General features: G+C 34.4%; 1 pseudogene; it reads left to right on the top strand.

Annotated features, from left to right (window-relative positions):
- The first annotated feature begins 33,658 nt into the window (after nt 1-33,658).
- Nucleotides 33,659-36,729, top strand: LOC123835801 (ectonucleoside triphosphate diphosphohydrolase 6-like; annotated as a pseudogene).
- Nucleotides 36,730-72,089: the final 35,360 nt, after the last annotated feature.

Below are 72,089 nucleotides of genomic sequence, written 5' to 3'. Positions count from 1 at the left end.
CAAAACGGTCTCAGAAGGAATTCAATGCAATCACATCACAAGTCATAATTTATGAGTGAAAATTAGATATACACTCACTCTCACCCATATTTATCTTGGAGGTGAGACTCTGAGATGAGGAGAATATTTTGCCCTTTTAATACAATAAAAGAATAGGGAGAAAGGGAAATGAACATCATTATTTGCATCATTATTTTTAATTGCATATAGTAAATTAGACTTTTAAAATTTTCCTACTCTCATTCAATTTAAATGGATGGTATGGCTGAGGAAGAAGATAATAAAATAATGTATTTTTTTCATACCTCTTGCTAACTTTGAGGTTATCTGCACAAGATGGCTCTCCATAGTTTTCTCATGTGGTAGGCTGGGTACTTTCTGATTTGAGGAAAGAGTTATGGAAACAGAGACATGACAGCTGTCAAGTTCTTTGTTCAAATTTAATCAGGAATCAGCCAGAAAGAAATGTCCTAATCCATCAACACCTGCTTGGGATAAGCAGTAAACCCACCAGAGACAGAGACAAATATAGTGACTTAATTAATTGAAAGGCTTTGGCAACACATCAGCACGTGGTGCTTCAGCTCAAGCTCTGGTACTCAGCTAATGTAGAGCAGAATCTATGTGTTAAGTTATTTCTAAATTTGATATTTAATATATTAGAAGTTTTTTTTTTTTTTTAATACCAGTTAATTTGGGAAGATTTCAAAGTGCCATGAGAAGATAGAAAAAAAAAGCCTTCTTGATTTTTTGTTTAAATTGGTCTTAATGTTTCTTACAACTTTTAGATGGCAAGATATTAAAAATATTTGGAGTTTGGTACAGAGCTATGCTTCAGTATGAGGGACATTTTTATATAGCTAATAGGGTGATGATTCAATTGATGAGTGGGTGACCTATGACAAAGCTATGTTAGTAGCTCTTGTTCTGAAATGCATATGCAATAGCATAAAGAAAATCATTTCACCATTAGTTAAGTCACATAAATGGAAATGTACTAATTGTACTAACATGCTGTTTTCAAGGTTCATCCATGTTGTACCATATATCATACTCCCTTTTTATTGCTTATAATATATTATGCCTATAACTTTTTTTTTTAATTTTAAAGTGTATTTTGTCAGGTATTGTAATCATTCCAGTTTCCTTATTTTTGCTATTTGCATGATGAAGATTTTTCTGTCCTTTTACTTTTAACTTACGTGTATCATTGATTTGTGTCTCCAGGAGAAAGCATACAGTTCAATCCTGTTTTTATTATCCAAGGTGTCTTTTGATTGGGTTGTTTAATCCAGTCATATGTAATGTTATTATTGATTTTTTTTTTTTAAATAGGCCCTACATGGGGCGCCTGGGTGGCTCAGTCGTTAAGCGTCTGCCTTTGGCTTGGGTCATGATCCCAGGATCCTGGGATCGAGCCCCACATCGGGCTCCTTGCTCAGTGGGGAGTCTGCTTCTCACTCTCCCTCTGCCTGCTGCTCTGCCTACCTGTGCTGTCTCTCTCTCTCTGTCAAATAAATAAATAAAATCTTTAAAAAAATAAAATAAAATAAAATAAAATAGGCCCTACAACCACAATCTAGATGACTAGAAAAAAAAAGTTAGTTCAGGAGGGGACATGGATTTAAACATTAATATGAGAGTTATCCAATATAGAAGCCCTTTTTAAAATCAGCAGCCTCTGGAAATTAGTCAAAATAACACATAAGCAAACATCTCTGAAACTTACTGATTTACGTGATACAAGCTTTTATTCTCATAATTTTGGATGGAAGATTTTCTGAACTAAATTATACTTCCATGTCTCATAAAATAAATCATATTGAACAAAATTGCATCAGTAACTTGGTGCTTTAATATGAACTGTTACATAGAATGATACTAAGAATTGGTAGATTCTTTTAGGGACCCTCCAAGAGCTAGCACCCTTCCTCCTTGACAAGGTCCTAAAAAATTCAGAGACATAAAAGAAAGGCTAAAATATCAATGTTATGTGTGAGAGCCAGTTGGACCTGCTTTCAGAGCCCCAGAATCAGGCATACTTATTAACTCTCTCAACTAGCATTTTCTGTAGAGTTTCAATGCTCCCAGTGGAAAAGACACTGGAGAAAAGGACGAAGCTGAATCCAACATGGTAAGATATTCTTCCCCAATTTACCAATAGGTAACTGCTGGGAAATAATCCTCCACTGATTTTTCATGTACTTGCATGGTTAGGGACTCCTCGGCAAAGACGCATTTGAGTAACAAACAGCTTTGGAAGCCAGAGGTTCATCCAGAGGAATTTGAAGACATACCTCCCCAGAAACATCCAAGATACTAATTATAATGCCCCTTCTTTACCCTTCCCAGAGACATTTGTTTTCATTCAAGGGTGATGAATATTCTCTCTCAAGAGCTGAGAAGGGTAGATGTGCTGGCAGCCCCATGAAAGCTCAGCCTCCTAATGTTGGGGATCCTCTCCTGGGTTGCAGACACTGCTTGCACAGGTAAGACTTGACCTTCATCACATAGCCCTTTGGGTGTGGGAAACACATGCAAGATACTGCTCTGGATGTTCTCTCTGTAATGGTCTGTCTCTCTTATCCAGAGATTTTGCATCCTTTGTCATAGTTTCTTTTTCTTTCTTTCTTTGTTTTATGTTTGAAATTTAAATAATTTAAGTGTACTCTTCAATCCCCATCTCCTATTTCCCCAATCACCCCACCCATCCCCCTCTGGTAACCATCAGTTTGTTCTCTATAGTTAAGAGTCTGTTTCTTGGGACACCTGGTTGGCTCAGTTGGTTAAGCTTCCAACCCTTGATTTCAGTTCAGGTCATGGGTCCTGAGATGGAGCCCTGAGTCAAGCCCCACATGAGGTTCCATGCCCAGCACAGAGCCAGCTTGTCTCTTTCCCTCTGTTCCCCCGCCTCTTCCTCTGCTCCTCTCTCTGCTCTCTCTCGCTCTGAAATAAATAAATAAATAAATAAAATAAATAAATAAATAAATAAATATTAAATCTTTAAAGAAAGTTTTTCTTGGTTTCTCTCTCTCTCCCCCTCTCTCTCTTTATACCTTTGTTTGTTTGTTTCTTAAATTAGATCATATGGCATTTTTCTCTCTCTGATGGACTTATTTTGCTTAGGACTATACTCTCTGGTTCTATCATGTTGTTGGAAATGGCAAGATTTCATTCTTTTTTTTATAACTGAATAATATATATATATACATATATATACATTATATATATGTGTATATATATATATAATGTCTTCTTTACCTATTTATCTATTGATGAACACTTGGGCTGCTTTCATAGTTTGATTATTGTAAATAATGCTGCAACAGACAAGGGTGCATGTATCCTTTTGTGTTAGTGTTTTTGTATTTTTTGGACAGATACCCGGTAGTATGATTACTGGATTGTAGGGTAGTTCTATTTTTAATTTTCTATCCTAAAACAGTAGAATACACATTCTTTTCAAGTGGAGAATATGGAGAGTTCTCCACATATATGTGGAGAAAATGGAGAATTCATACGGAGAATAGATCACAAATTAGGCCACACAAAAAAAAAAACTCATCAAATTCAAAATTATTGAAGTCATACCATGCATCTTTTCTGACCACAATATTATGAAACTAGAAATCAACCACAAGAAAAAATCTGGAAAGAGCACAAATACATGGAGGATAAATAACATGCTACTAAACAATGAATTAGTCAACCAAGAAATCAAAAAGAGAAGAAATTCAAAATTACATGGTAGCAAATGACACATAGACACATAGATCAATGGAGTAGAACAGAAAACCCAGAAATAAACCCACAGTTATATGGTCAATTAATCTTCAACAAAGGAGAAAGACTATCCAATGGGAAAAAGACAATTTCTTCAGCAAATATTGTTGGAAAAGCTGGACAGTTACATGCAAAAGAATAAAACTGGGCTACATTTTTTCACCATACACAAAAATAAACTCAAAATGAATTAAAGTCCTAAATGTGAGACCTGAACCATAAAGATCCTTGAAGCAAGCATAGGCAGTAATCTCTTTGACATCAGCCATAGCAACGTTTTTCTAGATATTTCTCTCCTGAGGCAAGAAAAATAAAAGCAAAAATAAATTACTGGGACTTCATCAAAATAAAAAGCTTCCCCATAGTAAAGGAAACAATCAACAAAACTGAAAGGTAACCTATAGAATGGGAGAAGATATTTGCAAATGATATGTTCTATAAAGAGTTAGTGTCTAAAATATATAAAGGACTGATACAACTCAATACCCAAAAAACAAATAATCCAATTAAAAAATGTACAGAAATATGAACAGACTTTTTTTTCAAAGAGGATATACAGATGGCCAACAGACACATGAAAAGATGCTCAACATTGTTCATCATCAGGGAAATACAGATTAAAACTACAATGAGATATCACCTCACACCTGTCAGAATGGCTAAAATTAACAACACAGGAAACACCAGGTGCTGGTGAGGATGTGGAGAAAGGGGAACCCTCTACCACTGATGGCGAGAATGCAAACTGGTGCAGCCACTCTGGAAAACAGTATTGAGGTTCCTCAAAAAATATTCTTGACATATTTTAATTTATGAATGACATTTTATTTTCATTTTGAAAATGTTCATGTCTGATTTGCTCCTTTGTTCCTCCATTACTGTTTTCTTTTTCATTAAGTGAATATTTTATGATGAAATATTTTAACTCCTTTAATAACTATTTTTACTCTATTTTTGAGTTATTTTCTTAGTATTTTATCTAGAGCTTAACATAAACATCTTAACTGACCATGATCATCTTCAAATTTATACTAATTTAATTCCTGTAAGATACAGAAATCTTCCTCCAATATAGTTCAATTCCACCTTCCCCTTTCATGCTATTATTGGTATAAATGTTACAGCTATGTATGTTAGAAACCCCAAATACACTGTTTTAAGTATTACTTTATACATTCTTATGTCTTTTAAGGAAGTGAAAGGAAAAGAGAGCAAGTACATAACTACAGAGTTTGTTATATTAATTTATTAACCATTTCTGGTTCTCTTCATTTCTTCCTATGGATTTCATTGAGCAGTTATGTCATTTCCTTTCTCCAATCGTTAATACATTATCCTGTTATGTCAAATATATTAATATTTCTATATGTGACAGGGCAAACAACGCAATGATTATATATTGTTTTATGGGATTAATTTTTGTATCTGTTAAAACAAGGAAGGAGAATGCATATATATTTATATTATCTTTCAAGATGATGTAATTACCTTTAAGATGTTCTGTGATTTGTGTGTGTTTAAATTACTTTCTTGAGTCACTTGATTTCAGCTTGAAGAATTTTTTTTACTATTTCTTAGAAGGCCAGTTTGATGGCAATGGATCTCTTTTGTTTACTGGAGCAGTATTTTTTTAACCTTTATTTTTGAAAGAGAATTTTACTGGAGATAACATTCTTGATTGGAGATTGATTGATCGATCGATCGATCATCTATCTATCTACCTATCTGTATATTATTTTTTTCCTTCATTAAGCACTATGTATATATAATCCCACTGATTTCTGGACCTCATTTTTTTTTTTTTCTGATGAGGAGTTAGCTGTTAGTATTTTTGGAGTTTCCAAATATATGAACAGTATATTTTCTCTTGCTGCTTTCATGATGTTCTCTCTATCTTTAGCTTTCAGTATATTTACTATGATGTGACTGAGTAAGAATATCCTTAAATTAATCCTAATTATCATTTATTGAGTTTCTTGAGTGTAAAAATTAAAGTTTTTATCATTATTTGGAAAAATTTTACCTACCATTTTTTCAAATGCTTCCTCCTCCCTCTTATCTTTCTCTTCTTATTTTGTGCTTCCATTATTAGTACGTTGGTGTAAATAAGTGTCCCAAATTTTTCTGGGGATGTTTATTTATCTTCATTCTTTTTAATCTCTCTTCTTCAGATTGCATAATCTCTATGGATCTATCTACAGGTTTTCTTGTTCTTTTGCTTATTATGTCTATGCCAGTTCACATCTGTCAGTTGAACCCCTCTAGTTAATTTTTCTTGTTAATTATTATGCCTTCCAACAGCAAAATTTCCATTTAATCCATTTTATTATTCTATATATTTTATTGATATACTCTATTTGATGAGACACTGTGATTAAACCTTCCTTAACTTTTTTAAGCATTTTTTTTTCTTTGAAATTTTACAATAGCTACTTTGAAGTCTTTGCTAAGTCCAAACTATTTTGAAGTCTTTACTGGGTCCCTTCATGGGCAGTTTCTGCTTTATTTTCTGTATATGCAGTGCTTTTTTTGTTGTTAATTTGCTTATTTATTCTCTCATAACTTTTTATTAGAGATTGAATATTTTAGATCACATATTGTAATAATTCTGGTCTGATACCACCATTACCACTAGCCCCCATGCTCCCCCCAACCCCTGCCCCACAAGAGCTTGTTGATGCCTGTTTATTTGTTTAGGACATGGGTGTACTATTTTATGTCCTTTTATTTTCCTAGCAGGACGCAAACTCTAATTTCAGTCTTTAGAGGTCACAATCCTGGGCTTGCACGTAGTCAACCTGGGATGGGACTGATTTTCCCAATGTTGCCTTTGAATGTATTTATCTCTGATATATCTGTTAATAGACCTACTCCTGTTGATATCACATCCAGCTATTAGCCTCCACTAATTGCCAGCTGATTTCTGTATTGTTTTTGACAATGCCCTCAGGTATAAATTGTTGCACAGTCTGATGAAATTAAGTTAGGCTCCCTTTTCAAGGGTATTCTCAAGAAAGGCTGTCATTAGCAATCTCTTTCCCTAGTTCTCGCTGGTAAATTTATATAGTTTATGTAGAGTTTAGCTTGTTGCCTCGTGGAGTTACCAGCCTTCTCATAATTTCTTACCACAAAAGTCTCCACTGTGTTGTAAGGTATTCTTGAGCTTGATCTTTCCCGTTTAAACTCTGTTCCAAATAAAGTCAGTTCTTTTGAGATTGCTTCAGAGGATCCCCCTGGGCAAAAATCCAGTACCAGTGCCTCAGACCTGAACACAGATACAGTGGCCTACTTTTCTTGAAATGACACCCCTTCTATAAAAATGGGACTACTCAGGGAGGGCAGTAGCCTGTGGTTTTTTGGGCTTGCCTCTCCACCCATGCTATCTTAAACCCTACTATTGTGCTGCAGTGAATTGGGGCCCCCATACTCTCAGCCTGACATAGGTGAGATGGAGCTTCAACTTTACAACTGGGGCTGGATAGAAGAAAACTCCAGCTTTCTCAAGTGTTCTTGCCTGGCACAGAGCTTCTGCAATGTGAAGTGGGAATGAATGAAAAATGTTGGTGGTACATTCCTCTGGAAAGTTACTGTAGTCCTTGACCAGTTCCTTGAGGAACAGGAAGCCCTGTGATCTTGGCTGTACATGCAAGAATAGAAATTTCTGTCATTCTGAGTTTGTGGGTAGAGAGTGAGACTCATGGCTCAAATGCTATAGATTTTCAGTGTTCTTACCAAAATTTGGTAGATTTACTTGATAAATGCTTTTTAATTTACTGTATGCCCTTAGGATAATTTCCAGAGACTTAAAAATTGTGGTAATTTATGATTCTCACCAATTATAGTTTAACTAGGAAGTGCATCTACATAAATTTTTATGCCATTATTCCAAAAATACTTGTGAAGCTTTCATAAGATTTAAAAATGTGTTAAAGCAGTTTACTTGAGTGAGGGTATTTACTGATTTTCAAACATCATATAAAACCAGATTTTCATTTAAAAATAAAAAATTGATTGATTTGAGAGAGAGAGTGGGGGGAGGGGAAGAGGGGGAGCAAGAATCCCAAGTAGACTTTCTGCTGAGCGGCAGAGCCTGATGTGGGGCTAGGTCTCACAATCCATGAGATCATGACCTGAGTCAAAACCAAAAGTTGGATAATTAACCAACTGAGCCACTCAGGTGCCCCAAGATTTTCACTTTTTTTTTCCTTAATTGTTGCATCCAAGTTGTTGGTAATCTGCCAATTCTGTACTACATGGAGTGAGGGTCAGAAAATGACTCACCTAGGGGCGCCTGGGTGGCTCAGTCAGTTAAACGGCTGCCTTCGGCTCAGGTCATGATCCCAGGGCCACATCAGGTTCCCTGCTCAGCGGGAAGGCTGCTTCTCCTTCTGCCTGCCACTTCCCCTGCTTGTGCTCTCTCTCTCTCCGTCAAATAAATAAATAAAATATTAAAAAAAAAAAAAAAGAAAATGACTCACCTAGAAAATGGCACCTATCTTCCTGTGTTGACTCTCAGCTTTCCTCTTGAGTAGTTTGTGAAAAGATAATTGTAATTCTACAGACTCTTATATACCCCTAGAATGAAGGATATGAATGGTCCCCAATGAATATATAAAGCATTTAAAGAAGATATCTTTTCTTCTGAGAAATGAAAACAATATTATTTCTTATTGAGTTATTTTATTAAAATATGTAAAAATTGACCTTATACTACTATATCCAATCTTTATAGTATTCCCAAGTAAATCTATATGAAATAATGTCTATTTGGTTTATTGAAATTCTATTTATAAAACGTAATGACTAATTCTGTGTCACCAGTGAGGTACAATTTTGTGCTATCTACAAATTTAGAGGACATAAATCTAACCACATTATTACACAGATTGGTAAACTGAGGTTCACAAAAATGAATTATTTTGCTTAAAGTGGCATAACTAGTTAGCAACTGAAAATATGAGCTCATGAATCTGCGTTATGTTCTTTTTCCACTTCATCACTCTGCTTTACCAAAATGTAGAACCATTTCTCTTTCCAAAGAACAAAAAAATAATTCTGTCATTGTTGCCTTTTAGAAAATATACAGATGGCACTTAGTCTAATTTGTGGGCTATAGGCAGTAATCCATCATTAAAAGAAAAGAATCATATAGCTTCATGAGATTACACATATAGTGATCAATAGTTACTAGCTACTTTCTTTCTTTCACTTTTATTGCTCTGAGAATTAATGGAGAAGTCAAAAGATTGTAATTTATTGGAAGCAGAAGAGGGGCACACAATTCTGCATCTCTTGGTAGTTTATGATGGTATACTATATAATTATGATTGGTGAGTTTGAGGGGAATTTTAGAAGGAGTAATTAAGTGCCTATGTGGCACTTCCTTTTAAAGGAATCCAGAGGTAGGAATTTGGCTAGAACTATATTTTCTTTATAGATTTATCCTCATAGACACAACAGTGACTGCCCTATAATAGTTTAATAATATAATTTGTTAAATTATATAATATGTTGAAATGTTTATATAAATTAGTAAATCTGTACCCTGTTTCTTTCTTCATTTTAAGAGGAGGAATCTTAATTTCTTATCCAAATTGAATTTTTAAAAATCTAATAATAATAATTCAGTTCCATGTTACTCTTGCCTACTATGTCCTGTTAGTCTTTTATATGCACATGTTTGGGCTTTTATCCTTCCCGTAGCACAACATTAAACATTTCCTCCACTTTGTTTTCCAAATCAATTAAGTACCTCTTCCTACCACACCCTGTGTTTAGAATAAATGCCAAAGTTACAAATGATTTTCATTACTCTACAATGAATTTGTTTAGTAAAATCACTTTTGCAACAAGATCAGTACAGTGGATGGAAATATTCCTAGAAGCCAGAAATAATGTGAACTACATAAATATATAACACTAAATCCAAACTCAATGTGTCTTTTAACCATCTGCGCTTTATATAGATACCAAAAATGCTTGCAACCATTGCAACACCATCTGACACCAGGAAATAGTGACTTTGGGGGCAACATTGACAGAGAGAAATAGCAATGTCAGTTAATTGCAGATCTAAAAAAGTCATTTAAAAAGTTTTACAAAAACCACAGACCCATGTGAAGATATTACTGTGCTACTCATGGACCCAGAGGAGAGTGGTCTTAAAGCCTAATTTGCATTAGCTTCCTGGTAAACCATTTTGTTTTTTTGTTTGTTTGCTTGTTTTTGTTTTCAATTTTACTGGATTAGCATATGTTTATTACATCCTTTATTTTTTTTGCCCTATTTAGTTTATTTTGCTCATATTTTTATGCTTTCTGAAAGAGAGAAGATTTTATTTTTGACTTTTTCAAAGCAGTGGTGAACTATGGAGTTCCTAAAAAAATTTTTTGTGAGGTCAATTTCCTGAGACTTTCCTTCTTTAGATCTCTCTAGTAATTTTTGGTTCCCTATGGTTCCATATTTTGTTCTTCTAACCATAAAAGTAGAGCTGTAGTTCTTTTGCTCTGCCATTCACCTCAGCAACTAAGACTCTATCCAGGGTTAAGTGATAGAAGGTCAGTGAGAAAAGAGAAGGAGCAGAGGTTGGCCCCATCCTCCTGGAACGACCACTCCAAATATTGAAGATGTTTCCAATACCTCCAAATTTTGGTTTCTGCAGGATCCCACTACAACCACTGACATAGCTACAAGTTTATTAGGATGCTGAAGTCCCAGACAACGGAGAAAATGAAAAGCCAACCAACCAACCAACCAACCAACAAAAGGAATGATTTCTGTATACTCTCTGATGTTAGGAGTTCTTTTTCCCAATCTACAAGAAGGAACTTGGAGAAATATGGGACAATTATTTCTGGAAACTAGAAAGCAGATATATTCACAAATTGAATTATATGGAGTATATACCTCTAACACAAATATAGTAAGTATAATAAAGACATTTTGAAACTTGAAAGAAAGAAAAAAAAGACTAAATAAATGCATAATAAAGTGGTTTAAGTATAAATTTCAAAAGTGGCATGTCTTTAAACAGTTACTAGATATATGACATTAATGCCTACAAATGACGTTCATCTTCTAGTCAACTAGGGGCCCACATTCCAGATGCATACAAGAAGAAATGCAATCCTAACATATTATAATTTTCAGCATATAAAAAATGTGTATTAAGTCAAGGCACTGTACTCCTTGTGGGTTTAAAACTTTAGTTTCCATTGATGAATAAAAAACAGAAGACTTGTTTGTAAAGCAAAACTGGACAACTTTGAAATCATAAAAATAAAAATGCACTGAAGTTAGAGCCCAGTGTGGTAAGGGATTATAGGATCAGGAAAGGTATAAAAAGGGTCAAAATATGTATATTAAAATTGATATAAAGGTATCGTCAGATTTGTAAAAAAAAAGATGGAATGGTGCAAATCATATCAGAAATAAATTTAAACTATCAACAAAGAAAAGTACAAACTCAACCAAGGAAAACTGTTAATATGGTGAAACAGCCTTTGAAGCCTAAGATAGTCTCCTTAACTTAATAGATAATTACAGTGCTATAAGTTGCAATTTTCTAATTAACACCTGAATGTGTCAAAAATGGATACACCTCAATGTACAAATAGTTCATTCCTAATAAAAAACAAAAACCAAAAACCAAAACAAGAATCTCTAGCCACTAACAGGACACTTCAATGATTTACTAATGGAAACAAATATCCTGAGGTGAAATAGACATGGACATGAAAATGAAAATAGCTCATTTATTATTATAGTAAAAATTAATGGGAAGAGATAATATCTAACTATAGCACTGAAAATGTTGAATTTCAAAAATCACTATAAACTCTTACAATCATCTTTAGAGAAAAACAAAAGCAGATACTTATAAGAGAAAGTATAAATGAAGCTGAAGCTGTGTCCTTCGAGGTCTCAAGTCAATAATAACCACAGCCATAAAAGGCAGTAACAGAAACAAAAATAACAATACCACCACCACCAATAAAAACTTGTTGAATAGCTCAAAACTTGGAGGAGAAATAAAAACTTCTGAGATGCTCAACAAGTAGAAATTCACCATTCTTAGTGATTTCTTGAAAAATATTATCAAGCCATATCTGGATAAATTAGAGATGAATAAAAATAATCATAAATGGGAAAATTTAGATTTAAAAAGACCAAGCCATGATAGCAACCTTCTTAGGCTACAAGAGAAATGCGCTTTGGTTTTAGTGGAGGGAGTGAAGCACAGAAATATCATAGAAGTTCAGGTGCTCCAAAGGCTCAAGTGCATTGTCATACCTCAGCTAGTTCACTCTGCTTGGGACTGGTGGCTTCAGGGATCTCAGCTCCTCCAAATTCTCCATCTCCTCCAAATTCTGCATGTCCCTACTGCAGCAGCTGGACTTCAGTTCCACCAGATCCCTTTGTATAGCTTCCTCAACTCCTAGGCAAGATTCATATGTGGTTCTGTGGTAGAATGTACCAGGTTACATTCTGCAAGTTACAGGCATCAAAGTTACAGGCATCAAAGAAGTTGAAGGATAGAAATGATCAAGTTACAGGCATCAAAGAAGTTGAAGGATAGAAATGATCAAAGGAAAATATGGGTTCCGATTAATTTGGTGGATTTCAGCTCACCCTGGAGGGGTCCAGTTTGCCTGGCTACCCCCTCTATATGTTCATCTTTCCTCCCTGATAGCCAGATCTGCTCACTTTAGGACCTGTAGCAGATGCCAGGGTAAAAGACTTACATGGTGGACCTAACTCAGCCTCACAAATGTATAAGATCATATCAACATAATACATCACTTTTATCATTCATAGTGGCTTTGCTTCTTTGACGAAACCCTGAAAGATTTATTTTCCTAAAGTAGAATGGCAATATCATTGTTCTTGAATACAAAGACTACAATAATGGTTTATCTAATAATAATAAACTATCCTAATTCCCAGAATAAGCTAACAGAAAACATACAGCTGGAGAGAATATAGTGGTAAGATCTAAAATAAATCGATTTCCTCAATATATATGGGGGAAAAGGATAATATATAAATAAGAATATTAAAAATAATGATCTAAACTATCCGTCATGTAAGGTTCCTGAGGAAGTACAATCTACTCTGCCAAGAGAGCTTGGAGAAGTCTTTCTGATGTTTGACTAGAGGTTAAAAGAGAATAGAGAACATTTTAGTGAGATGATTTGCATAAGGAAAAAAGATGGTTTTGGTTGGTTTAGAATGCTATCTTTTTTAATAGTAGGGAATAAGATCCCCTGGTTTACACTGATGGTGCTTCAGAAAGACAGATTTGTGGTATGGCAATGTTTTCACTGGTAATAAGCAATCCATTCTGGGTTGATGAAAAACCCAAAGCTGCCAGTATATACATATATGAGGAAACACATCAACACATCAAGTAGGGTACTTTGAAAATTTCAACATAATTTTTTCTGAAGTTTAAAAAACTAACTTCCCCCAGCAGAAATGCAATATGCTCAATAGAGGAAGAAGGAGGAATTTTGCTATTTTATCAGCTTTGACTTTAAAAGCTGTGAATACTCCCTGAAAATGACATTATTTCCTGACACTAATTCCTTAATCCAAATAAAAAAAAACCTGCATATCTATTCCTTGATACTTTTCATTTTTCAATTGAGGAGGCTTTAAGAAATATGTTCTGCTTACTGTACTTTGTAAATGAGATGAAATATTTAAACTTTAAATTTGCACTTGTTGTCTTTGAATTAAATGTGTGTGCATAGTTTCAATAAGAAATGTGATGAGCAATATTTTGGCTCCTGACAGATAAGAGAAGCTCATACTTAAATCCTTCTTATAAACTAAGTTGAATTGTAAAAATAGTAGGAAAATACACTTGACTGTAGATTTCTATGGGCAAACTAGCATAGGACAGAGGAGATTAGAAGAGATAAATTCCAATTAGTATAAAGAGCCAACCATAGGGATGGGATAAAATGGAGTTCAGAGTTTATACACTTATAAAAAGAAATAAAGACACATGACTGAGTGAAAAAAATCTGCCTCTTAAAATGGTTATTGACCTGTGGTAAATTTAGAGGTAAACTGCACTGAGATCCAAGTGATGAGTTTCAGAAAATTCAACATTAATTTGTACCATCTTTGTCAGCTGTAAAATCATATGGCAATCAAAGCTTATGTAAAAAGTTCTTTTTTTTAATCAATCACAGAAAATTAAACTTGCAATGGGCTTTTTGATTTAACAACTTCAGTTATGGTGGCTGAATATATAATTTTTTTTTAAAGATTTTATTTATTTATTTGAGCAAGAGAATGAGAGAGAAAGAGCACATGAGAGGGGGGAGGGTCAGAGGGAGAAGCAGACTCCCTGCTGAGCAGGGAGCCTGATACGGGACTCGATCTTGGGACTCCAGGATCATGACCTGAGCCGAAGGCAGTCGCTTAACCAACTGAGCCACCCAGGTGCCCTGAATATATAAAATTTAACTTAATATTGAAACATAGGAAACATATAGGGGAATGCAATTTTTAAATGTGATTTTTAAAAAGTTAAAAGCATGACTCTTATACAAGTATGCTATGAACATGTGTCAATATTTATTAACTCATCAATGAGGAAATCAATAAAATGATAAAGCTGATTCAAAGAACGTTTTGAAAAACTGGGCATTAATAGTCATTTTGAAAAAAAATTAATGAAGATGTTAAAATAAAATAGCTAAGATAGATATAAAACTAGTAAACATCCTCAAGGGCACTAAAACCATAAATTCTGGAGTTGTCTTCTATATTGGACAGAAATCTGCATGTTAGCATGCACTTCACGTTGTCTGGGCTTTAACAAAACAATAAGTAGCAGAGTCACCACAGGTTCATTCTACTAGATAATTAAATAATCCTAAGGGGCTCTTGTTAAACAATACCTGGTATGACACTGAAATCATACTGCACATTATTTTGTCTTATTTTCAAATTTTGGATACTTTTACTCTATAGTTCATTAACAACAGAAGGCATTGGGCAGGCCATTTTAATGATTATAATAAATATAATGAAACTATTTGAGTTTATATATAATTAAAACTGAAGTTACTTAAAACTAATGATAACATATACACAAAATTAAATTACAAATTATTAAATAACTTAAATTTCTGTCTTTATATAATAAAAGAAAGGTTATGCATTATCTGATCTTGTTTTATAATGATGACCATTCCATTCCTATATCATATTCTTTACTTACAAAAACCTAGGGGATAGTTTTAAAAAGTAAGTTAATATAAACTTTGTAAATGGTCACAGTGTTAACCTTTGCTTTTTATTGTTATCTTGATTCTCCAGTTAAGTATTCATTTGTAATGCAGTTGTATTTTTGTTAGTTTAGTTTTTTTTTTTTAATTAACCCAACATTCATATTATCAAGAAAAAGAATAGTGGTGACTAGAAATAAGTTAAAAAGTGATAGAGACAGAGACTAAGGGATGTTCCTATAGAAGTTAAACTTTTAAGTCAGAATTAATTGGTATGGAAGTTGCCAAAAGAATATTAATCTAGGTTTGAACTTGTGGATATAATGGTTAATAATTTTACAACCCAATTGTAGACATTAGCATAGCTTCACTTGAAGCCAGTTTTGCAAGTTATTTAACACTAAATATAAAGTTGATTTTTAAAGGATTAATTTGGGAAGCTAAGCAGTTTCAGCTACAGCATTTGACATCTGCTGCTTAGCAAGTAATAACATTAATAAAGGAATGCAATTTTCTACAATGAACAGAATGGATAGTCTAGTAAATCACTAGATAAATTTACCAATCAATCTCTTCTTGCTCAAGGCTGGGGCATGACTGAAAACAAGAAAAAGAAAGAAAATAAACAGAAGGCTTTTCAGGGGAGTGAAACATACAAGTGAAGTAAATTTTCTTATTTGGATAGAAGACAAATGTTTCCAAGTCAGCGAAAACTACTCATTCTTAAACAATAGACTTTGGTCCCTTTTTTATTCCTCTTCGTAGCAGAACACTTTAGATTGTGGCTCTGCAAATTGATAACCAAGGATAATAGCAAATAGAGGACATTTGCTCTCAAATTTCTTTCTTCCTCTTAAATTTTATTGCTGCCCGATTATAGGGGATGGATATCCTAGCCACACCCATGTCAGGGCAAGGAAGATGTGAAAATGTCTCTAAGTAACATTAGTTTACAGGTTGGAGACAGAACAGTTGGAAGATTAGCTTTTCTGTGGCTAGCACAGAAAACACACCAAAGACAAAGTAGAACCAACATGAGTGAGAAACATCTCCCTATACCCACACTTCCTATTTAGAGAGTCTTAAGAATTTAAATTGGGAACCATAATGTTGGGAAATTTTTAGCAACATTTATATACACAGCTCCCATGCTATGAAAGGTTGAGCTAAGGGACTACATTATGTTATGGATTCTTGTTAATTCCTTAACAGCGTATGTTAAATTCATATAAAATGGTTTGAAGACAAGATAGATTAGCATGCATTAAATATCCATAATAATATTCAAAATTGTCAAAGAGATATTATGAAATAATGATGACATGTGAAAAAGTTCAGAGAGTTTCCCCTGGTGTCAATAAATAAATCTCAGCTTTTAAGGTTCATGGGCTCCAATTAAAATGTTATTCAAAGGAACCAAAATGTCAAGTTCAATAGAAATAAGAAAAAAAGATTAATTATGGCAGAAAAAGCATTTTCTTACAATTGAATAAATATTTCTGCAGAATCTTAACAATATGTCACTTTCTTTTTTTTTTTTTTTTTTTTTTTTAGATTTTATTTATTTATTTGAGAGACAGAGAATGAGAGACAGAGAGCATGAGAGGGAGGAGGGCAGAGGGAGAAGCAGACCCCCTGCCGAGCAGGGAGCCCGATGCGGGACTCGATCCCGGGACTCCAGGATCATGACCCGAGCTGAAGGCAGTCGCTTAACCAACTGAGCCACCCAGGCGCCCAATATGTCACTTTCTATTAATGGAATTTTATTTCACTACAGAATAAGTAAACTTATTTGATCTCCTTGAATCATATATAGGATAACAATCACTTTGTTACATATGTATATTTCATGATTCTTCTCTCAATATCAGTAACATTTTAAAAATGCATTATAAGAAACAATAATTAAAGTAATTATCTCAAATAAAAAAAAAATTATCTCCGTATTAAGAATGCAAACAGTTTGTGGTAGGGAAAAAACAATCATGAAATGAGTGTATTTGCCATTTTAGTTATTTTCTCCCATTTCTCTATAAAGTGGCCTGCTATGGTCAAATGAAATCAGAATTTTCTTCAAACAAATCAATGAACAGTCATTTAATATATTTTCTAAGTAATCAATTAAGTATATGTTTGCCTCACTCCCTTCTTTCTTATTTATAACCACAGAAAAGTTAAGCAATTTGTGGGTGGTCTCAGAGAAGTCACTTTTTATTGCACTTGAATTTCCATTCCTCTAAGAATCCACACTATTTCTTCTTTCTAACTCACCAGTCCTCAGCCCTCTGCATTTGGTGTCATATGGATATATGGACAGTGATCAAGTTGAAAAGCAGAGCAGTGCAGTAGTCTTTATAGTAATGTACCATCAACTCGTTTGATGTGAAACTTTCAGAAGTTCATGAGACTACCAACAATCTTAAGAAAATTAATTTTCAAATTATTATACTCAATAGTCTTCCTTAAAACTGCCCTTATGGGAATTCATCTGCTGATATTTCTACCTACACTTTTACGATTGTCTCTTCTCACGTATTGTATTTCTCGTATCTTTGGAATCTTAACCACGGAACAATAGCCCGAGGGTAAAAAAAGCCCAGCATAACAAACAAAGGGACATTTCAAAATACAGTATTTAACCGATAAAGTTGTTGAAAAAACGGGAAATGCCAAGTCCTGACTAACAGATCCTTTTAAAACCAGTCCATTTTTGTTATTGTTGTTCTAAACATATTGGATGGAAAACAAAATTCAGTTCTCACCTAGTAGCTTATTAAAAATAATTTTTGATTATAAGTCACTTTTGTCATGTAAGACAGGAGGTGTACAAGGAGTTAAGTGACATCGCTATAAAAAAAAGAACTTTGCCACTTACATTTACTTTTTTATAACAACAAATTTTCTGATTCCAAAGCTATAAAAATGAAGACTGGTGGACAGTGTTTCATTCCAGCAAATATTAGTATTTCTGTGTGTACATAATAATTTAATAAGTATCTTCTATCAAATTAAGTAATATATAAACTATAAAATGTTATTTCAATAAATATCAAAAGTTAAATATATACATATACACATTGTTTTGATAATCATGTACTGATAATAATTTTATAAAACCAATTGAGGAAAAACATTTTAAAACCTAGAGACTTAGGACAACAGGATATTTTATGAATAGACTTCAAGTTATATATATATTCTGTTGTATGAAACTCTGATTAAGAAGGTAAATATAAAATATTTTCAAGAACAAAATATATTAAATTAAGATGTATTTTTAGGGAAAATTGGAGTGAAATAGAGTACAAAGAAAAATATTTAAACTTTTCATTGAATATTGTAGAGAAAAAAAATGCACAAATCACTCAAGAATTAGAAAAACATCAGCATTACTGAGGGCCTCTTTGTGTATCTTTCCCATCACTAACCCACTTACCACAAAGTAAGCCCTATCTTGATTCCCAACACAAAGGAGAGTTTTTTCCTGTCCTAAATTTGGTTTGCACCAAAAATACTTCTGAGTCTGGTCCTCTTACCAACATGTAATGTGTTACTCTTTCCTATTTTTGTACATAGTTAAAGTTCGTTCATTCTAATTAGTAAATAACATTTTATTATGTAACAAAACTAGAATGAAATTGCTTAAAGGCATGCGTGTGTTCACTTCTCCAGTTTTTCTATTAACTTTCACTTCCAACAGCATATTATGATATTTCAAGCAGTTCAAGACCTCCCTTGGTGGTTTTTAAGATTTTATTTATTCATTTGACAGAGAGAGAGAGAGTGCACAAGAAGGGGGAGTGACAGGCAGAGGGAGAGGGAGAAGCAGACTCCCTGCTGAGCAGGGAGCCAGATACAGGGCTAGATCCTGAGCCATCCAGGCACCCACTCCCCATCATCTTATTTTGTCTCTCTTTGGTATGTTAGCCATTTTGATGGGTGCATAGTGTCATCTGCAAATAATAGCAATTATCTCTTCCTTTCCAAAGCACATGTTTTTAATTTTTTTAAATGTACTTGTGATATTATATCATATTATCTGACATTCCATTATATTGGTTTGGTTTGGTTTTGGCCATATTGTTCTGGTGTGGCCTATTCCTGTAAAATGTTTTATAGTACTAGTAATGTAGGCATCCTTGCCTCACCCAGAACTCAGCGTTAAAATTTTCACATTTTACTATTATTTATCATGTTGTAAATTTTTGGGGTAAAGTTCTTTATTGAAATAAAAAGGTCACTCTATTTCTAGTTTACTAGAGTTTATATCATGAGTGAATTGATTATTTTATCAGTTGAATTTTCCATCTCTAGAAATAGTACAATATTTTATTTCTGTTAATATTATAAATTATATTGAATGCTTTGTGGATGCTAAAATCACTCATATTCTAGGAATTATCTTACTTTGTTCAATGTATTTATCCCTTTGTTTACTTCCTGATTTCTTTTGCTAATATTTTGTTTATAATTATTAAATATGTGCTCATGAAGATGATATTTCTGTATTTTTTCCTTGAAATATATTTGTGTGGTGTTGATATCAAAGTCACTGAGGCCTTATACTGGGGCGCCTGGGTGGCTCAGTCAGTTAAGCATCTGCCTTCAGCTCAGGTCATGAACTCGGGGTCCTGGGATGGAGACCTAGAACCTGGAGCCACAGTAGGAGTCCTTGGTTCCCTGCTCAGTGGGGAGTTGGTTTCTCCCTCCCCCGCTGCCCCTCCCCCACGTTGCACACTCTCTTTCTCTTTCTCAAGTAAATAAATGAAGTCTTTAAAAAAAACAAACTAGGGGCTCCTGGGTGGCTCAGTCATTATGCGTCTGCCTTCGGTTCGGGTCGTAATCCCAGTGTCCTGGGATCAAGCCCCGCATCGGGCTCCTTGCTCAGCAGGGAGCCTGCTTCTCCCTCTCCCACTCCCCCTGCTTGTATTCCCTCTCTCGCGGTGTCTCCCTCTGTCAAAAAAAATGAAATAAAAATCTTAAAAAAAAATAAATAAATAAACTAAAACAAACAAACAAAAAACCCAAAAAAACAAAGTAACTGAGGCCTTATAAAAATGCTATGCTTTCCTTTTTTTTCCCATTAGCTAGAAAATTTTGCGTAAGATTGCTGTAATTCTTTTTTTTTTTTTAATATTTGGAAGAATTCTGAGGAAGCCATATGGACATAAGTTTGTAGATTATATTTTGTAGGTTTTTTTAAATAATAAACTTATTTCTTTAGTAGACATCACACTTTCAGATTATCTATTGCTTCCTTTGTTTTGGTACATTGTAGTTTTTTTAATTACTACTTTTACACAAATTGTCAAATTTAATTGGCATAAAGTTGTTTTTAATATGTTCTGTTTATCTTCTGCATATCTGTGCAGACTTCTTCCAGGCTAAGAAGAAATAATACTAGTAAAACTATGATGTGAGATCATAAAATCATGTTTTGGAAACAAAAACAAGCAAAACAATAAAATGCTTAGAACATATTTTTAAGTGAAAAAAACTTTAAAGTGTTTTAAAACCTTTACTAATTAGATAATTTGTATATAGAAAGAATAAAATAGATTGAGGCATATACATGCAAAGTAAACACATTTAAATCATAACAAAGTTATCACAGGGAAATGAGATACAATTGCCTATCATTTTGTCCTTAAAGACTTTTCCCTGCAATTTACATGGCTAATATGAACATGAATTGCTTTCATAGTGAGAACAATGTTTCAAACTGAAACAGAAGCTTGTAATTTTGTTAGATCTCAATCAAAATTAATTTTCTAAACCGTATTTATAATTGCATAAATGCAATTATTTTATGTATTCCAGAGTCCTATTAAATGTACATATATACTTTTACTCCAAAACTTGTTTTTGGAAGGTAGTATTTCTCCAAATCTGTATTTACTTTTACTCTAGTATTTACTTTTACTAGAAAATATATTTAAAAAATAAAATATATTTAACATTATTTATTTATAGTGATGACAAATGCATGTTGTCATTTCTAATGATGATGATTCATTAACATAAATCAATTGGTGAGAGTTGGAAAAGAGCATAGACAAATCACTCTTTGTTCCTGCATACATTACTGAAATGACTGTAAATGAACAGACATGGTATCAGGATCCGTTACATAAATGAAATGTAGCCAAGCAATATCAGGAGATGGTTGTGACATAAAGACGAGACCCGTGTGCACTTCTGAATCTAATTCAAATGGCTGAAATTATATGAATGTGTTATGTCCAGATTCCCTAGGACCACATCAGGTTCAGTGATTCTGTAGGACTGAGAATCCTAAAACATGGTTATACGTATAGTCATAGTTTATAATAGCAAAATTATACAAATCAAAATCAGCAGGGACACCTGGGTGGCTCAGTCAGTTAAGCTCAGGTCATTGTCCTGGGATCCTGGGATTGCGTCCTGTATTAGGTTCCTTGTTCTGTGTACTCAGCTCATCAGTACCCAAGGTTTTTACAAGCGCTGGTGTAGTCACTCTCTAGTTTGATATGAATCTAGTTTCATATGGATGAAACTTACACGAAATTTGGGTTTTATGTCGAGATTGATGGCAGCACACACACAAACACACACACACACACACACACACCAAGAGTGTAAGAAGAGGTTTATATTCACACAGTGAGAATTTTGGGGGTAGAAAGTGGGAGGAGAGTGTGGTGGTACTCAACAGTTCCTGTACAGGAGACTGGCTTGGGGTTTTTATGTTGTTTAGAAGATGCATTGGGATGAGGGTTACATAGTCTGAATCTCCTGCCAGCACCAATAAAGGGAGCACCATGTTTTCTTATTAGCTTACCCAGATGTGAGACAGCAGGGTAAGAGTGAGGGACTTACTCTTAAAAGAGTAAGTTTAAAAGCTGTCTGAAAACATCAAAATATTGAGTTACATACCTTACTGAACCTTATTGAACACATGCCAAAATGCCAGACTCCTAGATGAAAGCAGATGTTGACTATCACCCAAGTTCTAGCACAGTAAGCCAGTCTTATCACCGAGGGAAGTTTTATACTAGTGTATGGAGATGTTTATCCACCAAGCTCCTAAACACCAGCCAAGGACGAACTCATCAAGACCTTTCTTAGGATGGGCATCTCCGGCCCGCAACATTAGCTCTTTTTTTCAAAATTGTGCCCTGAAGTTCACGTAGACTACCTCACCACTTCGATGTCACATGTTTTTGTAGTAGGCTTTAGCAGAACTTTTTTCTCAGCTTTGTTCTTCTGTAACATATAGGACACATTCTAGTAAAGATATTGCAGTACAGAGAAAACAAACAAAAAATAATCCTCCAATAGGGTGTGATACACACTACTTTGTCTACCTAAGTTCTGAGCTTTTTAGCTGTGGCATTAATTTGTTGAACATTTTCTGCTAACCGTCTGAGTTGTAGAATGTGAATGCTCCATCATTTATATATATATATATATATATATATATATATATATATATACACACACACACACACACATATATATATTTATTTATTTATGCAACTTATTCCCTGTATTCTTTAGTTTATACTTTTGATGAGAAATTAATTAATGACATATTAGAGTAAACTATATACAACAAGAAGATAGTTTCGTTAACTTACATCTGTGTATTCACTACGTATATCAATAGGCTTTTAAAGCTGTTAACACCTTTCCATTTAAGTGTTATAGTTTTAAAATTCAACTATCTTCTGATATGGAACAATCAAGGTTTTTTGTTGTTGTTGTAGGATAGTTACAATTCTTGTAATGAATAAGAGATTGAAACTATAAGCAAGGTATGGCACATTTATTAAAGTAATTATACTCTGAATACTTAGCTACGAATTTCATACTTCCTGGCTGAGGAGTAAAATTGAAATAGCAAACATGCCATAGTGCAATTTACAATATAATTAGCTGTCAGTAGCATTATGTATTTCAAGTAACTCCATTATTAAAACGTTTACAATTTACATAATCAGACAAATAATTTAATGAGGTTGATATAGGAGAGTTTTTTTCCTACATAGAATGAAAGACTACTTACAAGTAGAAGTAATGGCCAATTTTATTATTTTTATTTTTTTAAGATTTTATTTATTTGGGGCGCCTGGGTGGCTCAGTCGTTGAGCGTCTGCCTTTGGCTCAGGTTGTGATGGCGGCGTCCTGGGATCAAGCCCCACGTCGGGCTCCTTGCTCTGCGGGAGGCCTGCGAGACACGGGGAGAGGGGGAACATGAGCAGGGGGAGTAGGAGAGGGAGAAGCAGGCTCCCCGAAGAGTGAGGAGTCTGATGGAGGGCTCAGTCCTGGGGCTCTGGGATCATGACCTGAGCTGAAGGCAGTCGCCTAACCGAGTCATCCAGGTGCCCCTATCTTAACATTTTAAACAGATTCCATAAAAATAAATATTCATTCAAAGCAAAGCTATTTAGCCTCTTAAAAGACACTGGGTAAGTTTCCAGAAAAAATAAAGAATACAAAAATGTTATAAAATGTGAGAAAGATCTGTGAATAACAGCTTGCCTAGATAACTTGAGTGTATTGTTTGTCAAATAATGGCAGAGATCATCTCACCCACCCTTATGATATAATGCAAGTAAAAGCAGGCTTTCCCCACAGAGAGAGAGAAACAGACAGAGACAGAGAGAGGGAAAGAAGAAGAATTCTCAGTAACAAACTGGTGATTGGTGGTTATTTGTTTCCAGAGTCTTGTATAATAAAATATGCTCAGGAACCTCAGTGATCAGCTGAAAACCAATTTTAAAAAGGAACTCCTTTGGAGTATTCACTTTGGTAGACAAAAGTCTTTTAAGAACATTAGGAATTTAGAAAATCAAATAATATACAATAATAACAATACAAAAAAGAAGGGTAGAGGTATTATTTTAAAAAAGCAATGACACTTAAGTACCCAGGACCATTAGCTGTAATATGTTTCACACACAATAGCACAATTGTCTTACTCCATTGATTCTTTCTCCTTCAATTTTTATTTTATAATTACGTGAGAACAATAGAAGGAAAAAATTCCTTTGCAATAACTCTAAATCTACAAATCTTTGTGTAGCACTAAATGAATGAAAATATGGGGAAAAGAAATTATCTTTAGTTCTCAAGGCTTTTGACAGACAATGCATGGTAAAATGGGCAGATTGAACTTTAACTTACACAGCCAGCTCCCATAACAAACAATAAAAACTTACTAAATATCTTTTTGTACAATATATTTTGAATGGTGCTCAGTTGGATATAAACAAGATAGCACAATATTTTCTGCTGATATGTTTATAGTAAAGTTGAAAATGACAAAGTAATCAGGCCTGCTATGATAGGCACAGTGCTTACGTTAAAGTTAATGCCAATCAAATCTCATAAGGCAGATATTATTATTTCTATATTACAAATGAAGAAACTGAGATATAGAGAGGTGTTATTTATCCAGATCCTCAATTAATAACTGCTAGAATTTGTTCTCAAATTTAGATGTCTTACCCTAGACTTAGCATTTTTAGCCATTGAACAGATTAAAAGTGCTCTAAGAAGGAAGTGATGAGTGGCAAATGAGTGTCGTGAACAGTGTTGGAATATACAGAAGACATAACTGAATGTGAATGAGCCAGGAAGTTTTCATGCAGAATGGCAAGCAGTATTTTCTCTTTGAGAGATGAGAATGATTTAGATGAGCTGAGAAGGAGTGGGGTGGAATTTTAAGAATCTGTAAAATTTACTGAAACACAAATATACAAAAAACAACCATTTGGCAGATCAGTCACAACATTGTTGTAAACATGAAACCTGAATGAACAATATTAAGTCTTGCATCAATGCTCAGACAGTACAATAAAAAAGGCTTCCATCTCTATATCCAACAAAAACACCTACCTCTTCAAACATATAAATAAAATATCCTTAAAGTTTTGCTTCTCTTACTCAGCTCTTCATTCTACCTGGAAATAGTTTTGCTTATGTTACAAGGAAGGATTACAAATCTGTTTGTTTACTTTTTTTTCCTACATAAAGAGTATTTTAAATGTTCTTGGTGTTATGTCATGGGTCCAAGAATCATTATATGAATACCAATGCACACCTTGGAACATAAGTAGGCCTCATTTTTTGAAAATAGATCTTTGGCTCTTACAAACGATACATTATAGTTTCCAAAGACATGCAGTGCTAGGTCTGTATTTGCAAAAACTTAAATTAATTCCTACAGCTTTGAAACAATAATGATCATAGACTTGTTCAATCACTATTAAAATGTCTATAATTTGATTCAGCACCCTAGGATTGAAATTACCCACTGGCTTTCTTTCTTAAATACTGGTAATTAGTAATTTCATAAGATTTTTTTTACCTATTTTGTTAAATTCAGCTTTTTTTTTAAGTTTTTATTTAAATGCTAGTTAACGTACAGTGTAATATTAGTTTCAGGTGTTCAACACAGTGATTTAACACTTCCATACAACACCCAGTGCTCATCTCAGCAGGTGCACTCCTTAATCCCCATCACCTATTTTAGCCATCCCTGTTTGTTTTCCCATATCATAATGATGATTATATTGGTGATGATGAAGGTAATCATGATAATTATGGATAATTAATACATGTTAGGTTTAGTAATTGTGAGTTATTCATCTTAATACTTTACATATATTAATTCAGTCTCCACAAGAACCCTCTGAACAAAGCTTGTCATCATTATCCTTACTTTATAGGTAAGGAAACTGAGGCACATAGATATTAACTGACTGCTCAAGATTACAAACCAAGTAAGCACAAATCTGAGATTTGGATACAGACATCTGGCTCCATGTTTGTGTCTTTAGTACTATTATCTGGCCTCTTTGATTTGGATCATCAATCACCCAGTACTATTTATTTTAAATGTCTGTCCTTTGTTCACTGATCTGCAATACAATCTCAGTTAAATATCGTGTCCATATAATGTGGCGTACTTCTGAGCTCTCTTTTCTGTTTCATTGTTGTATTTTCTTATTGCTACACTGAGGCAGTATTTCTATTACCTGGTGTAATTCTTTCTTAATTAGTGTAGCTTCATGACAAGCCTATGGTTAGGAAAATCCATTAACTCTGTTTATCTTTAATAGTACCTTGAATACTCTTGGCTATTTGTTTTTTCTAAACAAATTCTAGAAGATTTTGTCAAGTAACATCAACAAAAGACATTTTGAAAAATGGGATTTTGAAAAAAATGAGATTGTGATTTATATATTCTTGAATCTATAGCCCAGTTTGGAGATAATTAATATCTTAACAGTTTTAGGTCTTCTAATCTATGAATATAGGACATCTGTTAATCCATTTGAGTTTTTAACCATGATTTGCTCATTTTCCTTTGAAATTATTGTGGATTATTGAGAAAAGCTAGTCCAAAGATTATGGGTATAGTAGACATCTAGGTGAATTGCCTTTTAGACTGATAATATGATGTGATCTTGGCTTTCAGATCCATGTTAGAATTTGCTTCTGATTTCAAATTTTAGGGAATTCCTCACTCATCCGACCTCCTGCTCTACAAGGAGCAACTTTTATTTTAATCTTCTTTAGATGAGAAAGTAGGAAGAGTTGTAGATTCACTTCTTACTTTCACAAAGATTATAGCCCTGTGGGATTGCAGTTTTCTAGAAGAATGGTCTTGAATTCAATTTGGGCAGCTGTTGAGACTGTGTCCTCATCCCTTTGTTGTATACTGAATGTTGGAGAGCCAGTGCCTGTCAAGTTCATCATTTTGTGGCAATGTCTCCAGAACAAAACTGTTCGGTACTGAATTCCCACTTTCATTTAGATACTCTAGATAACTCATCAATGGTCTTAAGAATACTTTAATAAATAACTTAGATACTCTTTTTTTTATTTTTTAAAAGATTTTTTTTATTCATTTGTCACAGAAAGTGCATGCACACACACAAGCAGGGAGAACGGCAGGCAGAGGGAGAAGTAGGCTCTCCACTGAACAAGGAGCCCAATGTGGGGCTCCATCCCAGGACCCAGGGGTCATGACCCAAGCCAAAGGCAGACATTTAACCAACTGAGCCACCCAGGCGTTCCAGTAGTTTACATACTCTTAACTGCTGCATTTTTAGTTGTTTTCTGGATACTTAGCCACTTCTTTACTATAAACAGAGCTCAATTTAATTTATTTAAATAGCTTATAGTTATTACTACCAGCTCTTCTTGAATATCTTGTTACAATTTTTCCTTTTATCAACCATGTGCTCAGGAAACAGCATGTGTTTATATAAAACCTATATATTCTACTATTTATACTTTTTAGGGACATCCTAAATCCTTATAAATTACTGATGTTATTGTTTAATATGAAAGGTTGTGAGAAAATCAGAAAGATATGACTATGGATATGAGCTGATTTTTAGTAATAGAAAAAATACATATGATGTATAATACATGTAATAAGGAGGCCTAAAAACAGACACATACAATATTTTTTATGAATTGAGAGGCACGGTCTGAAGTCTCTGTTGTAAAAACAAACAAAAGAGAGCCACTTGTGCTTTTAATATTTTCAAGGCCAAAGATTAGTTGAATTATCACATATAAAATTTAAATAAAAGAAAACAATATACAGGTTGATAATGAAAGAGCAAGCCACTTAGTCTCTCAGAATTTAGAAAGAGATTGTGGAGGTTACAGAATTGAGAAATGAAGAAAATAATCTGAGTTTTAGGAATGTAGGCAAAGCTACAGATCTTTCAAATATGCTGCTAAAGAACTTAATAAAAATATATTTTTTGACAGCTGTTTGCAGATTTCCTAAATTACAGCAAATGAGTTTTAAAAGCCATGTGCCAGATGGAAAAAGGCTCATATTTCCTAAAGTGTTAATGAAGTTTAGTTATAGCAAGTTAGATACAGGGAAAAAAAAATTGGTATAAGACTTAATGATTTTGTCAAGCCAGCAGCTGTCACAATGAACTGCTCCTCTGCCCATATTTGGGCATATTTCCCATATTTGTTACCATATTTATTATATAATGAAATACTGAAAAATGTTCACTTTTGATGCAAGTCAGATTCAATGGATGCCATTTATGTACAAAAATAATTCCAATATAATGTGACATTGTATGATTACAATAATTCTAAGAATACATAAATGGTTTCATGGACAATTCTTTTCCATTTTTTTAAATTTTATTTTTTAAAGTTTTTATTTAAATTCCAGTTAGTTAACATACAGTGTAATATTAGTTTTAGGGGTGCAATATAGTAATTCAATTCCATACATCACCCTGTGCTCATCAGGACAAGTTCATCCTTAATCCCCATCACCTATTTCACCCATCCCCCCCACCGACCTCCCCTCCGGTAACCATCAGTTTGTTCTCTATGGTTAAGGGTCTGTTTCTTGGTTTGCCTCTCTCTTTCTTGCTCTCTCTTTTTCTCCCCTTTGTTCCTTTGTTTTGTTTCTTAAATTCCACATATGAGTGAAACTGATTTTTGCTTTCACAGACAAATTTTTATTCACATTGATGACACAGGATCACCATTTGAAAATATTTAAAGGATTGATATAGAAGAGCATACACAAACAATTCTATTCATTTTTGTGATATCAGTGTGTTATTATTTATATTAATGTGAAAACATTTGAGAAATGAAATAAGCGTTTACTACCCAAGAGTAGAAAATTAGCCATTGATAAGATTGATATACCCAGAAACTCTAATTCTGATTTTATTTTTAAAGATTTTAAAGATTTATTTATTTATTTATTTGAGAGAGAGAGCACGTGCTCACTCACTCAGGCAGGGGTGGGGGTGGGAGGCGGGGCAGAGGGAGAGAGAGAATCTCAAGCTGACTCCCCACCAAGTGCAGAGCCCAACAGGGGCTCAATCTCACCAGTGGGAGATAATGAGTCAGTTGCTTGACCGACTAAGCCACCTAGGTGCCCCTCTAATTCTCATTTTAATGTTATAAAAAGTTGTCTTCACAAATACAGTATTTTCTTGTCTTAAAAATTGATAGGCAAACATGTCTTCCTAAAACATGAAATGGTCTCTAGTAACATTTGTAATAAGTCATAATATTTTGAATAAACTTTAACATATGTAATTATTAGCTTTAGTTTTGAACACATGAAGGAAGTAAAAGATATTTTGAATTTTAATAGAAAGTTATATTAATGATAGCATATGAAGAAATGTGTTAAGCTTTGTCATAATGTTAGTACAAATGAAAAACTGTTTTTATGTACTCACTTAATATGATGCAAAACCTTTACTAGACCTCATGGATATAGTGTGATTCAAACACAGGTCAGATAGGGTAAGAAACTGGACCAAACCATGTGATTGAGAGTAAACATGGTAATGAGGACTACATGAAGATGATATGAAAAATAGAATATTGTTTTCCAAAGCCAAACATAATAGGATGTTTACAGTGCTACTGTTAAGCAACTTATCTATATTATGTAATCACTGAATACGTGAAATTGGTGAAGGCAGAGCATTCTGTAATTAGAGAAAAACACTGTTGACTACTATCAGTAAGACATAAGGATGTTCTTGAGCTTGACTATTGAGAAAGACAGATTCATAAATCTTATTTTTTATTTAATGTAATTATAAATATATTAATTCAGAGAAATTTACATCATTTTTTTATTTCTATTTTTTTTTAAGATTTTATTTATATACTTGTCAGAGAGAGGGAGAGAGAGCACAAGCAGAGGGTGAAGCAGCCTCCTCACTGAGCAGGGAGCCCGATGCGGGACTGAATCCCAGGACTCTGGGATCATGACCTGAGTCGAAGGAGACATTTAGCTGACTGAGCTACCTAGGAGTCCCTATTTCTATTTTTAAATGTATTAGAAGCATTGAAATTTATTATGAAATTTATAGTAAGTTTTTACTGAAAATCAAGGATTATATGAGATAGATGATAATTTGTTTTTACCCTTTAAATGTATGTTTATGTGAAATACGGCAATCTCTTGAATTCCACATACTGCATCAACCACATAGATAAAACAATCTTCCAAGGATAGGAGTATACTAAGACAAGGAATGATGCTGTCAAAGCTTGGCACATCCACCAGAATATATTGATATATGTGATATCTAAATGAGGTAATCTTCTTTTCCTCAAATGTTTAGGGAAGGGATGTTATTCAAATTGACTATCCTCTTTTGGCTAGTTATGCTCTAAGGGAATTTTAGAATTATTTAAATCCACTGAAATGCTTAATTCAAAACAACATCGGTTACTTGGGAGACATTTGAAAGTTTCAGTTTTCATTAATGATATACTAGATGCAGACATAAGAATACCTAAAAATTTATTAATAGAAAACCAGTAGGATTGTTGAGAAAAGCTGATGGATTCTGTAGATTAACCGCAGACCCTCACCTTTTGAATAAAGGGGTGCCTATAATAGCATCAGATGTGCCTGATATGATACTAATTAACTCCATTAAGGAAGAATGGTATTTTTGTGATGGCCTTAACTCATACTTTCTTTTCAATTTATATTTCAGAAACACACCAGAGCCAATTTGCTTTGATTTGAGATAGAATGAGCTACATATTTATTGTTCTCCCACAGGGACATTTACATTTTTGTGCGTATTGACACTACCTGGTAAGACTTAGGTTTGGTTTAATTGAAAACTATTGTTATTCATTATATTGAGGATATAATGTTGATATCTTAACCTGAAGATTAAGGTGAGAATGAATGAAAATACCTGATTATTGATATAACTACTAGGGAGATGTTGATTAATGTAAGTGAAGTACAGGACCCAGGACAAACAGTAAAATTCCTACTTATTACTTGGGCTAGAACAACTTAAGAGATTTGTCAATCAGCCAAAAATATTTTTTTGTTTCAACTTAAGAGATTTGTCAATGAGCCAAAAATATATATATTTTTTTTCCAGTTCCAAAATCAAAAGAAGGTGTAGAAAGACTGATCCAGTTGTCTGGTTTCCAGAGAAATCATGATGCATATCTAGGTATTGTTTTAGGGACAATCCACAAAATTGTGAATACATATGGATTTAAGTGATGACTTAAGTGACACTAGGTTCCCTTGAGCTTCAGAGAGTCATTGTTCCACTGATCTTTTGGTAACTGTAGCAGGCAGAATCTTATTTCACGCTGAATGATCTCCACCTTCTGGTATTTATGCTCTCCCCTTTAAATGGAGACTGTGGTTTGTTTCTTATCAATAAAATATGGCAAAAGTGACATCCTGTCACTTAGGCTATGTAAGATCATGACTTCTGCCTCTTCTCTCTCTTTTGTTGGATTCGACAAAGTGAGTGGCCATGTTGGTGAGGCATATACAGCAAGTTGATGAGGGAAGCCTACAGCCAACAGCCAACAGGGGACTGAGGCCCTGATTCCAGCAGTTCACAAGGATTTGAATCTTGCTAATAATGACATGAACAGAAGCAGATCCTTTCCAGTTGAGACTTCATTTGAGACTCCCACCTGGGCCAACATCTTAATTACAGTCTTATGAGATACCCTATACAGAGAACCTAGCAATAGCAAGGTTCTTGACCCACAGAAGCTGTGAAATAATAAATGTGTGTTGTTTTCAGCAGCTATGTGTGTGATCATTTGTTGTGTAGTAATAGATAAATAATACAAAACCATATATGATTCTGACAATCAGAAGGTATTAAAAGTATCAGCATTATGAGTTATGCTGACTGGAGCCTTTGGGAAAGGCCTAATAAGTACCATTTGGTTGTGATGGCTGGGATTTAGAACTAGAAAAATTACCTGAGGCTGCCCCCAGGAGTACTTTCTTTGAAAGGCAAATTATAACCCTTTTTAAGGGCTTATGTAGTGTCTGAAATACTCATCACCTCAGGGTTTATGTCAGAATAGTATTGCGATAGAAAGGATTCGCCTCATCAAGTGAAATGACGTATTTAAGAATGTGCATCAGGGGTGACCACTAGTATTAGTGGTCACATAAGGAAACAGACAGCTGATATGCCTTTGGGCTCTACATTAATTCCTTCTTAGAAGTTACCTGATTCCAAAAGGAGTTAAAAAAAACCTCTTCTCTATAATCAGTTATTAGAGGACTCCCAACAAGTATCATGGCTAAAGGTGGAGAACTAACATTCCATCTGGAAGGCAGCTACATTGTGACCTGTGATAGGTTTATTTGGCTGAAAAAGAAAAAGATATGTCTCCTAAAGGAGCAGAATTAAGAATGATAATTTCTCATTTCATCAGAGGAATAAAAAATAATGACAATTGTAAAGTATGGATTTATATAGCTCCTTAGTAGCTAATGGACTGGCTATATGGTCAGGAAAATGGACTCTAAATGACTGGAGGATGAAAGGAACCCTACTCTGGGCCCTGTGTTATGAAGAGGGGTTTCAAACTGGGACAAACCTGTAGTCCTCAAAACAAATTCAACAGCATCCAGGAATAAACAAGCGAAGGCTGTTATTCACTACTCGGAAGGGATCTCTTAGCTAGATGAGCCGTAATAGAGGCATTCAGGCACTACAAAGAGGGGGAGAGGGAGAAGGAATCTCTTTCTCAAAACCTCACTATCAAGCATGTGCCCTGTCTCCTTTCTTATTGCCTTCTGTAGGACAATTGCTGAACTATCAAAAACTGCACACCAATGGCATAGCTGGAGTTTTATTTCTTCTAAACATATTTTTAAAATGTCTTCCAACTAAAACTATTGTTTCCTCTATTTTATTTCTTTTAAGAGTTTATTTATTTGAGAGAGAGCACAAGCAGGAGGAGAGGCAGAGGGAGAGGGAGAAGCAGGCTCCCCACTGAGCAGGGAAGCCTGATGCATGGCTCGATCCCAGGACCCCAGGATCATGACCTCAGCCGAAGGCAGACGTTTAACCTACTGAGCCACCCAGGTGCCCCGTTTCCTCTATTTTAAAGGCATATTTTTAGATGTTTAATTTTGAATAAAAATAATCCTACAATTTAAAGAGTCCTATATTTTATTTTTTTAATTTTTTTAAAGATTTTATTTATTTGACAGAGAGAGAGATATAGTGAGAGAGGGAACACAAGCAGGGGGAGTGGGAGAGGAAGAAGCAGGCTTCCCGCGGAGCAGGGAGCTTGATGCGGGGCTGGATCCCAGGACCCTGGGATCATGATCTGAGTCCAAGGCAGATGCTTAACAAGTGAGCTACCCAGGCGCCCCAGAATCCTATATTTTAGATAAAAGAAATTACACTAAAAGTTCTGATATCAGTGTTACCACTACTGCTATTAATTTAATATTCGCAGTGAGTTGAATATTGTTTAATCACTTCACGTGAACTCCCTTTAACTAAATTTCACAATTTTTTGAAAGAGTATTTTATTTCTCAGTTTTTATAGAAGGTCACATACACTACAAAATTATTCTTTAATTCTCTTTTGGTTATGATTAAGTGGTTGTATAATAACATATTTGGCTGGCTTTTGTCCCAGTTCCTGAGAAGTAAACTCTAAATCCTTGGAACTTCCTTGGTGATAGGAGCGTCTTCGTTATTTAAGGTGGACTTCAAGCACACCTTACGGTTTATGCTGAGGTGGCTCAGGGTGGGCCCCAGCATAGTTTGTGCTATGGAGATAACTCAGGAGAGAGGTTGGCCATGCCAGAAAGGAAGACCAATCATGTGAGGCTTAGGGCTTTGTGTTACATGGTATCAGCCAGAGCTCTAAAGAGTGGAGAAGAGCTGGAATTTCAGTTCAATAGCATGACCAATGATTCCATCAACAACCTACAAGTAATGAAACTCCAACAAAAACCTTAGACAGTACAGCCTGGGTGAATGTTTCCTGTTGGCAATGCTGTGTGTTAATACATAGTGATGTGCTGAGAGGTTGTTACCTGAGTCCACAGGAGGAGAACAACAGAAGTTTTGTGTTTGGAATCCTCTAGGACCTTGTGCTATATTCTCTGCTTTCAGCTGGTTCTGATTTGTATCCTTTTGCTATAATAAAACTGTAATCATAAGTATAGCTTTTTCCTGAGTTCTGTAAATTGTTCTAGCAAATTATCCAACATGAAGAGGTGGTGAAAACTCTCCAATTTATAGCCAGCTGGTCAGAACTGGTTGTTGTCCAGGGACCCTCAGACTTGCAGCTGCTGTCTAAAGTGAGGGCTTGTGGAGGACCCTGCTCTTAATCTATGAAGCCTGGTCTAAGTCTGGGTAGTTGGAGTTAGGAGTCTTTGCAAGAGAAGAACAGTGAATTTCAACATATGATTTTACTTCAGAATTTAAAAATATGTCAATAAAGCCGAGTGAGATATTTAAGATCACTCAACTATGGTATGTTATCTACTATGAGTTTATGTGTGGTGTTTAAATACTGGAATTATATTAACATTATACACAGAACTATGCCTATTAGGTTAAAATATTTCCATGTGTTCAAACTAAGTGTTGTTGTCAAAATTTATCTTTAATTTAAAACAAGTATAATTTGCTTCATTTAAAATTAAGTGTACAGGAGGTGCCTGGGTGGCTCAGTCGTTAAGCGCCTGCCTTCGGCTCAGGTCATGATCCCAGCGTCCTGGGATCGAGCCCTGCATCGGGCTCCCTGCTCGGCGGGAAGCCTGCTTCTCCCTCTTTCACTCTCCCTGCTTGTGTTCCTCCCTCGCCGTGTCTCTCTCTGTCAAATAAATAAATAAAATCTTAAAAAAAAAAGAAAAAAGAAAATAAAATAAAATTAAGTGTACAGACTGGGGGTTCTAGAGGGGAGGGGGCTGGTGATTAACATAACATAATAAAAAAATAAAAAATAAAGAGAAAAAATAAAATTAAATTAAGTGTACTGAGGGAACGTGGCAGGAGAACTGGCAACAGCCTCCACCTACTTGCACTAAGGGAATGACACTGGCAACCGTGGATAGCACAATGGAGACCATGCAGGGCTCATGTGGGAAATCAGAGATCTGAACAACCATTGGGTAAAGAAGTTTGGAAAGAAGTGTCTCTGCTACCACTGAATTCTGTAAAAGGCTTTGGAAACAATAGCAAAAATGAAATGATAAAGTGCATTTGAATTAGAGAGAGAAACTCGAGACTCATGTTTGTCCTCTGCCTGGCACTAGCAATGCAATCTTCACTAAGGCACAGTCCTCAGACAAAGAAATGAGAAAATACAAAATAATGGGAGCCTGAAGATGATGAAGAAAACATCACCTCTGCGCCATTTGTGTGTCTGTTTATTGATGTGATGTACATCAGGGGGCAGTGGTCTCTGTCATTCAGAACTTCTTCAGCATCATCGAGGTGGCTGTGGGGGCAGGGAGGGTCCAGTGGGGCCACACTGACCTCCCCATAGCTGGAAGTGGTCATAAGGTCCTCTACAAGATTATGTCTGGCATGGGAATACCTGGTACCCACATGTTCATCTTCTAGTTTGCACAGTAGCCCAGAGAAGCCCCCAATTTGAGCCATAAAAGCTTCAAAGCACTGACATCAGTCCTTTCTGCTTATTCTTATGATCTTGGAAGAGCAATAAGAGATGATGTTAAACAAGAAATTCATTTTGTCAGGGCGCCTGGGTGGCTCAGATGGTTAAGCATCTGCCTTCGGCTCAGGTCATGGTCCCAGTGTCCTGGGATCAAGCCCTGCATCGGTCTCCCTGCTCAGCAGGAATCCTGCTTCTCCCTCTCCCACTCACCCTGCTTGTGTTCCCTCTCTCGCTGTGTATCTCTCTGTCAAATAAATAAATAAAATATTAAAAAAAAAAGAAATTGATTTTGTCTTCTGGAAGGTCACCTCTTTGTTCCTCATGAGAACAGCAAAGTTATACCTATTATTAGGAGAAAAGGCTCAGAAGCAACTACAAGAGACACAGGGTGAAAGAAGTGTTGAAGGCATCTCCTTTCCTGTAGGAGATGGCCATGTTTCCATTGTGAATAGATGAAGGTATTTCAACATGGGTCACAGTCAGTTTCCTAACAGGCAGTTTAAAGCCCCCAGGAATAAGCAGCATAGGCATGCTGGATTTGGGGGCAAGATGCACTCAGGTCATCTTACCTCTAAGAGTTGAGAGCACCCTTCTGACATCCCCAGTTGGTAGCATAACATCATTCCAGATATTTAACAGAACCTATAATCTCCATTTCTACATCTACTGGGTCTTGTATTGATGTTAGTAAGACTCTTGAGTTGGGATGGTATAGAAAAGAATTTGCTAAAGGTGGAAAGGAGTTGATCAGCCCTGGTTTGTCTCCCAGTTTCAAAGGAGAATAGGGACATGTTGGAATAATATACAGGCTCTCAGGACAGAAGGTGGGTTAGCCTCCAAGAGTTGTGCGCTGGCAGAGGGGCAGAAATCCTTTAAAACAAAATGAGCAAAATGGAAGGAGAGAAGAATTTGAATTTTTATGTATTTTCCTACCATCATGACTTTGCAGCAGAATTTGGCCTTACAGATGCAGAGAAAGGAGGCAGTCTTGTTGTAGACTTTGAAACTCTAGTCAAGTGTGTGGGTTAGACAATGGAGACTCATCCACAGAACAACCCTTTTGTATGTACATGTGGATTTCACCTATGTCAGCTTGCTACTGCAAGAATTCATGTTTCTGGGGAACAAAATGCTAAAGCTGACTCAGAAAATTGACAATGTTAAGACTAGCTATGCCCTGGGAGCCATTTTTCATTACATCGACTCACTGAACCGACAGAAAAGTCAAGCCTCTTGGTAGCCCAGCTTCTCAGCTTCCTGTTGCCAAGGTGCCATATTTCCCTCATTTCTCAGTCAACACTCAGATTTACCTTGGGACATTCTCTCCAAAGTGGTGGCAGTCTCCATGAGAACAACAAACATTGTAAGATGAGTAAGTTCTTTCACAAGGATTACACATATCAAATCATCATGTTATATACTTTACATTTATTCTGATTTTATTTGTCAGTTATACCTCAGTAAAGCTGAAAAAAGTCAAAACCAGAAACAGATATTGCACGCAAGAGAGGAATGAAGACATGTTTGTTGATACACCTGTCCTTGAGGTTTATAGCACAGTTTGCTTCTATCTGCCTACTGTATTCCTTAGAATGGATTTTGAAGCATGGGCAAAGAGTTAAACTTTTTTTAAATTTTATTTTATTATATGTTAATCGCCATACATTACATCATTAGTTTTTGATGTAGTGTTCCATGATTCATTGTTTGTGTATAACACCCAGTGCTCCATTCAATATGTGCCCTCTTTAATACCCATCACCAGGCTAACCCATCCCCCCACCCCATTCCACTTTAACTCTTTTAAAATAAACAAACAGAGAAGAACAGTACACCTTTGTGGAACTTCCTCCCTAGCCTGGTCTGTCAACTAGCTGGACATCAGCCAATGTGATTTTATCCTTGATTTAACTGTTGAAGTGTTGGAAGGGCCTACAACATAGCCTAACACCCTCCTCCCTTCTAACCTGTGCAGACTTGCCCCAGACTTGCCCCAGAGACTAGCAGAGTTCTCCGTGTGATAGTTCTTGGGTTGAGCTTTATCTTCTGCACCTGGGCAGCACTGCAGCCTCACTGTGGAATGGCAGCTTTGTCTCATGTGACATGAAGACCAGAGAGTAGGGAGAGGTTCCAGAGGAAGGAGTAAAATGCAGGTCTAGGTCTCAATGCCTCTGTCTATCAGTTGTCTGGAAGTGGGCCATGGACCAGACAGGGGCAAAGTAAAGATGTTCAGGCCAGTGACACTCAGCTTCCCCCTCCACACATTCCCCTCTGTCTCCAGGGTTATTGCTGCTGTGGCAGGGCATCCCTGTGATGCAGGAGTCTTTTATTGTTCTCCCTGCTACCTGCTAGTTTCTTCCTGGAGGAGTAGACCTCTACATTTTCTGAGTGGGGAGGTTCCATTGACTATCCTGGTTGCTCTCAGCAGGAGCCAAGTAAAAGCAAAACACACACACACACACACACACACACGGCCCTCTAAGAAAGATGGATTGGATATGGAGTAGACTCCTATGAACTTTGTGACTGAACATGTTTATCTCTTCCTTGGTTGTGGACATGCACAATTATCCAGATGTCTTCCTCAAATCCTTGGCTGGTTTGGTTTGGAGCTATCTGACAGAGCTGTCACTATGAACAGACATGTGGATCCCAAGGAAGAGGGTTTGGGGGGTTGCAAAATATCACTTTGTAGACCCTCATATGCCCCGACTGGTCAAAACCAGTGCTTAAATGTGAACGTGATGTTGAGAGTCAATTGCTGTTAAAAATATTTATAGTTGTGGTGCTTCAGTTTCAGGTCTTTGAGTGACATCTCTGTAGTGTAGGTGCTGAGTGGCTCATGGAGGAGTTATGTCCAACAGTGCCCCCTTTTCTGGAAACTGATTCTGTCCAAGTGCATCGCTACCAGGAGCCACCTTTGCAACCAAGCAATGGCAAAAAACGCTGGGGACCCCGTTGCACTTCTCATCCATAGATTCCAACTCAGGGGTCTGCCTGAATCAGAGTCCCAAGCATCATCCTCTCTTCACTCTCTCTGGTGTCTTGAGCCACAGCCAATTCACCTGCTGGCACAGAGATATCCTTGGTACTTGTCCCTACTCATCCTGTGTCCTGCTGGGTGACCCTCCTTCATCAGCAGGCAGAAGTCTGTTCCTTGGGACACTTAGTCTATTCGTTCTTCTTAAATGTGGTTTAGGGTCTTCCCATCCAGCCCTTAGAGTCATTCATGCAGTGAATGTACAATAAGAATAAGCTGAACCTTGTATGTTCAATCTAAAATAAAACAGTTTATAAGAGAAAAGAAATAAAGTGTTTCTAATAAAAGTTGCTCAAGCAAGAGCAATACTTGTCAAAAAATGTATTAAATGTTTAGTTCTTTAGTGAATAAATTACAGTAACACCTTTAAACAATATGTAAAGGTCTACAGCTTGAGATTTAAAGTTAAATATATATTTTTTGAGACTCAACCACGTATAACCTCAGGATCTAACCCTATTGCCCATAGTCTTACATTTCACACAACATCAATTTTACTTTCAATAAGATTTCATAAATATATTTATCAGAAAAGAAAGTAAAACTTAGAACTATGCTAATTGGGTCATTCTTTGCCAAAAGAGTTGGAGAATGGGACCATTTTGAACAGACAGTGGGTTTGTTCTTAACTGCTGTAGGGTGACCTATGAGAAGTTAAACTTCTCCACAGAGAAGAGAAAGAAGTTCCTGAATTTCAAAGATAGAATAATTTCTATAGTTCAGAAAAATGAGGCAGTAGTTGTCCTTCCTCTATTCTGAATAAAGGTCATTGACGTCGTTAAATTTTGCTGAAACATTTCTGCAAGTAAAAAAGCATAAATGATTCAAGGAGTTACCAGAAAAAGAATTCATTTCTTCTTCCAACATTATTTTATATATTTCTATTAGGGCTTTTTTTTAAATTTCAACTAATGGAACTATGAATGGAGTCAGATCAAACAAACAAACAAAAGGATTCAGAGTCCCCTCCTAAGGTAGAGGCAGGAGAGCTAGTGATCAGAAAGGCTTACAGACATCCCTGAGAAGCTAAGTGGCAGTTTCTCTTTCTATATCTTGCTGGTCACCTTGACATTATTCCTCTTCCATAAGGGCAACTCAGTCCACACAGCAAAAGAATCTATTCAGATCTTATGAGTTTACAAATTAAACATCCACGTGCCATGAGAAACTGTTTCTGACATCACCAATTAAAAATTCCTTGGGAAGAAATTCTTGTTTTTGTGGAAGGGAGGTACCTATTTCTTGTCCTGTTAGGTAGGACTGAACAGATGGAGTGGAGTCTCTGCAACTAAAGGATTTTGATCCTATCACGATAGCAGTGTTTGAAGCCAAACTCATACTCACCCTTCAAAAGAATTTCTGGCAGTCATGTATGGGAATTTTATTAATATAATTATATCATTGGTAAAGAAAGGAAATATTTTTATTACAAGTAGAGTTCAGTGATTAACCGATTTTTTCCTCTTTTCATATTTTAGCTATATTGCCTCTACTCATTAATCTGTAATAACAAAGAGGATTTAAAGTTAACCTCATATAATCATAGATTGCAATAGGGAATCTGGTGTTTTGTATGTTCCTCCTGTAATATGATTTCATTGAACTTTCTTAAAGCTTATTCTCTTCACTTAGATCACATCTGCATCACCTGATTTTTTTTTTCCCTTAGGATTCAGGATTGTTTTAATAATAAGCCTCCCAAATCCCTAACACAATGTGCTTGGTAAAATAAAGTGAAAAGAGGAGATGAAGCAATCCATAGAGAAAGAAAACAGATTTTCCTATGTGCCTTTTCTCCCCACAATGTGTTGATGAGCTGGATAAATGAAAATGTGTGTATGTGTATGTGTTTGTTGCTTTTAAGGTTGTTTTCTGACTACTAACATTCAAACTTTGACTTTATCTCATCCTTCATATATGCTTAATTGATGTGCATGTGTGTATATATATATATATATATATATATATATATATACATATACATATATATACATATATATGTGTATATATATATATTTAATAGGTGATTTGATTTAATTTAATAGGTCATTATTAGGAGACCAATATAAATGTATCTAATAAGCATTCAAATGATCACTGAGATAATGTGATTAAAAAATTCACCTGTGTAGAAGAATCCTGAATTCTTTCTGTAGTTAAGGTAGCTCTCCATAATCTAAAAAATAAACCCCCAAATTTCAACGACTCAGCACAAGGGAAGTTTACTTGTCACTCAAATGGCTAGCTAATGTGGGTATATTCCTGTTTGATGTGAGATTATCTCGTCTTTGGGGTTCTTTAGGAACCAGGTTGCTTCCAGACTGCTCTGCTGTCCCCCAGAAACTCAAGAGTCTTCTGTCCTCAGTCCTCAAAAGGGTAAAGAGAAAGCAAGAGGCAGGCTCCTGTGATTCTTAACTAACTTCACCCAGATACGTTTCACTCACTTTACTTTCATCTTCACTTTCATTGGAGACAGGTCTTATTACCACCACAGAAAGGGTCTAGGTAATGTCATCTCTAGCTGAGAAGCCACTTCCCAATGAGAGCTGTATAACATGAAAAGGGGAAAAAGATTTTGTTGGAAATCAACATGTTGCATCCTCCATAAAAGTAACCAGGAAAGTTAAAAGAAGCTTCCCAGCTTGAACAGAGTTAACCAATCTCAACTTTGTACAAAGCTTAGTACTCACCAAGTCTGAACTCTGACTCTAAATTTTCTCTCTGATATGAAATTGTAATAAAGTGAAACATAGATAATAAATAGCACCATTAAGGTTCTCTTAATTGGGAGTTGTTCTGGACAGCAGACTGTCACTCAGTGGATAGACATGTACTTCTTCATTTTGCTATTATATTTGCCAAACTAGAACTTACCATATATAGTAATAGAATACAGTACACAGTAACAGTACACTAATTAATTAATGTAGTTGATATATAGGTATTGTTTATAAGTTACAGTGTATTGACCAATGCCACAGAATTTGCAAATAAAACAATCTATCACATAGATTATAGTTTATAAGATTAAGATAGTTTGAATTTAACTACAAGTTCATTAAAACTTCATTTAAATAAATATTGCATATATAGTAATATGTATATTTGGGTAATTTTTATTGAATTCTACATACACACATTTCTGTTTTGATTTTATTATTTTAATGTTTGGATGTATTATATATTTATATGTTTTGTTATACACTTGTTCTTATAACTTTCCTCACTATTACTATTTTATGCTTTTATACTCCACCTTACTATTAGTCTCTCTGCTATCAATTAAATTCATTAAATATTACGAGTGGGCAGATTTTTAGTAGAAATACTTTGAGATAATTTGAAATCCACTAGGATTTTGGCTTTTAAACTACAGTATGGAAAATGGTAAATAGACTGCTAAGGAGAGACATAGCAAAAACTCATTAAAAACGCTAATTAGCAAGCTGAATCTTTCTGACATACCCACTTCACTAATCTGCTAGCTAAACACATCATAAAAATGTGCTTGCGTTGGAAGTGAGCAAACATCCAGAGGAAGGTTGTTGTGAATTTCCAGATTACTTTCAATTAACTGGATGCAGAACAATCTAGAATATGAACAGTTGTGTTATTGAAATTGTATCGTAAGTCCCTAAATGAGCCACAAAGTCCAGTCGCTGTTCCTGAGGCAGTATGACTGCTTCTGTTTCTTCTCACCCGTCTCCTTACCCTCTTTCTACAGAACCATTTATTTAGTGTACAGGTTCTGGTACTTTTATTACATCAGCCTTCACATTTTTATTTTTTATTTTTTTTAAAGATTTTATTTATTTATTTGACACAGAGAGAGAGAGAGCACAAGCGGGGGAGCTGGAGAGGGAGAAGCAGGCTTCCGTTGAGCAGGGAGCCTGACATGGAGCTCCATCCCAGGACCCCGGGACCATGACCTGAGCCGAAGGCAGACACTTAATGACTGAGCCACCCAGGCGCCCCCATCCTTCATATTTTTAAAAAAGATTGATTGATTGATTGATTGATTGATTTTAAAGAGAGAGAGAGAGCTGAGCAGAGGGAGGGGCAGAGGGAGAGAGAGAATCTTAATCAGGCTCCACACTCCACACTCAGTGGGGAGCCTGACATGGGACTCAATCTCATGACCCCGAGATCATGACCTGAGCCAAAATTAAGAGTAGGACAGTTAACTGACTGAGCCACCCAAGTGCCCCTCACGTTTTGTTTTTTATTGCATCTACATTATTACAAATTTTACATTACATATTACAAATTTTATCTCTTCTACTAGATAGAAAGTTCTGTGAAGTCAGGGATTAAATTTTTTCTTGATACCAGAAATCAGTTTTGGAAAGTGTTGAATCTGAGAATAAGTATAGATGTTGCACTAGGCCTTTAAAACTATGTTTAGGAGGTGGAAGATGGTATCTGGCTCCCAGATAGGTCTTCATTGTGTGTGTGTGTAAAAGAGTGTATGGAGGCAGTTATATCTTCCTAAAATACATTAGATGAATTTCTTTATTTTTAATTTCTTAAAAAAATTGATATAAAGTATAAAGAAGATAATGATAAATAATTTAATATTCTCTAAGTTGGGAATCCCAAGGTTTAGACAGTGAAGATGGCAACTCATAGGTTTTTAGTCAGTCTCTAGCCACAAATCTAAATCTTTATTATTAGTAAATCTAAATTTTTACTTTATTAATAGTGAAGTTTATATCTTCAGTTTATATGTCCATCTTCTGTTTTATTTCTTTCTCTCTGTCTCTCTCTATATATAAAAAATAAAGAAATTCATCTAATGTATTTTAGGAAGATAAAGCTGCTTCCATACACTCTCTTTCACACACACATACACAGTTTTAAGGCATTGGTATCTCTCTCTCTCTCTCTCTCTCTCTCTCTCTCTATCTATCTATATATATATATAAAACCAATGCCTTAAAACTTTTAACTGTTTAGTGAATTTTCCTCAAATCTTGAAAAAAAAATGAGACATAGAGTGGTCTGAAACAACCCTAGTGGATGACTTAAAATTTTAATTTTAGTAAATTGAAGGACAGGACCTTTACAGCAGCAAGTCATATGAGATCATGGGCTCCACTTTCTGGAGTTAGGAGATTGATATTTGACAGGACACATGAGCACCTTAGTAACTAAAACTATGATGAACTTTGTAGCTGACCATGACCATTTATGCAAATATTTTTATTAAGTTGGTATTGTGGAAAGAAGCAAGGATTTATAGAGAAGAAAGAAGACTCCTAACAAAGCATTTTCTATACTGAAGATTAGAAATATGTATTGCAAGATTTAGCCTAGTTGTTCAGGAAATTGTGAAGACTGAAATTTAGACTGCAAAGAGCTAAATTCCAGGTGGACCACAGGACACTATGGTGTGCATTTCCTGCAGTGCTGTGCTGGACGAGTTACCTCAACTTCAGTCCATGAGTGTGATGTGCTTAGGTCAGGGAGGAAATCTCAGAAGAGCTTTTCTCCACCATCTGTCTGGCCTATCCTTGGACATAACTGTCACCTGATCAATGAGGTCCCAATATTGTCATATGTGAATTACAGAATCTCTGAGTATAAGTTTAGATTTAAAATATTTGCTATGTGATTACTTCCTTAATTTGAAGCATGCCAGTCTATGCCCAACACCCCTAGATTTCTACCTGACATTCTGTCAATTCGATGCCACAGAAATGGCAATCTGTTGGTTTGACCACCTTTCCCTCACTGACAGATGAATAATATTCCATTGTATGCATTTACTACATTTGCTTTATCCTTTCATCCACTGATGAGCATTTGTGTTCTTATCATGTCTTGGCTATTGTAAACAATGCTGCAATGAACAAGGGGGTGCAGATATCTCTTAGAGATGATGATTTCATTTCCTTTGGATAAACAGCCAGAGGTGGGATGGCTGCATCCTACAGTAGTTCTATTTTTAATTTGTTTAAGAAGCGTCTATAACTGTTTTTCATAGTGGCTATATCAATTTATATTCCCACCAACAGTGCACTAAGTTCCCTTTTCTCCACATGTTCAACAACACTTTTTATCTCTTGTCTTTTGATAATAGACATACTAACATGTGTGAGGTGATATCTCATTGTGCTTTTGATTTTTACTGATGATTAGTGATACTGAGCATCTTTTCATGTACTAAGGAGACAAATTCAAAAATACATTTCTAAGGCTGATGTCCAAAAGATTACTGCCAATGGTTTCTTTTAGGAGTTTTATTGTTTCAGGTTTCACATTTGGGTCTTTGTGTATTTGTATTTTTAACCTCTTTTCAACTTCATTGAAATTTTTCTCTGCTATCTGATAAGTACCCAAATTATTTGTTATATAACATATTGCCATTTGGGTGTTTTATCTATCATCTATCTATCTGTCATTTATTTATTTATTTATTCATTCATTCATTCATTCATTCATCTATTTATCAATTTATTTATTTAACTTTCTTCCCTATATGTCATGAATGCTGTTTCCCTTTATCCACTAGATTGCCGTATGTATTTATATTAGTTATTTTAAATACAAATATGGTAATACCAAGATCTATGTTATCTATTCTATTGGCTGTTTCCTTTCTTGATGATGAGCCATGGTGTTTTGCTTCTTTTGTGCTTTGTAATTATTTTTTTTTCACTTGAGTGCCAGGTATTTTGGAACTTAAGTAGATAATATCTGTGTACAAAAATTTCAGGTATTCTCTTCTGTCAAGTTGAATCCTATATGAGGCAGTCAAGTTCATGCTGAAATAGCTCTATTCACTATTATTATTATCATCATCAACAACACCAACAGTTGGCTTAGGTTAGATTCAGGTCGTTTATTGCATATTTCAAATTATTTGAATTCAGGACAAGAAACTTCTATTTTTGCTGGATACCTGATTTCATTTAGCTTTTCTTGCCTTCATCTTCCTGCTAGTCCTGGCCAATTACAAACCAGGAGAGATATCTCTCTCAGTTCTCCTGCTTCTCTTCCACATGTAGATATCCAGGATTTAATACTCACTATAAGATTCAGAGAGACATTTCCTGTTACTAATGGGCCCCAAGACTGGTATTTGACAAAGTCTGTCACCTCTCCTACTATTTCCGCACCTGTAGAGGGCTGCTGGTTTGGATTAAGTAAAAATTTAAAGTGTCTATAGTGTTTATCTCAGTTTTCTAGCTTACCACAATAGTTCTTCAGGTATGATATTTATACCTCACAGGGAGTTCTCTCTTGGGGTCCTTCTTTGCCTTCATTTTTCCCATGAGCACTTAGGGAAGACCAATGGAAAAAACTGTCTAATTTTTAAAGTCTTACCTTAAATCAATTACTCTAGAGAGTTTTCGCTCTTATGCTAGTTCTCACTTTGCCATTAAAAGGGTCATTAGCTTTCTCATCTGATTTCTTCTTACACAGATCTTTTTTTCTTCCTTCTGTTGCTCCATCAAAGATAAAAGCAGCTATGGGCCTCTTTGTTGACAAGACGTATTCATCAAATTGCACATTAGTTCATTGGTGTTCTTTGTGGCATAAGCTCTCTTACATGCTTTAAAAATGGTTCTGTTGGTTTTCTACCTTGTTTGCATTGTTAGAAAGCATTCATAGTTCTCTTGTGACTTCCTACATAATAGCAGGATGTGAACTTTCTCTTGGCTTCATTTGTGACGAAATTCTAAAGATTATGTTGCAATTCACTAATGTGCTTTGTGTAGTCTATTGTTTCTCAAATTCCTAATTGTTTCTCAAATTCCTATTTGTATGTATTATATAAATTTTATCCAAGATTTCTAATTTTTCAAAATGTATTTACCTACCACTGCTCATATCTGTATAAATTTTTGATTAATAAATTCAGTCTATCAGTTTTTAAGACAAATATCTTTAATTTTACCTCCACAAATATCTTCAATAATCTTAATATCTTTTTCAAATTGTTAAGTAACATTATTATTGTCTGTTGTGAATTCATATTTTAATTATAGAATCCATTAGCTATCTTTCTTAGAATTAGGTTTTGCTCTTATTTATAGATTTTTTTCCCTTTCTCATTATTTTAAATTTCTGTCTCCTTAGCATTAGCTACTCTCCCCTCTCCCTCCCTCCCTTCCCCCCTCCCTCTGGGGTTCTCCCTTAAATTTAGCTTGTGAGTCTGGATCCAGTTTTTTCATTTGTGTATGAAGTGTATTTAGTATTTATTATGCTGCAAGAGCCAAATTTCTGGCCACCTTTGCATATGTGGTACTGATGCCTCTCTAGACAGTGGCAGAAGTGTGCTCATTAGTTTTTTTAATTCTTCGTTTGTTGTTGTTGATCTGTTTTTATGAGCCTGGATTTGTAACTTTATTTTATGTGTTATCCATCATTGTAATATATTGACAGCAAAAATGATTATCAATGGGTGAATTCATAACACTACTTTGGATGCACTAACTATTCTTCTTCTTCTTTTTTTTAACCATCCTTCTTTTAACTGTATTTTTTCCAAGAAGCTCAATAGAAATTTTCTTAACACTATATATTTATGTATATGTATATGGCTGCCATATATATATATATATATATGGCAGCCATAGAGTCTGAGCATAATAAACCATAATGCTATAATGCCATAGAAAGGTCAAGGCTCATGGAAAAGCAGACTAAATAAATGCTGATTACACAAAACGTTTGCTCTTCTCTCTGACTTTTTCTTCACTATGGTCATATGCAAGGCCATGTGGGCAAAAAGTGATAGTTAATTTCTTTACTTTGCACTTAGACTTTCGACTCAACGCTGCTCCGGTGTCTCCTGGATAATTTAGAAAACTTTTGCTTAATAACTCTGGCGAAACGGGCATTTTAATTTTCTGAGGCTTTCATTAGTTAGAGGCAGTAATTTAGGAATACCCACGGATAACCTATGAAACAGTTAAATGCTAGCGTGAGATATTGAAACAAAAAAACCTTAAAAAGATGTATAGAAAAGTAACATTTACCAAAATATCCTACTTATACACAAATGCTTTCTTGAGCTTTGGTTGCTTTGATTTTCACACCAAATCTTACACTATTTACTGAATTCAATTTCTGAATATGTCAGCATTTTTATTCACTACATGATGAAATAACTAAAAAAAAATTGAGCTAGTAAGTTGTATAAAAATTCAGATTTCTTACAAATCTTTAGAAAAGGTGACATGTGTTTCCAGTATATAGTAGTGAAAATTTATAGCCTACAAGTAGGGAAACTACAAAAAACCCAAGAAGGTAAATAAAAATCATAATACAAAAGAGCTAAAATGTACATTTAACATTTAAGTAAATAAAAATCATAATACGAAAGAGCTAAAGTGTACATTTAGCATTTAAGTAAATAGAAATCATAATACAAAAGAGTTAAAATGTACATTTAACAAGTGAGAAAACTAATAATACAGACTTCTCAGCATCCTCATTTTTTCCTTTATTTCATCTACTCTGAAAAACAAAAGAAGATAACATCAACATTTTAGACTTTATTCTCTAATACCTACTCAAATTTGTTTATTGCTCGTTAGCATTCAGCTGAATTTCATGCCAACTAAAATCTAAATCATGCTTAAAAATCAGGGAAATGCACTCTAGAATTAATTTTATAAATTAAAACCAAATATCATAGTTTTAAAAATATAGAAGAAAAATGCAAAAAAGTACTTCCATTTTTGTTCTGGAGTAAATTTAAAATATAACACATTCTATTTTATATTAAAACACCAAAATTAGATATTATGGGATATTGCTGTGGTAGCAGTCCCCGGTTTTTCGTACCCTTGTCTGTCTGTACACTTGTACAGTCCTCTCCTACTCTGATCCTAGGGTTGCCTGTGTGACTTGTTTTGGCCAATGTGACAGTAGCAAACCCACTGGGAGCAGAAACTTTAAGCTTGCTCACTGGGGCTTGCTGTCTTGATACTTACCACTTCTTCCACCAGGTGTAAACAGCCCGGCTAATCTGCTGGAGACTGAGAGACATTTTTGAGAAGAAACAACATCTATATTCCTGTCCAAAATAAAATATCCTTTATCCCAGTGGGCATGAATGATCAAAAAAAGATGGTTGGTAGAGTACCTAATATATACCCTAAATTGGGCTAAATGCATATTCAAATACTCATTATTCTGGAATTTTTAGTGCCAGGAAAATAATAAAATGGGTCTTAAGATATATACAATATTTGGGGAGAAAGAGGAAGCACACAATGCAATTGGATAAAAAAGCAGAGTATAAAAGCTAATAGATTCTTAAATTCCACATATGAGTGAAATCATATGATATTTGTCTTCCTCTGAATGACTTATTTCACTTACCATAATACACTCTAGCTCAATTCACCACTCTAGTGGTTGCAAATGACAAGATTATATTCTTTTTGATGACTGAATAATATCCCATGGTATATATACACCACTTCTTTTCCCATTCATCTGTTGATGAACACTTGGGCTCTTTCCATATTTTGGCTATTGTGGACATTGCTGCTATAAACATTGGGATGTAGGTGCCCCTTTGAATGACTATGTTTGTAACCTTTGGATAAATACCTAGTAGTGCAATTGCTGGATTGTAGGGTAGCTCTATTTTTAACTTCTTGAGGAACCTCTATACAGTTTTCCAGAGTGGCTGCACCAGCTTGCATTCCCACCAACAGTGTAAGAGAGTTCCTCTTTCTCTGCATCCTCATCAACATCTGTCATTTCCTGACTTGTTAATTTTAGCCTTTCTGACAGGTGTGAGGTGGTATCTCATTGTGGTTTTTATTTTTATTTCCCTGATGCCAGGGATACTGAGCATTTTTTTATAGGGGAAGGGAAGGAAAAATAAGATAAAGACAGGGAGGCAAACCACAGGAGACTCTTAACTCTAGGAAACAAAGTGAAGGTTGTTGGAGGGAAGGTGGGTGGGGGAATGGGATAAGTGTGTGATGGGCATTAAAGAGGGCACTGGATGTAATGACCGCTGGGTGTTATATGCAAATGATGAATCACTAAATTCTACCCCTGAAATTAATAATACACTATACATTAAATTGAATTTAAATATTTTTAAATGCTAATAGATTCATTGTAGATGCAGTCTAGGTAACAATAGCAAAAGGATAGGATATCTCACATATCTTTGTCTCCAAAAAACAGGTAAGAGGATAGATCAAATAATGAACATTAAAACAATTCATGGGGTAACTGGGTGATAGGAAGTAAGGAGGGCACTTAGCGTGAGTACTGGGTGTCATGGTAACTGATAAACCACTAAATTCTACTTCTGAAACTAATAATACACTGTATGTTAATTAAATTGAATTTAAATTTAAAAATATCAAAAATAAATAAATAAATAAAATAATTCAGCAAAGCTCAACTTCATCCCTCCCAGGTAAAAACAAAATGGTTTTAAAAGTAATAATATTCATGATTGCTATATTTTATATGCCACTTTGGTACTATTAAAATTACTTTATACATCTACATTGTACCAAAATTATATATTACACAAATAGAAAAACTATATTTTGATAAAAAATATAATCTGTTCAAAGTTCAGAGAAACTTCACTTACTTTGATAATTATAAGAATGGAGGATACTGAGAAACATTATTTGATCAATCATTTGTGTTTTTAATGAGTCATTTAAATAATAGAAATGATAGTTCTCATGAAAATACAAATAAATCATAAAGGAATATATATTGGTGCTGAAACGGGCATTACAGGTGGTCTGGTTTCATAATATCATCTTTCATACACAGAAACTACAGCATAGAGAATATTGGTGGATTTTTCAAGTTTGTATTCAAATAGTGGCAGAGTTTCTCTGCTTAATTCCATCAAATTTTGTTTCAGATTTCTTTAATGTGTAAACTTTTAGTAGCCTGAAATCTGAGCAAAGCCCTTTAGAATTTGAGTGTAATGCCCTAATCTCTGTAATTTAACTGTTTCAATATTTTTAAATGGACTTTAGACCCCAGAAATAGATTTCAAGGCACAAGGAGACACTTTATTTTAGACCAACAACTTAATGTCTCTTGGCTTTGGTAGACCTGATGAGTCCTCATATTGCAAGTTGGCTTAAATGCAACATTTAAGTGAATGGACAGAAGAAGCTAGCCAAATACTGGTAAAATATCTGCTTTTGCTTTTGGCATTCCTCCCGCAGTTTTTATGCCTGCTTAGTGCCTCTAAGGTCTGAGTGACAATGACCCAGACTTTTCTAAACCAGTAAAAGAAATTCATGTTTTATAATGAGAGAGCCCAAGTGCTCTCACATAGGATTGTTCAAGTCCTACTGCTTGCTTTCGTTGTGGCTTTGGTGAACCAGTTTTATGTGTCAGTATATTATCTGTAAACACAGCAGTAGAGAGAGCAAAGACAACACTTATCCAGCACCACAGCTGCAGCAAGAGAAATTCTTTGGACAACAAATGTACTTGTAGCTTAAGTACGTGTGTTAGAAATGGAAAGGCATTAATTCTACCTTATGGTTTTTAAGCAAAGTTGACCAGATGTTCTACTTTGGCTGATTTCTTTATTTAGTTAAATATCCTTGTAACTTGATTGTTTCTAAATGTTTATTTACTCCTATTTTTTGTTAATCTACTTAATGCTTTGTATTTGAAATGAAATATTATTAGTTACTATATTCTAGTTTATATTTTTATTTTCCACCTGCTATTTATCTAGTAATCATCATGAAATCAAAGGGTGTTTTGGGTGGAGTTTTTTGTTCCTTTGTTCTGTTTTGTTGTAAATGAGATGCTTTTAAAAAATTACTGAGTAAGTTATGTCTAATTTCTGATAGCGCTTATTAGGCAAGTCTAGAATTTAAAACTGTATAGCTCTTTATAGACAAATCTTTCTCTTTACTTAAAAAAACTGACTACTCTCAGGAAGTGGAACTTTCTGTCAATATTTGTTAAATCAGACTATAAGCAAAAATACACAAAGATAGAGAAGTTGACATCGGGATTGTTAAACTGAGTGAAATCACCAAATGAACATTCTCATTTATTTATTTTGTTTAAACAAAATAGATGTGTCTCCAATGTCCAAAACAAAACAAAACAAACAAAAGCAGAGCAAAAAAGGGCATGTTGACAAAATATGTCATCTGTTAAAATAAGTTGTTTCAGTGGTTTTCAAAAATTAAAGCAACCAAAATGCATATGTCATCTCTTGAAAAGGTAAACAAAGTTTCATGTTATTTCAGCAGTAAACTATTTATTTAAATTAAGATATGTTTATAAAGTGCAGCATTAGTCATAGAGCTGACACACTTGGATCTATACTTATTGTTCCATGATCACAATAAACAAAGTGAGAGCTACAGAGATACACACACACATTAAATGAGTGTACATTATATGGTTCCAAATTTAAGCGTAGAACACTAAAGATTAACAATGAAATACATAGATCAACTTCACGATATATTTCAAATTCCTTAGTATACTCCCTATGTAGTTTGTAAATTTCAACATTATCTCTTATCATATTAATGAAACTATAATGCCTTTTGAACCATAGTGAAATGACAAGACAGACATAAATAATACAGTGACTAAGATAAATGTATATTAAATTAAGTCAATGGCAAGGAAAAAAAGGAAAACACTGAAAATTATACACTTCTCTAGTTTTGAAGCTGTAGTATTTTTTCTCCAAAGCAAAGTTAGTTATAGCTGTCAAGTTATTTATAGCTGTCAAGCTTTTTTCTTTGATTATTTTATTTAATTTAATGTTATCTAATTCACACCAAATATGCTTTAGCATATGTACCCACTTCAATAATAGGCGCCAAAAGACAAAGACTCCCATTTACAAAATTTATCAATAGAAATTAAACATGTTTAACAAAGAAACAATGAGTGAAAAAAAAGTAAGTACATAGCTAATACTCTCTGAGCTGGCTAAATAGCAAAAATACCTTTCTATAAACTTTTACTGTACATGGGTTCCATTAATTTCTGCATAACAAGCCTGTATCACTATATGTTGGTATATATTAAATAATGAGTAAAGCAAAGGAAAAGATCTGGAAGTTCAGGTACCAAATAAAGTTTTCTTTTGGTAGTGGAAAGCTAGGTATTTTTACCATTTTATTTATACTTATCTATATTATCTTATTTTTTTCTGATAAGCATGCATTACTTTTATAATTTAAAAGGCCTATTTCCAATTTATTTGTTTATTTTTTAAAGATTTTATTTATTTTTTAAAGATTTTATTTATTTATTTGAGAAAGAGAGCACAAGTGGGCAAAGGGGCAGAGGGAGAGGGAGAAAGAGAGTCCCTGTTGAGCAGGGAGCCCTGTGGAGGGTGGGGGGGGCTGCATCCCAGGACCCTGGGATTATGACCCCAGCAGAAGGCAGGCATTTAAACAACTGAGCCACCAGGTGCCCCTCTATTTCCAATTTAGAAGAAACATGAAGTGAGCATCTTTTAATCTTTAAAATAATGTTCATTGAATTATTGACCTAGTCAAAACCGAGCTAAGATATACTTAACACTAATGTTTAATGAGGTTGAAATAAAAGGCTAATTATACGAGGTATCTATCATAAATTTATGTCCATTTGTGAAGACTTTCTAAATTTTTAGATAAGTTCAAATTTTTACAAATTAAATTATGTTTTACTCTTCAATCACAAGAACAATTTGGAGTTGCTTTCTCTTAATTTCTTCTTGGTAAAAAGTTGACAATGGATATTAACATTTTGACTGTTTCTGAGTGTCCCTCCTTTGCCTTACTATCTCTTTGTACTACTTAGAATGCCTCCTTCTTCAAGAAATTGAGGACTTTACTAAGTGGCTTCAACAAAAGTATTATATTATCTCAAGATAACAAAATATTTGAAGGCATGTGACTCATTCTTTGTTTAATACTTTTATTGAGGTATAATTGATAAATAAAAAAACTGCACATATTTAATATACAGAATTCCATGAGTTCGGACATATGCAAACAACCAGCGACACCATCATCATGATCAAGGTAAAAAGTATATTCATCACCTCCAAACTGTATTTCCTCATGCCCCCCACCTAACAACGTGAAATCTACCCTTTTTACAATTTTGTAGTGCATCATACATTATTAACGATATCATAGACACTATGTTGTATCCAGGTCTCTAGAACTTATTCATCTTGCGTGACTGAGTGATTCAGGGCTACAAGGACAACAGCTCATGATTTCTGTGGCTTTTCCCACATCTATACTGCAACATCAGTCATCCTATTCATATTCAACACAGGAAGAAGGGAAAAAGGGATGACACCGGCAAAATCACAACCTTGTATCAGGAAAGTAAAAGCCTTCCTTGAAGATACCCAGCAGTTTTGCTTCTGTTTTCTACAGTAAAAATTGTTTTATTGGTCATTCCTAGCAGCAATAGAGACAGGGAGGTAAATTTTTGGCTTTTCCAGTCTCTAGAGTGAAGTTGGCAAAGGAAAAGCCATTTGAGTGAGAATGTATATTGAGTTAGCCAACTATTTCTCTAAAGTTGCATTTCTTATTTCTTCCTTAAATTTTATTTATTTCTTAAATTTTGCTTTCTTTAGGTTTTTTCATCAGTTCTCATGTGGTACAACATCCACTCCTTAAGCAATCTCTCACATAATCATCTACCTAATGTTACCTTTTCCCAAAACCATACCTCACCTCTGAGTTCTATATCCATATGCACGTATACTACCAACCAGACTTCGTCCTCTAAATAGTATATATATTAGGTGTACCAGATAACTCAGTGTGCCCTATTTTGAACAACTGCTAACAAAGAACCATCCCCCATGTACACAACAACTACAACAACCAATAGCAACCACCACCCATAGACAATAAATCAATCTAATCCGTGTGCACTATTAGGTCAAAGTTAGAAATCCAAGCTTTGACATTGACTCTTCTACACTCCGTACCACTCATCATGACCTACTTATCAAATCTCTCAAGCTATTATTTGACTCTGTCCTTTGTTCCCTGTTACAGATATAATTACATTAATTTAGTTTCTTATTTTCTGACGGTTGAACTATTGCAAAATCCTCTTGGCTTCAAACCTCCAGCATCTCTATTCCCCAACACCTCTCTGAATAATACCATGCATGTTATTTTCAAACTATAAAAGGCTAATAATGTTACTCTCTGTTGATGATCTTTTCTTTGATTCCCAGTACAAATGCCTCAAAAGTCATTTACTACCCCTTTTTCTCACCTATCCCCTTCATTGTTCTGGACATACTAAACTATTTGCAATTATATGCAAGTTTGTACAAACTGTAATACACAACTGGGCATGGACTCTAATCATCCATCTGCCTGTGAATTCTGATTTAATCTGTATGAACCAAATACGTGACATTTGTCTTTTTTTTTTTTTTACATCATTTTCTCCATGATGGTTATAACTATCTACCCTACTTGGTAGCATTCCATCATGCCATGCTTTTTATTATGGAACTGATTCATTTAGTTACACTCCGTTTTTTGTACTAGAATGTGAGCATCTTGGTGGCAGTAAATCTTGTTTCCCTCTGAATCTTCAGTTCAATAGGACTGATGCCTTTATTAAAAAAAAAAAAGAGAGAGAGAGAGACAGGTGTGCTCTCTTCCTCTCTCTGTCTCTCTTTTTCTCTCTCTCTCTGTACATGCACAGAAGAAAAACTATGTGATGACACAGAGAAAAGGTACCATCTGTAAGTCAGAAAAAGAGCCCTTACCAGACACTAACCTTGCTGGCAACTTGATCTTGGACTTCCAGTCTCCAGAATTGAAGAAAATAAATTTCTGTTGTTCTAGCCATCCAGTCTGCATTTTTTTGTTATGTCAGCCTGAGCAGACTAATATAATTTGTGAATCAATTGTCCATTTAACTTTATTTAATGAATAGTGTAGATTGTGTTAGTAAAATTCATCAAAGACCTGCTTTCTAATGAGAAAGCAAAATACACCAAGACTGAGTTTATAGCAATTACAACATAAAGAAACTTGTATTACATCTATACTGTAAGTTTAGCAAATTGTCAGGTTATGGGGTAAAAATCATTGGGTCTGAATAGTTTAATTCAAAGTTAAATTCAGAATCTATATCAGAAGACACAATGTAAATTTAATTTCTGAAATCAAAAATTTTTTTGTAACATTTTGTTTTCTCTAAGTGTCATAATACAAAGGCCTCAGACAGACTAAATTTATCAGTAATTCTTGTTCACACTGTAGGGGTTTTTCTTTTGTGAAATAGAGATTGATAATATGCTTTATGTAAATTACTCTAAATTTAAATACAGTTGATTACTTATTAAATTACTATTTTATACAACCATGAATCTACAGTTAAACTCTCTATATAATGAATTTGAAAGTAAATAATATTGCTATCTGTATTGACTTTTAACCTCCTTTATAGGTATAATATATTTTAATTATATTTATTAACAAAACAAAAGCACAATGAATTGAACAAGTAAAAAAAATTCTTAACAAATCCATACACTAGGATAATAAAGGATTTTAAAAGATTCCATTGAGAAAGAAAAAGAAGATTAAAATTTTGCAACATTTCATCTATGTGGAAAATTACTTGAGGGGCATTTTTATGGTTATTATTATTGCTTGAAAATTTTTAAAAAAGCTTAAAGAAATATGACAATTAGGTGCTAGAATTTTAGTAAAGTTCCTGGGATTGAATCTAGACTCTGATGCTTATTTTCTTTATGACTTTGGGCAATTTATTTAACCTCTCTGAACTTCAATTTCTTGCCCTGCAAAAAAGGAACAATTATGGGACTCACCTTCTAAGGTTGATATAAAAATTGCATGAGCTAACATGTAAAATGCTTGGCATAATGCCTAACATCTAATAAACACTCAATGAGATCTGGCTATCTAATAATGCTAATAGATATTCATAACCAATTTTGTATTTGATATTCAACAGAACTTAACACATTTACATTGGACAAATAAAGGCATACCTACCTGATATATAATAAATTTCAGAGATCTATCTAATTCACTCTACCACTTATGGTCACCTGGGGTTTTGAACTTTTGACCCCTAATAAAAGAGGTTTTACCTATATAACTGCAAGAGTATACAACACCTTTCTGATATTCTGTGAGGAGCAAAGAGTTTGTTTATTTTTTACCAAGATGGAAAATGTTTCTGCAATACAGAGTTTCTGTATAATACAGAGAAGTCATTGAAGTAAACAGGTAATTACCAGGTTGTCTTGTTTTACCAATTTATTTTCTTAAACACATACACACACACAAACATACAGATTCAATATCCCCCAGAATAAACAGCCAACAGGTGAAGAATCACAGAACAATTTAAAAATTAGTAAAAAGATACATAAAGTCACATGTTCTTAAAGGGAAGGCTCCAATGAAATACTTAGTTTATTTTCTTCTTAATATGTGCAAACACTTTTTTTAATGTTTTACTTATTTATTCATGAGAATCAGAGAGAGAGAGAGGCAGAGGGAGAAGCAGGCTCCCCACTGAGCAGGGAACCTGATGCGGGACTCGATCCCAGGACCCTGGGATCATGACCTGAGCTGAAGGCAGACGCTTAACCATCTGAGCCACTCAGGCACTCCTGTGCAAACACTTCCTAATTTGACAATCTAAAAGATGTTTTGGGATTCATAAAACAGTAAGGTGGTTTAGGGATTAATATAAACAGAAACTTCTAATTTTTAAAAAATAACATATGAGTGCCTCAGTCAAGAACTAAAAAAATAATAATCATAGATAAAAAATGGCAACCATAGCGGTGAGGAAAAGATTATCATTAATTGCTTTTCAACAGCAGTGGCCGTGTTTCAAGGTTGTCTGCTGCCTGCAGATTTGTTAGCTCCTTCATGGAATATGTCACAAGGGAGGTATTTTTGAAGCAATCACAGAAGTGTGTGAAAAAACTCCATATGATGCATGAGTGTAATCTCCTCCTTGCAGATGTTAATTCCCTGCTTGTTGCAACTAGAAAGCAGGTGTCAACGTATTTGTGAAGGCTCTTTCCTTCTGGACACTGCACAGGCAAGTTGGGAAAGAATCCTATAACAAGCCACATGCCATTGATATGTGATAAATATTAATAGTTCAAAAGTCTTTCCAAATGCATGAGTGGTTTTAATAGTATTTAGTCTCCTTTAAGTTGAAAGATGAAATGCGGTAATTGAAGCTGACCGTGTGCTCTGAGCTTGGAGGGGAAGATATTTCCTCATCATATGTTGTTTCTGATGAACACTCAACAAAGGCAAATCATAGATGTTTTTGAACACTTTCAAAAGTGAGTTCGGTGTCAAAACTAAAAAGTTGCTTTTTTTCATAGAACACTTATTTAATGAAAAAAATATCATGATAGGAAAAGAAAAACTGAAGAAAAAATTTCAATCTTCAAGGTCATATAGGATAACTTTGTAATCTGAAGATAGAAATAAGCAAAATGTATCTGAAGAAATATTAAAGCTAGAATCAGAAAAATAAAGTTTATATAGAACAAATAGATAGCAAAAGTATACATCAAAAATTTGTTTTTTTCTTAATAGAAATGAGTTTTCAGGATCTATATAAACTTTCAAACTGACATTTCATGGTAAACTATAGTACTTTTATAACTCAACAGATAAGGTTACCTACCTTAATATAATGATTGTTCTATTTGAATAAATATGGACAAAAACGAGTTTTCTAAGTGTTGTGATGAAATTGTAATTGTCCAGATACTAACTTAAACCCATTTTCCATGTACTAAAACTTCTATTTATACCTATTAGAATTGTAAATGTAAGAAGTAGAGAGGGATAATACTTATTTTTTAGCATGTATGTGACATATTTTATAAACTTTGGATATGTAAAATAATTTAATTTCTACAAAAACTCTGAAACGCTCTTTTTTTCCTTATTTGGCACGTAAGGATACTGAAGCACAGAGAAATCATGTAGCATTCCCAAGTAGTTACCTTGTGCCACATCTATTTGTCTCCAAAACTGCCTTCTGTTTTTTGTGGGTTTGTGTGTGTGTGTTGTTGTTGTTGTTGTTGTTGTAATAAGAAAGTCCTAAAGATGGATAATCAAAAGAAAAGTTGTGGGTTTTTTTGTTCGTTTGTTTGTTCGTTTGTTTTAGTTAAGGAAATGCACCCATCACTTGGAGTTGAGATGAGAACGGGAAAGAATAGGAGAAAAGCAGTGGAGGTATAAAAAATAAAAGAAAAACAAAACAAAATAAAAAGCATAACCTTTTTTTGTATCCTATTAAACCTGATTACCTACAAATGAAATAAGCCAGTATTTCTAAAAACCAAACAAAACCAAAAGTGTGGCTAGGAAAGAGGGCATTTGAATTAGCAATCATTTTGATTAGAGCTTAATCAGTTCCACACAGGTCAAATGAAACCAATCTGATTTTCGGATGGTAATGTTGAAAAATTGAGTAAAATATTTATATCCACATCATACAATAATGAGATGAATGCCTTATAATTCAGTGAAGATCAAAGGTTAAATCCAGCTGTATTTTTATTTTTTTTCTCTCTCTCAAGTAATACTAAGTTCTTTAAAACTAGGAAGTTTGCTTTAAATAATTTCATAGAAAGAGGCAATGAGCTGAATGACTCCATTTACTCAACAAATATTGTTTAGCAGAGTTTGTTTCAGGTGCTTGAAACACTACAGTGAAGAAAACATTAGAAAAAGGAAGAGGAAGAGCAGGAGGAAAGGGGAAGGAAGGGGAAAAAAAGAAAAAAGAAAACATTCTTTCTTTTCCTTTTTTTCCTGGAACATTCTCTTTCCTTTTGTGGAGCTTGCATTTTATCAGTGGTAGACATACAATACACTGTTGATACACTAAATAAGCATAATATTTGGTATGCTAGAAGGTGGCAAGAGCTTTGTCAAAAAAAGAAAAAGCATGGCAAGGTTAAGTTATGCATAGGGATTGGAGGTGTTGTTATACAGTTGACTCTGAACAACACGGGGATTAGGGGCACCAACCCCCACACAGTTGAAAATCCATGTATAACTTTTGACTCTCCAAAGACTTAACTGCTAATAGCCTTCTATTGGTTGGGAAGCCTTACTGATAACATAAATAGTCGATTAACACATATTTTACATGTTATATATATTATATACTGTATTCTTACAATAAAGTGAGCTAGAGAAAAGAAAATGTTATTAAGAAAATTGTAAGGAAAATACATTTACAGTACTGTACCATATTTATCAACACCATAAATTTATATATTAATTGAAAAAAGTCCCCATATAAATGGACCCACGCAGTTCAAATTTGTGTCATGTTTTGAAGGGTCGGAGTCATGGTGGGTCTCATAAAGAAGGGCGCATCTGAGCCAATGCTTGGAGGCAAAAGAGTCATGAGAAAATCTGGGGAAATATTTTCCAGACAGATGGACCACCAGTGCAAATGCCCTAAAGTGGAAGCATGGCTGGGTTGTTCTAGGAACAGCAAGAATGCCGCTCCCACCACCCTTACCCCTGCATGACTTCAAGGAATGAGCTACAGGGAGAGCAACAAATGGGATTAGAAACTTGCTTACTGAATCACATAGAGGCACCTGTAGCCAATGTAAGGACATTACGTTTTCACTCATAGTTCAATAGGAACATATTGCAGGATTTTGAGAGAGACGTGATATGATTTCAGATACCTTGAAAGAATCACTCTGGCTGCTTTGTTAAGAACAGACTGAAGGAGCACAAAGGTAGGACACAGAGAAGCAGGAAGCCACTGCAGTGATGTAGGTAATAGCAATGATGAGAGCTTAGATCAAAGTGATGCTCAGTGAGATTTCAGTGAGATAGTAAGAAATAGTTGGATCCTGTTAATATTTTAACAGCAGAGCCAGAAATGCTTCCAAATGTCTGGTATGAGGGGAAAATAAAGTGAAAAACAACACCAAGTACATGGCCTAAAAATGTGAAAAAAACAAAATTGTTATCAACTGAGACAGAAAACATCATAGGAAGAATAGATTTGGACCAGACTATGAAGGGTACACTATTAGATATGTAGAATTTTAAATGTCTGGAGACACAAGTTGAGACGTTTAGTATGCAGTTGGACAGATGAGTCTGGATTTCAGGTAAAAATTCTGGGCTAGGGATTATATTTGGGAATCATTGGCATATAAACCACGAGGCTAGATGAGGTAGCTTTTTAATCTGGAGCATATGGAACAAAGAGGATAAGATGAAATGATTATACTGAGTGTAGCTATCAGAAAACAAAATATACAAGGAGCTCTCTATATTTAGCAAACTTTCACAAGTGCTCAGAGTTTAGGGAAAACACTAATATGCTTAGCTCCTGACTTGTGGTGTCAATGAAATGTAGTCATGCATTTTTATTTCTAAATGAAAAACAAATATCCTATTCTCAAGCAAGTTCATGCTATTGAATAGAGATTCAGCCACAGGAAAGTCAGTGACAAGAAATCCTTTGGAAATCAATGTTCTATCCTTTATAAAAACATAATCCTAGCAACAGAAATAGACTCCAGAAATGTACATATTTATAATATTAATAGGATTATTTGCACAATTTAAATTATAATGATTTAGCGTATAGATCATTTACATGTCTAAGAAATTATCTGAAATTATTTTACATAACCAAATAAAAATTAGAGTATCAGAAAGTTATGATTTATTAGGAAAATTGCCTTTGAGTATATAAACAAAATGCATACTTAATGTACAGGCAAATAATGAAATATATTTCTAAACATTATAAGACAGATGCATTCATTTCTCAATAATAATAATGTGTTTACCATAGTCATTTATTCACTAATTTCAAAACAACTGTATTTAATATCAACTCTTTGTTATATTCTGTATTTAAAGTTTTGAAATTCCATTACAGATGAGAAATCTTGTGCAGAAATAATTACAAAACAAATTAGGATGTTATGACTTTTAAGGAAAGTAAGATGTAGAAGAAACCATACCCATAATTAGCCAATAAAAGAGAATGCTAGTCTCAAAGAGATTAAGTTCATGAATTCATTTATTCCCAAGTGTATACCGATTGCCAAACACATATCACATGCTATGCAAGGGGTTGAGTGTAAAGTAGTGAATAAAACAGATCTAATTCTTGTATTATTGATGGTTATACTTCATTTGGAAACTATATGTATATATAAGTGTATGTGTGTGTTTGCAAATGTGTGTATATGATAACAAATGATGTAAATACTATGATGGAAAAATATCAAACTCCTTGCTCAAAAAGAGATTGAATGGATAATGTAGTCTTTTTGATCAGTGAAGCCTCTTGCATGCCAGGGCCTATAGGGAGAAACAAACAAATTAACAAAACACAAGGTCTTTGGTAAAACACAAGGGATGGGAAGAAACAAACCAAGAGTTCAGTTTTGGAAAGGTACACTACAGAGACTTGTAAGGCATTAGAGAAATATTGAGGAGACAATAAGAAATGTGAAGTTGGCATACAGGATTGAAGTAAAGTTGATATTCTTTTTTTTCTATAGTGGTACTCTTAAAAACCAGGGTTAAAAGATAAGATTTTCTGTTTTTAAAATGTGTTCCAGAAACACGTATGCAGTGCTTAATAACTGTCAAGCAGTTGAATTGCAGTAGTGCACTCTGGTATCTATAGAAAGATAGGGAACAGAAGGGACCCCCACTTGAGTCCCAAGTGACACTAAAGTTAGATGTCTATTCAAAGGGAAAAAAGTGGTAAAGGCATTAAGAAAAAAGAAATATCCTGGTATAAGGAGGGAGGTGAAGAATAAGGAGAGACAGAGGGAGAGAGAAGGATTGAGTTAAAGAGAAAAGAAAAAGACAATGTAGTGTTACAATACATAGGGAAAACAGATATTACTATAGAAAAGAAATAAATGCTGGCAAAAAATCTAATAAAGTATGGTAGAGTGAGATGTATAAAGTTTCCCTTGGCTTTGGCCTAATAGAAATCAATGGTGACTGCAAGAGTATTTGGTTTGAATGGTAGCAGATGCAGATGCCAGGTTGGAATGGCTTAACGATTGACTGGAATGTTACAAAATAGTGGCTTTATATGAAAATAACTCTGGAGTAGCTTGCAATGATGATGGTGGAACATAGGGCAGTAGCTCTAGGCAGATGTGTGCCCAAAGAACATAACTGCTGTGGTACTCTAAACCACTGAATTCAGCAACAACAGATCTAATCAAAAAAACACGTTGCTTTCGCAAAAAAATTCTACACATTTCATAATTCATTTATCAAGATGTGTTTTCTGTTACATATTGTATTTGAACATGCATTGATTTTGTGTCTTTATTAGCATACAACAATACTATCGTGTATTGTTTCATTGGCAAATTGAATTATGTAAGATGAATGTCTTAATGCAATTAAATTCCTTACCTATATAATATGAATGATATTCAAATACTGTTCCATTCAATATGCTACTTCAATTTGTAGAGCAATATGAGAAAACACAGAAATAGCTTTGTCACTCTAGCCATTTTATTTTTTAAGGGAGAGAGCAAAGGTTATTAGAGAAATGGAAATTTTTAAATACAAGTTATTAATTATATTAGAGAAAGGCAAAGTTGGCTCTGCGTTTTATTAGAGAACAGATATTCTAAGTACATTGCACAAATATGATATTTTTATCAAAATCCAGTTCACTTTTTGCTTCATATTTCAAACATATAATTATATTCTTTTTAACCACTGAATAACATCACGATAATTCTATTATAGTGTATATTAATCATAATCCACTTTTGAATTAACAACCTGTCTTCATGGTGGTAGTTGTTATTTGTTTTGAGCATTTGCCTAAACCTTCATATGAACAATCTTTTAAAATATCATTCTTAATTAGATAAATGCTCATGGTTTCCTGAACAAGGGATTTTGTCAGTCTTTCTAAGATAGCAACAGTTTATACCATTAATCATGGTGCAGAATCATATTCACCAGATCTATTATATTGGCATATCATACCTGTTAATCATGGCTTTAAAAGTCTAACTGTGTAACTGTGATATCAAAATGGTGAGTTTTTTTCTGTTGGTTTTCAGGTATTTTGCCTAGTCTTTGGCATGTTTCTTGTTTGTGTGTTTATTCATTGACTTGTTCGTTTGAATGCTAGTTATTGGTTATACAAAAATGTCAGTTTCTCAATAACATTTCTTTTCTCCAAGTGAGGCTTACAACGTTTTTTTTTCTGTTAGGCTGTTAGTTTAGGGTCAAGTAATCTTACTCCATACAGAGACTGGGAATATTCAAGACTAGGATTATACTTTTGTGAGGAATGACCTATTGCTGATTTCTAGAACAGAGCAGTTTGTAATTGAAACTCGGAGATTTTACCCTTTCTCTTTGTCAGTCCATGAACTCCATTTTTGTGTCCCCAACTCCCTGAGCTCATAAAAAACAAACTTCATTTGGCTTTTAGTTTCTGAGTCTCCTTTTCTTAGCCTTTCCCCAGGAGTCACTTAGAAACTGCGAATTACCTCAAGACACAGAGAGCATCGTTGCATGGGTTTCAGCTAATTTCATTGAACTTTCCTTCTTTCTGGGATTTTGACCCACGAAACTCTGGCTGACTTGGTAGTTTTAACATGTGTTCAAACATTTTATATTTTTAAATGAGCCTCAATTTTCCAGTTATTTCTTATTATTTCCTCTGAATCTATTGGTCTATGATAAACTGTCATTTCCAAAACATAAATTTTATTTATTTCTTCCTCATTTAGTTCTGCCAACTCAAATGTGATGCCATGTGTTTCAATAAAACCCCACATCTCTGGGGCGCCTGGGTGGCTCAGTTGGTTAAGCGACTGCCTTCAGCTCAGGTCATGATCCTGGGGTCCTGGGATCGGTCTCCCTGCTCAGCGGGGAGCCTGCTTCTCCCTCTGACCCTCCCCCCTCTCATGTGCTCTCTCTCTCTCTCTCTCTCTCTTTCAAATAAATAAATAAATAATCTTTAAAAAAAAACACATCTCTTAATGTATTTTACATTAACAAAAGTAGGCACATCTAGAAAATAACATAAATACACAAATACATATATACACACTTTGACTTACTCTTTTCCTTTCTTTACCATAATTTTAGCTCATCTTCAAAACAAGCAAAGTAGATTAACAAGTCCAGATTACACATCAAGGTATATACAAATATTTGTTTGAAAACAAAACACCTGTGTATTTTTTTTAAGATTTTATTTATTTATTTGACAGAGAGAGAGACAGTGAGAGAGGGAACACAAGCAGGGGGAGTGGGAGAGGGAGAAGCAGGCTTCCCGCTGAGCAGGAAGCCCGATGCGGGGCTCGATCCCAGGACCCTGAGATCATGACCTGAGCCAAAGGCAGACGCTTAATGACTGAGCCACCCAGGCGCCTTGTCACCTGTGTATTTTTTGATTCATGAAAATAATGATTTATAAAAAAAGATAAAGTCTTCCTAAAAAATTCATGAGAAACACTACATTTTTTTCATGCTAAACTTCAAAATACAGTTTATAAATTATACCTTACAGCACATCTCAATTCACACTCGCCATGTTTCAAATTCTCATTAGCTGGGCACCTGGGTGGCACAGTCTGTTGGTTGTCTGACTCTTGGTTTTGGCTCTGGTCATGGTCTCAGAGTCATGAGATCAAGCCCTGCATCAGACTCCATGCTCAGCATGGAGTGTGCTTGAGATTCTCTCTCCTTCTCCCTCTGCCCATCCCACTTGTGCTCATGCACTCTCTCTCAAATAAATAGATCTTTAAAAAAAAAAAAAAAAAAAAATTCCCACTAGCTACTTGTGGCCAACAGCCACCATATTTGAAAACACAGTCCTGGTTCCATTTTTAATATTATATTTATAATTAACGAGTATGGCAATCAATAAAATATGTATATCATTTAATACAATCTGGATATTTGTAAAGTACTTGATAAAGAAAAAAAACATAGAAATCAAAAGGGAGAACATTCTAATGTCAAGATCTATTATGTACAATTTTTCCAGTTTATTTTCTTCCATATTAGTTATCTTCATTAGAATTAGGAAATATTGGTTCTTTTCACCAAGTACTCCTTATTTGTAAATCTAGATGTATTGCAGTTGAGGCATTTATTTCATTAAATTAAACAACCTGTAAAGGAATAGAGAATTACAATGCAATCACATATTAGTTTAAATCCAATTTCTCACAGATTTTTGTCAAGGAGATAAGTTTCTAGACCACATAGTTCTAGAAAACACTATAAAATTTGGGGGATCATAGGCCATATTATATTCATCTCTTTATCTCGAAGACCTAAGATTGACTGGAATAGACAATTAGCTTACTTTCATAAAAATAAAAATACTTATTTTCTCAAGTTATTGTTAATATTTTCCAGGAATTTTTTAAATTTTATTTTTCTGAATGCATACGGTTGGACAATTTCTGATCTGATGTCTGCATTTGGAGAGATTCGGCAGCACATGCATGCATGGATGGTAATAATCTTTTATTATAGAATGGTTTCCAAAATGATCAGAGAAGGCAATAAAATTCTAATTTAATTCCAAAAATACCGTTTGTTTTGGTACATTTGAATCATATAATCTATGCTTCATTTTATTTTGTGCCAGCAACAGCTTCCACTAAACTACATAATCATTTTTTCTAAGACATTCAGCTTTTCTGAACTAGTACATTTCATGAGAGGTGGGGTTTGAGGAAGAAGGAGAGATATATTGGGGAAGAAGTTTAAAAAATATTAAAATAGATATTTGTTTGATATAGGTTGCCATGAAATGATATTCAAAGGTTATAGTACCAAGTTTATTATCTTTGAAACATAGATTCATCATTTGTAAAATTAGGAAAATATTATGGAACATACAAGCAATTGTAACACCTACCAACATTTAAATACAAAGCTGAAACTGTTCTTGCTGGTGGATTTCTAGTTTCATTAAATCATAGGAAATGAGTTTTATGAACAATCCTCCAGATGGGCAAATGTTCACATGCCACATAACATTCACAGATTTATATGAAAAGCAATCTATAACCATATGCATATCAGAAATGAGAAAATGAATCTTCAAATACACATGGTTTGCCGTTAGGTGTACAGCTGTATGAAATTGATGTTTTCCTTCCAGTGGGTTTACCTGATGCCCCCTTGCTTTTTGTCAGCTAGGGTGAGTAATAGTGATTAACCTTTACAAGAAATTAAACTTCTAGACATAAACAGTGTTTTCTTTCTTTCTTTTTTTTTTTTTTGCATTGACAACATATGAGAATAACCTATGCATTTACAGTTTTATCTAAAATGAAACATTAATTTTTCATTACCTGCAATTCTCATACCCAGAAATACAAGCGTATTACAAAATCATATATTTAACTTCATATAGTATCACATAATTTCTTTGCTTATTCTTTTGTGTAATAAAAGTGTCATTAAATATAAGAATAATATCTATCAAAAATATGTTGTCAAGGTTAATTTTAATCTCTTGCTTAATCAGAGATAATTTACTATCTGTGTGCTTTACAAAAATCTATTTCTTAATCTTTTGGTGATAGCATAAATATAATACATATAATAGAATAAATAATGACAGCACAAATACTACCTACAATTTCCCTTCCCTCCCTCCCTCTCTCCCACTCCTGCTCTTTCTCCCTCCCCACTTTTCAGAATTTAATGATCACCTAATCTCCTCTTGCATGTGGTTAATTGATAGAATGCAAAGATGTATAAGAGACAGCACATAACATTTTTTCTTCTTTTCTTTTATAATGAAATAAAGTTTGATAGAATACATTTAATATATAAAAACAATTTAACAGCTTGATTCAAGTCTCTGAAGGGCAGAGAATTTCTTATTTGACTTAGTGCCCCAGGTCTTGGAATTTTGCCTGGCATATAATAAATTTCACAAATTACTAAAGTAAAACTAAACCCATTGAGTCCATGTGGATTCGATTATAGATCTTTAGAAAATCAATTACCGTTAAAATGTAAAATATATGTTTATAGACTGCCTTTCATACTTTCCCCATAGAAATTATATTCAATTAAGTGCTAAGTTCCACACATGAAATTATATATTATGATGTGAAAGTAATTATCACTTTTGAGTAAATCTTGCAACAGATAAATAGTCTACCATCACTTTTAATATATTTTACATTTTGAATTCTCTGGATCATTCTGAGCTACTCTTGGATTTTCCTAAATTTATTCGATAATCACACAGATTATACACTATCCTTTCCAGGCTTCTCCAGACCAATTAAGTCATTAATGTATTTTTCCTTCTTGGTAGCCTCTTCAACAAATTCCTGAGCAGAATGAAATCTTACGAGTGTTCTCATTGACCCATAACTGGATATTTTTAAGTTTGAATTTGGTAGTTGTAGCAATATGTTAAGTTCTTAAAATGGAGTTTTTTGTACTAAATATGAAACTTGGATTTGTGTAATAACTAAATTATGAAATCAAACAAATTAATTATGGTAAAGACTGGCAGCATGTAAATCATTGCAATGATCAGAAATGTACTAAGTAAAAGTATCTATAATCCAGCTTGTTTACTATTACTGTAAATCTTTACATGTAATTGCCATTCATTCATCTATTGCTTTAATATAGAATGATGTGACAAAAATTTAATGTTATTTCACACATTTCCAGCACGCATTGATTTATTTATTGAAAATAAAAGAATAAATTGGAAATACTATGGATTTAATAGTTACAGTTTAGCCCTTCATGTTCCCCCAAATCTGAATTTTCATTCTCAGCTCTCACTGCACCCCACCTTGCTGCCCCTCCAGAAGTAACTCCAGGCCAAATACTTACCTATTGCCTTTCATATTCTTAGGTTTCTATTTGTTTTCTGAAATGACTGGACTGCCTAACCATGCTTGGAAACTGTGCAGTGCATAACTAGACCTAACAATATCACAAAATAGAAATAACTCAGATATTCTCAGTTTTGTATCATAACTTAATCATTCACTTGGAAAAAAAATCATTTAATTTGGCCAAGCTCAGTATTTACAGATGTAAAGTGGTGATATATTTTAGGGTAATTTCAAAAATTACAATGTTCTTATACAAAAGCTAGTACATAATCTATCCAGAAACTCTCCTTTAAACATTTTTTCAAGATATTCCTTTCACCTCTCTTCTTTCAACCCTTCTCAGAGATCTCACGTTCTTTGGCAGGCAAGACCAGAATCTCTGTAATAATATAGGCCATTTAACTCTAAACACATGATTGTGATAATTGGGGAGAGTTTTTACACTTTTTTTTCCCAAATCTAACCCAAAATAGAGAAATAAGAGCATCTTCCACATTTTATAATCTGTTAAATGTTTTAAGGCAAATTACAATCACCATTAACAGCCAACCTCTACTAATTCAAACTAACTGGAAAGAAGCTTTATCTAAATACATAAAAAATATGTCATTTATGTATTATTTAACAGTTTCTGCTGTTTAATTTAAAAGAGGACATTACCATGAACTAGTTAATGATTTCTTGCCAAACAGGACTTTAAAAATGGGTAAATGACATACATTAATAAACCACTTACATATAATTAGGTGTTTCTAAATGCGACTTTTCCTTTTAAGTAAGTTAAATATCCTTCTTGTAATTCTAGTTAAAAAGTCTAATTTATTGGGTGCCTGGGTGGCTCAGTTGGTTAAGCAGCTGCCTTCGGCTCAGGTCATGATCCCAGGGTCCTGGGATCGAGTCCCACATCGGGCTCCCGGCTCACCGGGGAGCCTGCTTCTCCCTCTGACCCTCTCCTCTCTCATGCTGTTTCTCTCTCGCTCGCTCTCTAATAAATAAATAAATAAAATCTAAAAAAAAAAGTCTAATTTATTAACTGCTTTTTCATATTAGAGAGTGAAACCAGATTTTATATTTTGCTCAAATCATATTTATTTTAAATGAGACTCATCTAGACGAAAAATTTTTCCTCTAATAAGCTCAAATGCTTATTTAAATGTTTTAAAATACAAAAATAAAATTAACATCCAATATGTTCCTTAGTCATCTTGATATGAAAGTGAACTGTGCCAAGTATTATCATCATATCCAAGATTTTTTCATTGCTATTCTTGATCCAAGTAAATCTACAAATTCTCCTGGGTCCAGTGTTAATTATGCCCCATTCCCCCAACTCCCAAAGAAAGAATGGTCTAATGCCCTGCTTCCTTGAGAATAGGACATATAAAAGATCCTTTTTTTTTTTTTAATTTGCTGAAACCATGCAATTCTTACAAAGTCAAGACAGTTAAGACAGAAAAATTTATCATGCTCATTTGTACATAAAGAAACTCATACATTTACTCATATGGAAAGCTGCCCTAGGAGACAGATGTCCAACAACTTACTTGCACTACCCTGAAAAATCTGAAATCTGAGTATTTTAATAGTTATTATTTGTCACGACTTAAGCTGTTCATTTATCCAGTTTCCACCATCTGCATACATCACATCCCCAAAGGCTACCTTAACCCTATTGACAGAGGAAAGAAAGGGTACTTATTAAATATCCTAACATTGAAATATTTACTTTATATATTCCTACAAATACTCTTAAGTGTTAGGAGATATATCCCATCCATTTCTGTATTCCACATGGTCCCCAACATGTATATTTTCTGTAGAAGCAACTCCACATGTTTTGTTTTTGTTTTCTTGAATATTAAATCTCATGAACTACACCTACTCTACTTTAACCCCCAATCTGGTAACAGACTAAATGTTTAGTCACAGCCAGTGTGTCTGGTATAATTTAATTAGTTTCATAAACACGAGTTTGCATCCTAATTTTAAAAAAATAATTTGATACATGAACTTTAAGATAGGAATGAACACATTTTATTTATTTATTTGACAGAGAGACACAGCGAGAGAGGGAACACAAGCAGGGGGAGTGGGAGAGGGAGAAGCAGGCTTCCCACGGAGCGGGGAGCCTGATGTGGGGCTCGATCCCAGGACCCTGAGATCATGACCTGAGCCAAAGGCAGACGCTTAACGGCTCCACCTAGGAGCCGCGAGGAATGAACACATTTTAACAAAAAAAATCAATATTCATCTTTTTAATATCTCATTAGTGTATTGTCAACAAATGTTATTTCAGGGATGTAGGGACTCTAGTATAACTTTCAATTTCATGTAATCCTTAGTCATATAATTTCTCTTTTCTGCTACAAAGAAATCACATTGTGTTTTATAGGCCCTAGTCTTTGTCTTTGTGCACGTATACCTAGAACTATAGAATCAAGATAACAGGATAAAATAGATGTTACTGCTACGAATTAAGTTTTCTAAGAGACAGTTAAAATAGGACAGCTCTTGCTAGGATACAAAATGATGGTCACTTCCGTTGCCAACTGCAAATAGGAGAAAAGTCTCACCACTTGTGATGCTGTATTTGCACCGCTATTTTTTCTGTCTCTGTATTAATAATTCAACATGAATATATTCAATAGGGTGTTTAAAATTTTGTTGCAGTCAGCAAGTGCAAAACTGAGACAAGATGAAATGATTCTCATAAGCTTCTCCTACATCTAACAATCCTTAGGCAACATTCTTCAGACATTTGACCTTATACATTCAAAGAATATGTCTAAATTACAATTTTAGAAATTTAAAAAATTGAAAATTGTATCCTACCATTTTGTGTGATCACTCAGCAGCAGAACAATGGAAAACAGTTATGAATGAAGTCTTGAGTTGGTAAGAAGTTAAATTTATTTATGCAAAAGTCACTTGTGAATTATTTGTGAAAAGTAGGCTCAAATAAATAGATATTTTAGTTATGACACAGGTGCTGGAGTTCTCTAAGCAAGTAATTCCTAGCTAGGTGGTTAATCAAGGCAAGGTGACTAAGTTATTTTAGGAGATGATTTAAAGAAAACATCCCCATATCTTTATATTGGTCTTGAGTTGGTCCTGAATTAAAAATTACTTTCCCAAAGAAAAACCTCTATCTAAATTATTGTATGAATAAAAATTGCCAATAAAATATCTTCAATTGAACTTTCAATATGTTATTTTCTTAATTTTATATTCTATATATCTCTACTGTATTTCTTGCCACTTGTATATTTAAGTCACCATTATTTCCTGGGCATATGGCAAGAAAAGACACACACCAAATTTATTGTATTAACTCTTAACTCTTCCACTGAATAGAGGATTTTTTAGGAATAAACTCTCAAATTTAATAATATAAATAAAAACAATAATTCATATGTGATTTTCATATAACAGTTTCATGTACTTTTTAATTACCATTACTGCTTGAAATATGAACCAAATTGGTCCAATGGTATGTATGAAAATGGTGTATGGGGGTGACTTAAAAGATCTAGGGACTAACCACAACTCAGTAACTAAGCAATTAAGACACAAGCATCATGTCTGTCCATGTTCTCTATAAATAGCTCTGGCAATCATATTTACTGGAAATTTCAGAGTTGTTTCTTGCAACAAGGGACTTTCTAAAAAA

This window comes from Mirounga angustirostris, unplaced genomic scaffold (genome assembly GCF_029215605.1).
Source record: "Mirounga angustirostris isolate CCGP_5_RB_7025 unplaced genomic scaffold, mMirAng1.0.hap1 SCAF_7, whole genome shotgun sequence".
NCBI lineage: Eukaryota > Metazoa > Chordata > Mammalia > Carnivora > Phocidae > Mirounga > Mirounga angustirostris.
Note: the sequence above shows the minus strand (reverse complement) of the source record. Positions and strands in the feature narration are given on the sequence as shown.